We start from the raw sequence: 71,569 nt of genomic DNA, 5'->3' as shown, positions 1-71,569 counted from the left end.
AATTACAATTATTTAGTGAAATTTGATTACTTCTAGGGTCCTTTTGACATCTTTTCTGTTGGGGGAGATACATCTGATGCAAATGTTGTAAAGTTCAGTAATGATGGGAGGCTTATGCTTTTGACAACTATGGATGGACATATTCATGTGCTTGATTCATTCCGTGGCACACTTGTGAGTTATCTATCTCTTACACTTATATTTTCATGAACTTTTCTGTTAACTGAAAAAAGAAAAAGGTCATTACTCAGTGCTGGTCCCCCTTAGGTGATTCATGGCAAAACTTTACTGATGGAGATCTCAAATTGGTAGCATTTATAGAGATGATTTAATCCCTAAGATGTGCTTTTATGTTCTCTGTTAATTCAGTTATCCACATATAATGTCAAGCCTGTTTCAAGCAATTCCACATTAGAGGCATCATTCAGCCCCGAGGGAATGTTTGTTATATCAGGTACTGCTCGTATCCTGTCACTTTTCTCAGGATTAATAATTTGGATAAATTTATTCAGAATTTGTTCATTTTGGATGATTGTTACCTTTTTGTATGTTTACATTTTTAGTCTATGGAGTTTTTCAATTTTTTCGTTACCTAAAACTTTGATCTTAACCATTGGAAGGATGCTGCAAGATCTGATCTTGCTGGTGCTATAAATAGCTTGGCTTTAAATATAGAGCTTTTTGGTGGCTCTGTTTTCATGGACTAGTTTCATTGGAATAAAATTTATCTTCAATTATGTCTTGATTGTGGAGATTTATCGTTGTGGAAGTTTTGCCAGAATAATAAATTTAACACTCAAGATGAAAGTATCAAATACTTTGCAATAAATCTCACCACGCTCAAATAGAATATACAAAGGTGTTCTCAATAAAAGAGAAATCTTATTGATACTTGAAACATTACACACACCTTGCTACACACCACACGCCACTCTTGCTTTTCTATTTCCTTACACTTATTTGCTTTGTTGCTATCTTACACTTTGCTGGATACTGCACTTTTGGATGCCTTTATACATTCCTTAGAAAGCTTTATATAGAGAACGAATACTAAACTAAGGAGACAAAGGAGAGACAAGCCATTAACTCCTATCACCTAAAAATTGACAATGTTGCATGCATGGAAGTAGAAAAGTCAAGGAAAGAAGCTCTTTCCTTACTAGAACTCTAAGCTTCCCACATTGCTCATGTTTTACTTATTTTCTTCATACCTTACTTGTAATTAATCTCTTTTGCTGCCCCTTTTATGGTAATTATTGACTTTCTTCATTCTGATTTCTGGCAGGTTCAGGTGATGGAAGTGTTTATTCTTGGAGTGTACGAAGTGGGAAAGAAGTATGTTCCATGATTCTCAAGCAGCTCTGAAGTTGCTTTCATTCTTTCTTTATTTCGTACACTTTTTCTTACTGTTATTTATCTGATATATAGTAGGGTTCTGCATTCTCCATAGGTAGATGTAGGTAGCATTTCGTTTTTTTTTTTTTTTTTTTTTTTTTTTTTTTTTTTTTTTTTTTTGCTAAAAACTAAAAACAATAATAATAATAAAATTTTATTTTTCGGTTACTGTTTCATAAATGATATTTACTGTTCATTATTGCCTATTTGCACTGTTCATAGGAGCTGGTTNTGAACGGCATATGTATGTCTGTATGTGTACCTTGTTATGTTGCTGACTTGGTATTGCTTATTATTAAACTATCTAGGTTGCTAGTTGGATGAGTACTGAAACTGAGCCTCCTGTCATAAAATGGGCTCCTGGAAGTCTGATGTTCGTCACTGGCTCTTCTGAACTGTCATTCTGGATACCGGACTTGTCTAAGTTGGGATCTTATGCTGGAAGGAAGTAGAAATTTAGTCATCAACACACTTGCAATTTCACGTAGGAAGCAGTTGAAAGGTTTACCATTTTTGCCAATCTACTTATTGTTAAAGCTTGAAATCAAAGGCAAATTTATTGTTTCCTCTGTAGAGTTTGTTATGCAGTGACAATTAATTGAACAGAGGATAGGCAAATGTGTTCTGTACTGCAACTCACATTTAAAAAAAAAAAAAAAAAAAAAAATCTGAGCTCCTTTTCAGAGGGTCATAGACGCTCCCGTTGCTTACTTCCTGGATGTGTATTACGTGAATTTTTCTGAAGGAAATGGCCGTAGATCTGTAGTTTAGGTATCAGAAAGTCATTTATCAAAAACAAAAAAAAAAGTTTAGCTATCGGATAATCATTTTTGAAAGTCTTCGAACTATGATTGTACAGTTTACCTTGTTGTGAATCTAATTAGAGGAGCCATCAAGAGCACTCCAGTGTAGATTTTTAATTGATGTGTATACAAACACCACTCTTCTAATATGGTAAATTATATATCTTGTAACCACAAATGGGGAGGAATTTGATATTAAACAATGATTTTTAATTTTGTATAGCTTATTTAGAGAATATATTTCTCCAAGGAAGTGAATGGCTTCAAATGAGAAATGGAAGGTAGAATAGTAGTGTTTAAACATTGGGACATATATCTTTCTCAGTCTGTTGGACCAATGTTAAAAGGTGTTCATGCTACAAAAGGTGTCAAATGTGGGGTCTAAAGACCGTGAATAAATCAAGCTGTCTGCAATATATAACTTCCCAAAAAAGCTGTGCCCAGTTTCTATCTGTGATAGTCTTCTTTCTTAGGGCTAGTCTACCTCTTGGAATTCTTATGCATGTGCTAGTCAACAACAAAATATCTCTTTGTCCAGTTTGAAAGAAAGATCTGCTCAATTTTTCTACTCCATCGCCTACCTACTTGTAATGTAATGAGGATGACAAATTAGAATGGGATTCACACTCCCAAGTCCCACCACCAAAACAAAGATACAGCTCAAATGGTAGCCGCCCACCTTTTCGAGTTTTCTCCACCCAAGAGAGAAACCCAAAAATCAATGATTTGCATGAACAAGAGAAAAATGTTGAATATGCCTCCAGACAATTGTGTAACTACGTAGATGGCATGCACATGGAAACTTTTAAATGTAGTTTAGCAAGTTCTAATCAAAATGGAAAGAAAAAAAAGAAAAAGTAAAAATAAATATGGGACTTTACAACACCTTACATAAAAGGGGTTCAAAAAGCATGATGCATGCAATCCCTCATATTACTGGTAAAGGACATTGCGTACTTGAAGTCTCAAAAAGCTTCAAAGATCTTGTTGGATCCACAGCTAAATCTTCATAAAATATCCTTCAACCAGGAATAGAACTATAGAAGCATTGTCTATAGTGAAAAGTCCCCTCTATTTATCTACCCCTCTATAATAAAAGGCTAAATTTCCCAAACAGACATTAGGGCCATTTCCAGCCATAAAGTATGAAAAACTTGTCAAACGAATTAATGGAATGCATCCATTCAAATCTTGTTGATGGAGACCTTTTTCACTATCGAATCTGTTCATTGGGCGCTAACAGAGTACAGAGAACAAACAGAAAGTAAATTATTTTTGTTCCTTGAATGTCCGTGCGCATGTCATCACAACAGTTGGTTTGTAGTCTGTACCATCCAAATGCATTTATATCTTTAGTGTGAGCCCAAAAGTTCTTTGACACGAGGTTTTGCTTATAGATATGTATAAAAATAGTAAAACTTACCCACAGTTCTTTTAGGTGTTGTGGATTAAGTTTTTTAATTAAATTCAAATACACAATTGTTTTAACCAATAAGACACAGTAAATCTTAATGTATTGCATTTAAGGAATTATATCTAAATTTTATCCATAATTTATATATAAGAATACATTATGTTGGTTAGTGGCTGTATGAGGGTAAAGTGAGTCATTACCTCCCATCAAAAAAGAAAAAAGAAAAAAGAAAAAAGTGAGTCATTACCGAATGTAGTTGGTGTGGGTGGTTATTATTATTATTATGGACAAACAAAGTCTTATGAACCTTCATATAAAAAGATAACCAATGACTTCTTGATTTGTTGTTACATTCATTTGTGTAGTACCTGTGTTCATCCTTTAAACAAAGATTCGATCGAAGTAAGCCCTACAATTAATTAAGAGAGCTGTCTAGAATCTGTACTTTGTATATAGCTTATAGGCAGTAAGAACATGCTAGTTAGTGGTCAGATTAACATTCTAGTTGACAAAAAGGAAAAAAAATTGGTGAATAAATAGGATAGGAAATTTGGGACTCTCAAGCCCATTTGGTTCACGTGGAATGAATGCAAGATTGAAACTTGTTTGGTCATTCCACGTGAAATCCTTTTCCAAAAGTTGGCAGTTTTAGTTGACCTCAGTATGAGGGCCGAAAATATTGAAACAATACTCGAAAAGATAGTCAAATATAATTCTCATTTTTTCCCCTTAAGGAATATCATTCTCATCTTAGAAGATAGAGCGGGGTTCATTTTGTGATTCTATAGGTAGAAGTGAATAATTAGGATAGTTTTTAGAGGAGATTATACATGGTCAGTGGCAAGGTGTATTTCTAAGGTTCAATCCAAAGTCTTCACCTTAATAAAATATAAGGGTAAGTAAGGGTGTATTGAGTTATTGGCAACAAAATTATAAATGTCAAAATATTTAAATTAGAAAGTAGTCCGAGATACACTTAATCCTTGAAAACACATAAATTTAAATATCAAATTGTTTAAGTTTCTACCAACCATCTTGACTAGTATAAAATCATAAACTTATAATAATGAGTTTTGTATATTCTTAATATCATATATGCTAGTAACTTCAAAACGGTATATTGATAATAACCAATATTAAAATATTTTGTGCCAAATTAAACTAATGAGTATAATATTTATAAATTTGAGATGGTAGTGGTACTACCGTACTAGTGAGATAAATCAAGGGTTGTGCCAATGTGCAACTTATTGGCTTGGGCACCATAAAACCAAAGGAAAAAAATTGGAAAATTACACCAAGTTCCAAACAATCTCATTAGTTAGCAATGTTTCCAAACTATTTAGGAAACTAACATCTCAAGATTTTGCTCTCTGAACTCGAGGCTGACAAACACGATTTCTATTTGTGGAACTCAAGTATGAAACACTCAAGTTCCTACTCTACACATTTAAAGAAAAAAGAGATAGAGGAAAACCCCAAACACCTGAGGAAGAAGAAAAGCTCTGCAACAAATCCTTCGCTTGGAGCCCTTGCCACCACTACTTGGAGCTTTCGCTGCTTGAGTTCAGTCCGAGTCAGCCACCATCGCTTGGATTCAGTTCAAGCTGAAGTGTGGTTAGGGAGATCTGGGTTCGTTGGCAGAGCCGAGTGCATGGGTTCTTTGTTTTTTTATCTCTCTGGGTTTGTTGTTTTTGTTAGAGGTTTGGGTTTGTTGTTTTTTATTTGTCTTCTCTTCTTCTTTGTTGATCTGTATCTGCTTCTTCTTTGTTCATTTGCATTTGCTTCTTTTTTGTTCTTTGATCTCTATCTTCTTTGCTGTGTTGTTCTTTTTTGTCAATTTCATTATGGAACTTGAGTTTTAAAGACTCGATTTCCACGTGAAAAAAAAAACATAAAACTCGAGGCTTTGTGGCTCAAGTTGAAAGAGCAAAATCAAGCTTTTCAGACTCTAGTTGTTAATTTTCTAAATAGTTTGAAAACATTGCTAATTAATGCAATTGTTTGAAACTTGGTGTTAGTTTCTGATTTTTTCCTAAACATAAAACTCAAGGCTTTGTGGCTCAAGTTTAAAGAGCAAAATCAAGCTTTTCAGACTCTAATTGTTAATTTTCTAAATAGTTTGAAAACATTGCTAATTAATGCAATTGTTTGAAACTTGGTGTTAGTTTCCGATTTTTTCCTAAAACCCACAACCCATTTGATAGTTTTGAGAGGAAAACAAACGATATAGCATTGCGGTTTCTACGAAGTGGGTTCAAACTTCAAAATATATACCACTTTCCTACGCTTGTAGACGCATATGTGCTTTAACATTCTCTTACTTTCATTATACTTCCTCTAACAGTCCCTTCCCATTCTCATAATATAGTATTTCTTTATGCAATTGGATTGGATATCATTGGCAAATCTTTTCACTGTACACAGCACCATATGATACCCAGAAAACCTTTGCACTGTAGATTAGGAGCACCAGCACCAGCCCTACCTAAAATCTCTGTCGAGAATTCACTTTTCCCGCAAAGTGCATGCGCGTGAAAGCTACTGAAGCATTAATCAATTCAGTGAAGATGACAGAAAGCCATTTTTAAGTTTTAACCTCCACAAATCTTGCACTATCTGATAATGTGCAAGCTAAACTTAACAAAAGACGTGGTCTTCTAGGAGCTCACAATATGTATAAGGTAAAGAGTAGGTCTTAATAAATATACTAATCGTTACTATTTTTTATTTTTTATTTTTTATGAACAATCATTACTATGATTCTTTGTGTTCTTAATCCATCCATTTTAGCAAATTATCATGGAATATTCATTCAAAAGAGACAAAGGTAAAGCTAAATTATAATCACCCATTAATTTCTTTTGCATTTCACATGTCAACTTCACAACTAGTACTTTGAACTAATTATAAAAAGAGTGTCAAATTAGGCCCAGTTGGCAAACTACCCTTAATTAGCAATTTAGCATAGACATAGGCAAAGCCAAGTACGTACGTTGGCTAATTAAGAAAACAAACATTAATTTCTATGGTGGGTCTAATCTAATGGTAGGGTGAAGATCTGTGACAGTAGGAGTTGAGGCTAAGCTCGAGGGAAGTGCGAGAAGCATTGATTCCATCATCTACAGAGCGATAACAGCTGGTGTACATGTAGTGCCCATTGGTGGTGTAAGGGTTCGTGTTGCAGAAGCCATTGATGTCTTCAGCATGCATGGGGAACAGTGGGAGAGTTTCTTTCTCACCAGCTTCCACTTCTTCTTCTTCTTCTTCTTGTACTCCTAAGTTTTCTTCCATTAATCTTCTCTTATCAAAGAGAGTACTGTAGGATGAAGAATAGGAATCAACCCCTACACATCCAGAGTTGTGCCCAATAGATCCACCAACTCCACCATTGTTACCTCCATTTGATATTGAGCAGTCCTGTTTGAGACAAACAAGCATTAGAGAGAGAGTAAAGGCTAGCAAGAAAGATTATAAAAGGACTCAAATAAATAGAAAAATTACTAATTTTTGCATATTATATTTACCATTTTAACTAGTCTTAGTGCACTGCATGGTGTTTTCCTCTAATTAGTTTCGCCCAAAATGAAATGGGTTTCTCTATCTTCTTGAAAGCTTTAATATTTTACTGTTTAATAAGAAGAAAACCGAATGGATATATGTACTTCTTTTTATAGATATTTTAAGGGTCTGGAGAAGGATTGTCTAGCTTGTCACTCCCTTTATTGAAATCAGATACGAAAAGATGCGGTCTTTGTATAGTAATTGCAGTAGATCAAGCTTGCACTATATATGATCACGTACATGGTCTCAAGTTTTATGTCGGTTTCTTGCTATTTCTATATGTTGCAACTTGCAAAAGAGATGGTTTTTAACTACAAGAACTTATATAACTCTGAAAAAAAAAAACTTACAATAACTCAGTAAAACCAATTTCATCATAACTCTTTTAGAGCGCCTAAGTGCCAAACCTATAGATACTTACCCTAAAGCTTTTCTCCATAGTCACCGATCTATATCCATAATTCCCCATATGCCCAACAGATATCACCCCAGATGATGAAGATGAAGCAGAGACCCCTGCAAACCACAGACACCCACATCTCAAAAAATCAACCACAAATGACTAGTCAGAAAGTTACACCCACAAAAAAAAAGAGACCTTTCAAACTATAGAATGAAAAATAAAAATAAAAATATGGAGAATAATATATAAAGGAGTAGTTTGTTCACCAGAGGTTATGTTGGGCAAGGGGTACTTGGTGTGAATGGATTCTTCAGGTTTACTATTCCAATTAGTGTTACCAACCCCAACCCCTCTTTGCATGGGCACATCAGAACTTAACCTTTTCTTCTGCCTTTCACGAGCTTTGTGGTTCTGAAACCAATAAAAGACATTCTTGCCTTCAATCTTGCCGTACTTTCTGAGTCTAGCTGAGATCCTCTGAATCTGCTCAGCACTTGGGGACCTAACTCCATTGTTGTAGTAAAGGTCCTTTAGAATTCTTATCTGGTCAGTTGTGGGAGTCCAGCGTGTAATGCTTGGCCTGCATAGATATCCCCCTTTTCCACTGCCACCATCCTCGTTTAGTGCTTGTTGTTGTTGGTTTTGAGGTTCCATTAGATTTCAAACAAAGACAAAACAAGGAGAAGCAAACAAAAGAAAGAGTGTAGACTGTAGAGAGAGAGAGAGAGAAGGGTTGGTGAGAGTGAAAGTAAGTGTGCATGAAATGGTGAGATGGGGTGATGGGGGTTTTAATAGTGAAGAAAGCAAAGGTGGGCACATGGAGAGGAAATCAGACTATCAGAGTAATATCTGGGAGAGAAGGATTGAAGTTGACAGACATGGGTTCATAAAAAGGATAGGGACAAAAGAGAGCTTAGAAAGTGGATTACTTGGATGAAAAGGTATGTCAAGGTATGAAAATTAATTATATTATGCAGTTTGTTGCTGATGTGTGCGTGTGTATGAGATAGATGGATAGAAAGGAGTGAAATAGGATGAAATGATATATTGGATGGAAAGAAAGAAAGAGGATATAGATTTTTGAAAGAATGACATTGGTTATTAATCTATGTGATTTAGGAGTTATTTGATAGTGTATTTTAAATAAAAGTTTTTAATATTTAATTAATATTATATATATTTTTACATATTTTTTTATTTATATATACCTCTAAAAAATACAAATAATATTACTAAACGGAACTTTAAATTTATGAGGGGCTCTTCTTTTACCGGAGATACGCTTTTTTTTTACCAGACCCAAAAGCCAGATATTATTGTACTTAAATTTTTTATTTTTATTTTTTCTGAATTATTCTTGTACTTACCTATGAGTGATTTGGGCAGAACTGTAAGTGATTTTGATGATGAACACCCTTTACTTACATGGGTCCCAAACTATGCATGTGGCTTTTCCATTAGGATTTCTGTTTTTTTTTTTTTTTTTTTAACCAGACCCAAAAGCCAGATATTCTTGTACTTAAATTTTTATTTATTTTTTATTTTTTCTGAATTATTCTTGTACTTACCTATGAGTGATATGGGCAGAACTGTAAATGACTTTGATGATGAACTCCCTTTAGTTACATGGGTCCCAAACTATGCAAGAGGCTTTTCTATTAGGATTTCTGTTTTTTTGTTCAGTTACCCTATCTTAAGCTCGCATCCTCTCTAGGAATTTCGGGAATTTGAGCTTTTTCCTGGTTTTAGTATTGAGGCAATTGGAGGATTACTTAGCGGTAGGTGCAGTGGAAGGCTATCTGTATGGAAAGTACAGCCTTGAAATTAAATAATGGTATAGTGAGCTTCCCTTTGCAGAAAAATGAAGTAACTTTGACTAAACATATGGCCATTTATTCCTGAACAGGCAGTTCTGGAATACCATGCTCAATGTCTAGAAAAAATAACAGAATTCCATCAATTAACAAATCTAAAATTCTAAATTTGAAAGAAAACTCAAGATCAATTCCGTGAGGACCATGACATACATGTTATATCCACCTGGTCAAATTCAATATGTGTCCGCTGATTGTAGCTAAATTACAAGTCTTCAATGGAATTTAATTTATGACAATATGCTCTAAAGTAAGCAGAACTTCTATTGAGATTCAAGGTGCCACGGTAAGTGCACTCAAAAAACAAAAAACAAAAAAAGTTGCCACGGCAAGTGTGGAGTATGCCAGTTTGGGATATAGGTTATAACAAAGATTTTTTGGGAAATCGAAATTGCGATTTCAGTTGCTTTTTTGCATGTGTGTAAAGGTATGTGCATTAAAATGTGTGTAATAAACACGTTTCATACGTTATACTTTAGGTTCATTCTATGATGTTTGATTGTTTTCTTTTTTAAACAAAATCTTAAGCCAAAGTTATTATAGACAAGACTTCTTATTTAAGGATAAAATCCGTTACTAGTTAATTTAATTGAAATCCACTAACCATCTTCCACGGTATATAATTGTAAATTCCAAATTTATTGTAATGCAATGAAAGATTTTATTATCAAATTATTTGACATTCACACGTAATTACCAACTTTCACTAGTAATATATATATATATATATATATTTCCGTAGTAGCTTACACATGAACATCACATTATATTTTGAAATTTTGGATGTTCAAGCAAAGATACATACAAAATAGATAATTGTTGCAGTTGTTCTAAATTTCTAATTTTGACTTTAATAATTTTTGTTGGTGCAAAAAGATATGAATTTTCCTTGGTGTGGAAGAAATATTGTTTCTAGGTATGAAACAAAAGTTCCTTCTTGAAGAAGTAATTATGTGAATACGTGGGTTTGTGATGTTTGGTTGAGATTAATTGTAAGTCATATTATTAATAGTGAATTTTAATTTGCATTAACCATAAACATAGACTTAGAATTGCTGAACTACGAAAAATATTGATATCCTATGTAATTGTTTTTTAATTATTTAGCAAAATTAAGTATCACCAATACCAAATCAAAATCACATTTAACTAGTATAAGAATTCAAGATTGATCTTGGTAAGAAGCTGACGTTTGTTCCATTTATGCAATTGATTGGAGACCAAAATTAAGTTTGGTCATGAAACAACAATTGTCTTCCTCAAGGAAAGCTGTTTGTTTGGATTAGTTCTAACTTCTAATTTAGTAAAATGACAATCAAACTTGGATCATGATCTAACATTAATGCTAGGAACTCTACTTTGATTCTCATCTCAGATTCGATTCCTAATTATAAATTATCACCTTTAATCTCTCCTCCCGATTTCATAATTCATGATCTCATAAAACAGTTTTCATTCATTAATAATTAAGAATTTCCTCAAATTATAGGGAGTGAAACTGAGATCCACCAAAAATTGAGGGTAAAAGTGCAATAAGAAAAATCAGAGTCATTATTGTCTGGAGCTGTTGAGCACGCGTCCCAAAAATAAATGCGAAAGCCTTTAGTAGGGGTTGCCCCGGTTTGTGGAAGTTCCATCTGTGTTTGAGATCAATCATCAAAAGTTTCATCATTCTTTGCCCTTTTTACCACTGCCGCTTTGAATTGTACCCTTTCCAATTCCCAAACAAACACAGATTGCTCCAATGGCCCATGTCTTCCATAATTCTTTCTTTTTTAATTTTAACTTTTCCCCTCTATAATTCAGTGAGACAACAAATCAGCAGCTTTGAAAGCAAAGGCTATAAACCTGCCAGGGGTATTTTACGCGTGTGTGTGAGAAGGTTTCAAGCAAGATTGGACACCAATTTAATCAAATGAAAGATTTATAACAGTTAACCTATCCCTAGTTGCCAGTGCTATATACTACAAATAATAAGCCTAGGTGCTACAGATAAATTCTAAAGTTGTTGAGCAAAAAGCATATATATTTTAAAATAAAAGATAGAGTAATGGCAGAAATGTTTCCAATCAAAAATAAAATAAGTTGGTCAAGAGTTTTTGTTTAATTGGTATCATTCATGCATATACAATGTATTCAAGGGTTTATGAGAGAAAATGTTTGAGTTGTGGAATTAGCAACATAAAGCAACTATCTTTAAAAAAAAAAACAAAATGAAGTAAGTTGAACATTAATTTTATAAGTGTTTAGTCATCTTAATAGTTACTCCAACTATTCATGAAAAAAGTGTTTAGAGGTTTAGGTAGAAAATGGTTCAAGTTGTAAAGTTAGCAGCATATTGTAATTATCTCAAAAGATAAAAGGTCGACTTAGGGTATAAAAGAAAGATTCTATTTTAGACAGGCTCTTTCAAAAACATATCAAGATGACATTTTTAATTTAAAATTTTTGTGTTTCAAATTCATGATTAAAGATAAGAATAATTTAAATATCCTAATTCATTATGAAACCAGACTTCCTTTGTTAAAGTATAAGAGCATTCACATTGGAAATGCTAAAATAACTAAAATGTTGCTTTAGCACTTCAAACACCAAAATACATGGTCATTAGAGGTGCTAAAACTTTAAAAAAAAAAAAAAAAAAAAAAAAAAAAAAAAAAAAAAAAAAAACTAGCTACAATAATCTACTACTAGTGTCTAGTAGCAAGTTGCTAATATTTTATTATTTCTCTCTCTCTCTCTCTCTCTCTCTCTCTCCTCCTCACTGTCACAGGCAGCTAAGGCCATCATGTTCTACTCTAAATCGGGTTTCAAAAAAGCAAACTCATCTCTCCACTGTACTGGAATTTATCTTTGCCTCAGGCTTGATTCAATTTGCTTGGTGTTGGTTGTTGCAATTTTGGGGGAGGGTTTGCGGTGACAACTAGAGTGTTGGGTTTGTGGTGCTGTGACTTGTGGTTGTGGTTTTGGGTCGATCGGCAAGATTGTCGATGGTGGGTTAAGATCGTTTTTGGGTATGTGTTGGTTGTTATTGGGTTTTGGTGTGTGACAATTATGAAATTTTTGGGTGTATGTTCATATGGGTTTGTGTTTAATATGGTTGTGGGTTTGGGGTATGTGGTGGTGGTGGTGGTTTTGGGTCTAGGTTTTTGATCTGGTGGGTTGTGGCTTTGAGGACGATGACGATGGTGGTGGTTGATTTTGGGTGGTGGTGGTAGGTTTGGTGGTTGTTGGGGTAGCAGTTTTGGTGGTTGCTAGGTTTATTCATACGAAGAGAGAGAGAGAGAGAGAGAGAGAGAGAGAGAGAAGTGAATAGTGTTTGACTATGATGTGATAAATAAGAGATGAGATGAAAGGTGAGTCGTGAAATAATGAGTAAAAATAGATAAAGTAACTTTTTGGATACTAAATGCTAATTTTTTTAGCACCCAAATATGAATGCTCTTAGGTTAAGCTATTTATATTAAGTTTTCCATCTTAATTTCTATTGTTATCATAGCGAGCATTTGCCATTATAGATAATATATACATATAATTTTATCTAATTTTATGTGAGTTAGTACGTATTCTTGGACTTTAGTCTTAAATTGTGGCTATAGCTTCAAAAAGTGCCGGTATAGGCCAAAATGCCCTATCTCGACGCTTTTTTCCTTGGCGCTTTGTAGTGTTGCCCAACGAGTGTGACCATAGGTCCTGCGGACCTACACTGGCGGTTTTAAAACAGTCAATATGGGTCCACTAGTATAGGTCCCAGCGGTTTTGAAACCCTATCCTATGATTTTTAGAAATTGAAAACTGTCGTAGTAGATTGAACCTATACTAGCGGTTTTAAACTGCCACTATAGGCATTTTTATATTTTTCTCATATAACCTTTACTGGTGGTTTTTTAATCCCATACCAGCGTTTTTTTGAAACTTAAAATCGCTGTAGTAGGCTTAACCCATACCTACGGTTTAAAAACTACTGCTATATGAATTTTTATATTTTTCTCATATAGCCTATATAGTTTCAAAATTGCCGCTATAGGTCTTTTTTTTTTTTTCCCAAGCCCATAAGGTTCCCCTGCATTTTAATTTCACATCCTATTTATAGCTAATTAAACAAAATAACATTCTAAATACAAGAGAGGATCTAGTTTAAACTGCCAAATTTTTAAGTACATAATATTAATATACATTACCAAATTAAGGTTAGGATAATTACTCTCAAATTTTTTTTTGAAAGAATTATTCTCACAATTCTTAACTCGTGATGTTGAGATTTGAGACCATCAGATTTGAAACTCAAAAAGAGGGAAAAAAATGTTGCACCTAGCTACAAAATACCAATAATTGAGTTCATTAGAATTGATACTTGTACTTCCAAATTGTTTGGGTGCATCATGACAAAATTGATTTTTTTCCCAAGACATTAAGGAACGCTTATAACAAATTATTGTAGTCTCAAGACTCATGTCACCTATCAAATCATTGGATTCTTCCTTCCCACTAACTTTGATTTAAAGCCGTATTAAAAATGTAATCTTTATTATTCTTCTTCCTAATATAATTATGTATAATACAAATATGCATGTCACTCAACAAGTAGAGTTAAAAAAAAATTCACCAAAAAAAAAAAAAACATTCATAATAGTTGTTCTCAATTAATTGTAGGATGTGCGTAAGATAGAAAAAGGGAATAGAAAGATGCATACCTTCCTCCACTTTGTATTGCTTTAATCCCCCACAAGTTGATTTTAGTGAATTCTAAACCATTAAAAATAGGAAAGAAGAAGGAATGGTCATGAATTTGTTGTGGGGGTGAGTAAGTGGGGAAGAAGGGAGGAAGAGAGACTGAGCATTAAAGATGAACGTCCAATATATGTAGGAGAAAATTTTAATTTAAGGACTTTTGAATGATAAGTAAGCAAATTTTGAATATATTTTTAGTGAGAATATGTACGAGAAAATACGAAATTTAAAACTGGTTGCTATCAGGGGCGGAGCTATGTACAAGGGTGGAGGCCATGCCCCCCCCCCCCACCCCCCCCCCCCCAAATTTTGAAATTCTTTTTAATATATATATATATATATATTTATACAAGATAGAAATTTTACTCTAGCCTAATCTAAGTATATACGTGTGTAAAGTTTCCTCATAGAGACTTGAACCTTGGCCCTTGCTCCCCACACCCCACAAATATTTATACTTGTGAAGTAACCACTACAGTAAGGGTGTGCAGTGGTAGTCCTCTCAAATATTTGAATTAGTCCAATGATGCTTGTGGAGGGAAGAACCTCTCTCTTAAAAGGTATTGTCCGCTTTGGGTGAAAACCCTCACGAATTTGCTCAATCTCACATCGGGGAAAGACGCCTCCCACCCACAACATGTAAGCATGAGCTCACATGTGGGGTGTACCACTCATGTGATAATTGGTCCAGTAGTAATAGAGATATGATGTTATTTTTCACAATTCTATTTTTTTTTATTTTAAAATGTGCTCTTATATCTTGTTAAATATTTGATAAAGTTTGGCACTAAATATGTTTGAATCTATTTTTTCAACCCATTATGTAGCGATTAACAAGTTATTGACTCATTAGAAAAAATCTTGTCACTAAAACTACACATGAAATGTCTCTTTAGTTGCCACATAATGGGTTAAAGCAAGATAGCTTCAAATATGTTTGAAGCCTAACTTATTTCTCCAATTTTTAGATCATTCATGTTTTTGAAAATTTCATTAGTTCAATTGAAAGATTTGTTTACTTACTTTAGTATAAAATTTTATCATTTGTATTGAAAATAAAACTTTTTAAGAATTTCACTATGAAAATTGTAAAAATGAATTATATTTTATGAAAGATAGCTATCAAACATAATTTTGATTGAAAATACTAAGCTTTTTGTTGTTGTTAGGTGTGTGTATATATATAACTTATCAAATAAAAAAGTGTGTGTATATATATATGTGTGTGTATATAATAAAAAGGCATGTGTGTACATATATATGTGGGTGGAGGTTTGTCTCGATAAATATATTAATGTTGCCACTTGGCCCCCCAAAATAAAAACTCCTGGCTTCGCTCCTGGTTGCTAGCTAGTGAGAACATGCATGTTTACATTTGTGGAGTATAGAGTGAAATATGAAGAATGAGACAAAAGATTTGTACTCGAACCAACAAAAGATTCAAAATTCAGAAGTAGATTATGAAGTGCTGTTAATATAATAATGATTATAGTAAGTCTCAACTTTAACAACATGCAGAAAAATATAAATTGACACCGAGATAGAGGAGGGAAGCGGCTTGAAGTGGTTTAAGAAAGGAAAGTCGAGTGAGGGAAGCGGCTTGAAGTGTTTTAAGAAGGGAAAGTAAAGCGAGATTCATGGCTTGGTGACAGTTAAGTAGGAAAATCTCAGTTTGTCCCACGTTGCTGGAAAAAAAGAAGCCATACTCAGCTTTGTGTGTTGTGATTTTGTTTTGTTGTTCTTGTGAGAGTTTTTATTTTTAATTTTTTTGGAGAGGAAAAGATAGTAGACTTTATTAATTTAATAACACATTATACAATTGGAAAGAGAAAAAATGAGCATTCTCCTCATTCTCTTTTGCAACAACAGCAAAAACTAGAGCAACATGAATACATCGTAAAGAAATAATAACAAAGAATATACTAACAAAATATTCCTATATCAACTTAATATCCTCGTGAATCCAAGTCACTTCCAATGGCACAGATCCTATTTTGAGTTCAAAAGATCCACTAATTCAACAATAATCACATTCCACAAACTCCGTTATGTAAGTAGCAGCTCCATTATGTAAGTAGCAGCTTGTGATCATAAGTATCAGAACAATTCCATATCATCCTTTACACACTGCATAATATCTTCCTAGGAGTACAATTATTAAGGGGGTAGATCTATGACTTCCTTAAACCAAATATGTATTGGTTCAGTTTGAGAGAATGAAAGAAAGGGAAATATTGTCTTATCAGTAAAAAAATTAAACATGTCTCTCTTATCTGGGTTCTCCCATAATTTTGCTGTGCTTTACCAAGAAATGACTCTGCTGTCACATAATAAATAAATGCTTCAAAACAGCAAAACAAAAACTTGTGGCTAGGGTTTGCTCTATATTATGGTTTTTTATCTTAGACTTAGTAAGACAGCAAGCAAATGAAAATGAGACTATAGTAGCAGTCTAGAGAGAGAGAGAGAGAGAGAGATGATTAACCAAGAGAATAGGGGGTGTACCACTGCGGTTTTACACACTAGGGCAATCCCTTTTATGAGGTAAGTAGCTCAGGATTTTAGATAAGACGAGAGAGAGAGAGACAGAAATCAAAGTCCAAAAGTTGATCAAAGATAGAAAGAAGACCATGACTATTATGCCAAAGAAACAAACACCTTTACGCATCCCCTATGTCTATGAGAGAGAGAGAGAGAGAGAGAGAGAGAGCCAAACCCAATGCATATGCATGATAAGGAAAGGCATTTCTCATAATGATAGTTAGGGTTGTACACGGTGCGGTGTGACCGATTTTTGGAGGCTTTTTGCATTGCATCTATAGGGTGCAGTTTCCCTTCAACCCTGATTGCACCTCACTTGTGGAGGGGTGGAAATCGGTCTACACAAGGTGCGGTGCACCATTTTAGTTCGGTGCGGTTAGTTAGGTTAAAACCAATAACCAAAAATATTTATAAAAAAAAAAAAAAAAAGCTTCAATCCACATCAAACAATTATAAAACAATCCAAATATTCATTAAAAAACATATTCACAATATTTCTTAGATACACGCACAAAATATGTCAAATAAATTCACAATCTTTCTAAAAATCATAGTAAGGCAAAACATAGTTAGTATCCTAGGTATTGAGCATCAAATAAATTCACATACCAAGTAGCAATGAGAAGCATAGTAGCCCTAGGTATCGACCATCAAAACCTTCTCTTGAAACTTCCAAAGAATAGCTATGAGAAAAAAGTTAGAGGAGAGAAAGATGCTTGGAGAATGGAGGCATTGAAGTGGCAGATGATGGTGGCAGCCAGCAAGTGGCGAAGGCTAAGGAGAGGGAAAGAGAGAGAAAGCAGCTGTGAGGAAAGAGAGAATGAGAGGTTGTTTAATATAAATGGAAAATTAAGAAATTTAATCTAACATAAAACGACATTGTTCCATAGTTTAATTTTACTTTTTTAAGTCCAAAACGACGTCATTTTAGCATAAGAAATTTTAAAAATTAAAACCCAAAAATTACTTTGTTTTAGCAGTAGAAATTTTAAAAAATAAAACCAAAAAATGACTTTGATTTATAAACGTATAACCTAACTCAACCCTAACATCAATTTCTTTTTCTTCTTCTACCTTTAGATTCAGTCGCCTCTCTCTCTCTCTCCTCGAAGCTTTCTTTATCCCACTCAAACATTATATATATATATATATATACACACACATAGAGGTGGTGCAATTCGGTCTTTGTTGGTGGGCAAAACTCACCACTGCTCACCGCACCTAGTGGCGAAGTACTTGGAAAACGTTGCCAACCACCGCACCGAACACCTGGGGTGGAGCTCTAAGGGAGGTGGCTTGGTGCGGTGAGGGGCGGTTCCATTGGCAGCGGATGGTGGCTGAACAAGCCTAATTATAGTGTCAAAAATCAAACAAATTGCACAATCTGGAAAAGTTAAAATTGAGAGAGAGAGAGAGAGACACACACACACACACACAAAGTCTAAAAACGTTAGAAGTTATAAAAAAGGAATGAGACTCTTATGGGTTGAATTCAAGGAAATGTTGAGAGGCTATTAAGTGAAAAAAATATTATTTTTTGTTTTCTTTTTCAGTTTTTAGTGGGATCTATCACAAATTTGATTTAAGAATTCTTATCCAGTTTTCATTTTTAGTATTCTAAATATTGGATTTGAATAAAAAAATAAAAATAAATCATAAAAACCAATACAGTGGAAATTTCGTAAATATTGTGAAAACACAAAGGACCCCACCTGACTAATGCGAGTGTGTAAGTGAAAAAAAAAAAGGTAGAAAACAATACTAAATCTGTGTATGATGAATTTTATATCCAAATTATGTATTTAAAACAACTTACCAAACACTCTCAAATGTGAAAATGAGTTTTTTTATTTTTTTATTTTTTTATATTCAATGTTAGGATTTGACTAAACTGGTTTGGCTTTATTTGTACTAAGTTTTCAATTTCAGACTTCAGTATCCAAAAAAATGAGTTTGAATATAAAAAATAAATACACCTTTTTGCCCTTTTTATTTTCTTTGAAAATGAATATATTGGCATTTAAAAAAAAAAACTCAAAGTTTGTGTTGAATTTTTAATTAAAATGTGAAAACAAAAAAAATGTAGACAAGAAAATTTGTGCCAAACATAAAATGAGTTGGAAATAGAAAACAAGTATAAAATTTGAGAAAAAAAAATGAGTATAAAAAATTGAAAATGAATAAGAACCCAACTCGTACCAAACAACACCTCTTTCTAACAAACTCACAAGCAATACTGTTACTAGTAAGTTTCAAACTCATTCAAATGCAGCAACCTGTATCATTTCAATCTCATCTCAAATATTAATAACAAAGAAATTTTTTCCAAATTTTAATTGCTGAACTCGCCAGCACATGTACTCAATCTCAACCTGCCAGATTTAATAAGCTTGAATTCAATCAAGAAATAGACAATGAAGAATTCAATCAAAATCTCCAATTCCTAGTTTTATCAATAGAAAGTGCATTGAAAAGCCATTAAAGTGAATCTCACAGTTTACAGATGAAATACTCACACTAGATTTAACAAGAAGTTTGAATGCAAAAAGACAATGAAGAATTCAATCAAAATCTCCAATTCCTAGTTTTATCAATAGAAAGTGCATTGAAAAGCCATTAAAGTGAATCTCACAGTTTACAAATGAAATACTCACGCCAGAGATTTTACAAGAAGTTTGAACGCAAATAGACAATGAAGAATTCAATCAAAATCTCCAATTCCTAGTTTTATCAATAGAAAGTGCATTGAAAAGCCATTAAAGTGAATCTCACAGTTTACAAATGAAATACTCACGCCAGAGATTTAATAAGAAGTTTGAATGCAAATAGACAATGAAGAATTCAATCAAAATCTCCAAATCCTAGTTTTATTAATAGAAAGTGCATAGAAAAGCAATTAGAGTGAACCTCACAGTTTACAAATGAAATACTCACGCACATGCCGGGAAAAAATAATAAAGTTTGTGTTGAATTTTTAATTAAAAAGTGAAAACAAAAAAAATGTAGACAAGAAAATTTGTGCCAAATATAAAATGAGTTGGAAATAGAAAACAAGTATAAAATTTGAGAAAAAAAAATGAGTATAAAAAATTGAAAATGAATAAGAACCCAACTCGTACCAAACAACACCTCTTTCTAACAAACTCACAAGCAATACCGTTGCTAGTAAGTTTCAAACTCATTTCAAATGCAGCAACCTGTATCATTTCAATCTCATCTCAAATATTAATTACAAAGAAATTTTTTCCAAATTTTAATTGCTGAACTCGCCAGCACATGTACTCAATCTCAACCTGCCAGATTTAATAAGCTTGAATTCAATCAAGAAATAGACAATGAAGAATTCAATCAAAATCTCCAATTCCTAGTTTTATCAATAGAAAGTGCATTGAAAAGCCATTAAAGTGAATCTCACAGTTTACAAATGAAATACTCACGCCAGAGATTTTACAAGAAGTTTGAACGCAAATAGACAATGAAGAATTCAATCAAAATCTCCAATTCCTAGTTTTATCAATAGAAAGTGCATTGAAAAGCCATTAAAGTGAATCTCACAGTTTACAAATGAAATACTCACGCCAGAGATTTAATAAGAAGTTTGAATGCAAATAGACAATGAAGAATTCAATCAAAATCTCCAAATCCTAGTTTTATTAATAGAAAGTGCATAGAAAAGCAATTAGAGTGAACCTCACAGTTTACAAATGAAATACTCACGCACATGCCGGGAAAAAATAATGGAAAAAATACTTCATAATATCATATCAGTAAAATTATACAAACATTTAACCATTGCACCATGGGAATCTTTAAAAAAAAAAAAAACGATCTGTCACAAGCAAGCAGTTTCAATCCAGCCACGCTTCAAGCTAAAAATCCAATAACACTACCCTAGCTAGCTCACAATCGGTCATTCATCAGGATGACTGTGTAATCAATCCAGACTATCCAGAGATTCCGGCTGCATAACTTCTAACGGCATGTCCAATGCATTTCTGATTTTATTAATAAACCAACTTTATGACCTTCACAAACTTGTCCCTCACTTGAACTTCCAATTTCAGTCAAAAATATATCCACACAATTGCTTGTATAAGAATCATAATAAGACAGCCTTTGACACAACTAAAGAGCAGTCAAATCCTCTCCATAGCTCTTTCAAACACCAAACAGTGGAAATGGCAGGATTCAAACTCATCTGTAGAAAACCACTGCACACAATTGATGATCAGCTTTCCACAGCTGAAAATGACCAAAGAAAAATAACACAAAACCCACAGGGGGTTGGCTCTTTGTAATGCTGCACTCATCAACTGCTCAGATTCAACCCAACTCTCCGCCTATTTGCAGGCCCTCGTCGACTCCAAGTTGATTCACGAGGCTCTATATAGGTGTAACTTCTCTCAGCAGATCCCCTTGCTTCCATGTTAACTGCTCTCCTAACGGACTGTTTTTTCATATGGTACTCAGGTTTTGTAGCATTTAACTTCTGTGCTTTGTCCTCTTCATATGACAATGGTTGAATCCCCTGCAAATCAGGTTCTGGAACAAACCCAGTTGGTCGTTTGGATTCATCCATTCTTCTAAATGTGATTGATATCCTAAGAAAATTATAACAATAAAATGTAAGTGGATTGAAAAAAGCAATGCCATCTGTAGAAGAAGTTAAAGTAAACAAGAATGGTGATGTACAGTTCAAACCAATACCTCTTTGAAGGAACGGCAGGCACACAATGCTTAGCCACATCAGCCCCATTTCCATTCAAGACAAGAACAGATCTGGAGTAAAAAACCGACAAAATTATTCCAATACAAAAACAAAGGAACAATAAAACTTTGAAATAAGAAAATGTTATGACAAGTAACAAGCTGCAGAAAATAATAGTAGGAAGGACATAAAATGCAGGAAAAAAATTCAGATCATAATACTTACCCCAATGGCAGGGGGATGGAATAGGGACCCGCAAACTCACCAGCACCCACAATCTTCAAGTTTGATCCAAAAAGAATATTACACTCACTTAGAAATGACACAGTACAGAAAGGCCGCATAAAATCATGGTTGTCAATGTGTGGAGGTATACAATCCCCTTCTTCATAGATATTGACAATGCAACTATCAGGTACACAGGTTGGAGGAAGTACATGCCATTTGACCAGCCTCCTAATGATCACCTTGAAAAGATGAGGTATAGGATCTACAAGTTCATCCAGGAGGATGCCAGGTGGATTACCATTTTTATCCTGCCACAAGAAGAGTGGAAGTTTTAACATTCTATTATTTATTAGAATTCTTTCTGTGATTACTGATGCTGTCGGAGCATAATAATTACTGAGACCCATAATAAAACATGATTGATAGGGCAGGTAGTCAAAAGGACTTACTATTGCATAATTGTAACAGCACCCAAATTGGAGGGTTACACGCCCCTTACCCTTCATCCACTTACTGGGTGCTGAATATGTCCGGTCTGCAAAAAGTTTAGAAATACATAAATAATGTTTAAATATATATATATATATATATATATATATTTATATTTCCCAATTATTACACAACAACAAAACCTTAGTTCCAAAACATTGGGGTTGACCCTATTAAAAAAAAAGTTTTAAAGAAAGAATAAAAAGAAATTCCCACCCAAACCAATTCATGGATAAATCAAAATTTGATCATTGCTTATTTATAGCATCCAGGTCAACAATCAAAATGTATACCTTAACCATAGTATTAACCAAATAATTAACAAATGAAAGGAGAAGAACTAACAGAAGAACATAGGAAGTCAGGATATAAAACACTGGCACTACCAATCAAATGACTGTTTAGTTCATCCAAATAAGTACCATGTCAAACCAAGGTATAGACCATTATACACAGGTTACACCAATGCTTACATCTGCCAAAGAGTATGGCCTACAGGGTGAATCCCTATTGCTTTTACAATAACAAAACAAAGACAAACCAATTTAACATACTGCATAGGCAAACGGTATATGGTTTTTGAAAAGTTTTAGATCTTTTACCACTTGACCATTAATTGGGCACATGTGAACCTCAGGTCATATTATCAAATAATTACTAGGGAAAGGACATTAAACCAGAAATATATAGTATCTTATAATCTTGGACCTTGACCATATGTTTTGATCCAAAGCCCATTCAAGACTTCTTGGTCCAAGCCTCTTACCTACCCTATGATTCCAAACAAACAAAAACAAGAACATTCTCATCGATCACTAAACTGACAATCACATAGACTAAACAGTTGGATGACAATAATCAACCACAACCAGATCAACACCTATGTGGGGTAGAAAGTACTATGATAAAACCAAATCAAATAATGAATGAGCTATATAGCTCAGCAGGCATGGATGAGCGATTTGTAAATACGATAAGAACTTAATCATTAAGACAAAATATCTTTCCATGGCAAGAGTTTGGTCTGTAATTCAGCCGCAACCGGGTTTAACACGATGAGAGTAGCTGACTTCAATTTAAATTGGAGACAATTATTGAGACTGGACACCAGAGACATCTCTAAATTACATAAAACACCAGCATTGTCAAATACAGATCCATCTTAAATGTTCAACACAAATTGCCATGAGCCTTATAGCTTAGTGGCACCACCTAGTTCTTCCCATGGGCAGAACTTGGGTTTGAATTCCCGCTCCTCTCGCTTGTTGTAAGCAAAAGAATCAATGACTCTTATGCTTCTGACCTAATCTAATGCCTAATTCCTATAAACATTATTTGGTCATCTGCATAGCAGGCAGTGCAACAACAATTGACATACAACCTTCAATACCATCACAATTACTCAAAATAGCTAAAAACAAGCAGAGCCGTAAGGCCGAACTAACCTTTCAATTCTCCCTTTGCCCCCATCTCCTGAAGTTGATAAACATGGTCCACAATCCTCTTCTGCTCCACGGCGCTAAAAACACCAGTGTGAAGCTCCAGTCCATCGAGAATATTAACAATCTTTCCCTTAACTCTTTCCAAGCAAATAAAGTCTTTCTTTCGCTGCAAATTCATGAACCGAATGTACTCTCTCTGTTCCCTGGGCAGCTTCGGCTTCTCCACCACAACCTTAGATATCCTCAATTCTCCAGTGGCAGCATTCAAATCAACAACACGTTTGCTGGTATTAGAGTCCTCCTCCTCCTCCTCCTGCTCGAACTCGTCTTCCTCCTCCTCCATGTCGGCCCAGGACTTCTTTTGTTGGCTTGGGGGAGTTTCAAGCCGTGGCGAGCCACTCGTAGACGGCCCCACAACGGGTTCAGAGCCCCCGTTCCACCCATCTTTCCAACTACCAATCGAATTGGTGTCACAGTTATCATCATGATCGTCACTCATCCCGAGGCTATTTGAATTCTCAGCATTCGAATTCTCTTCTGTGCGTTCTTGCTCAGCATGGGAGTCAAGTTCTAAAACCCAATTATAAAAATTCAGAAACAAGTTCATATATAAACAATAAAGCTTAACAAAAACCCTAACCGAAATCCAACCAAACCCACAAAAACTACAAAGCAAAATCGATAATAAAGAAAAAGTAACCCCAAAAAAAAAAAAAAAAAAAAAAAACTTTGGAAAGCAAAAGTAGAGTTACCAAGGTCGAGGGAGCGAATACGATCGGAGAGAGTTTGAGTACAGTGTTGGCAGAGATCTTTGGAGAGGAAGGTGCCCACGTGGACAGAAACTCCGAGGCGATTCGGAGCTCCGACGGCTTGTAGTTGAGAAGAAACGGGTCTCTGGGTCGGGGCTCGGGTTGGTCGTCGCTCATGGCTACTACTACTACAGACACGGATCGATTGTTGTGAAGGAAGAGGAGGGGTTGTGACTATTGACTTTTATATATATCAATTTTGTTTGTGTTGTGATTGTGGCGGTCGCCGTCGGTGAAGTCCTTTTTTTCGATGCGGAATTAATTTTTGTGAGGTGAGGTCTTTTGTTAAATTCGGAATCGGATACGTGTGTCATTATTATTGTGTGATGGGTGGGTCTTTGTGGAAATTAACAGTTCCATCCTTTACAAGAAAAGATTCGAATCCTTTTTTATTTCTGTATTTTTTTTTTGAGAGCTTTTTTATTTCCGTATTATATATATATATATATATATATATATTTGTGGGCTACTTTTTTGTTGTCCAGGAATTACTCCTTCGACTCACGCTAATTGTCTTCAACGTGGAACTGTAAAAAGTTTCCCAGAGTACGTAAATAGTTTCTTTGAGACAATAAAAAAGTAGCTCACATATATATATATATATATATATATATTTTTTTTTTACTTTTTTGAGAATGCATTTTAATTGAATTAGAACTTTAAAATTGTCCCACTCCCAAAATTTTTTTTTTTTAAATTTTATATACACTAAATTATCTTAATAAATTAAAATAAATATTTAATCTTTTACACTATTAATAAGACGATTCTTTATTTGAGTTTCATCATTTTGTATAGAAAAATATCATCGTAAAAATTCTTAGAATCCAAAAAATAACTTTATATTTTAGTTAAATAATTTTAAATTTAAAAACACAAATAGTTAAAAGAATAGTTTACTATTTTTTAAAACTTCCTAAATTTTAGACTTTCAAGCTTTTATCAACTATCACATAATATATATATATATATATATCATAAAAATTAGGACACTACTTCTATCTCATTTTTAAACATTATTCCACATTACCTTATTTCTTTCTTAATATATATATATACACACACACACTAGCCTCTAAGCATGCACGTTGTGCTTGCTCAAAGGTTCTTCTATTTTTTTTTTTTAAAGTAAAGGTTAATAATTTGCATTTATTATAATTTAGAAATATATATTTTTATTTTTCAAACAAATGAAAAGAATAAACTTTAGAGATAAGCAGTTAATTGTAATTTTTTTTTTAAACATGAAAGAGAAAAAAATCCTATATTTTAGGAGTTTTCTTTTTGAATTCAAAATGAAATTTATTATTTGACATTTATGACCCTATTTCTAAATAAAGTTACTCTTCGTTAATGAGAGTATTTTTGACTTATATAAAAGTCTAATTCAAAGAGGAGAATATCTCTTTTCTTGTATATAGTATAGATATATAGTATAGATATATATACACATACAGTTATTTATATACCACTTTTAAACATTATAATGCTAAACCAAAAAAATAAATAAATAAAAAAGAGCATTGTTGTAATCTAAAAAGACGCATGTGATGAGTCTAGTATCTTAATAATAGGGTTTCATGTAATCTAAATTAAACAATTTTTATTTCTATAAAATGTCAAAAATACCCTTAATGTAATTAGACATTCCTTGTTCTTAAAAAAGAAATGTTAACGAATGTCTTGAACGCATTGGTTTTCCTATTTTTAAAAACTTTTTATGAGAAAAGAAAAAATAGTTGATTTTTTTTACAATTTTTTATATTCCTCATGAAAGTGGTATTAAATTTTTTCTAAAATGGTTTATTAACAAATATCTTAAGGCCTTTTGTTAGCTAAAACCTCCCTAAAAAATAAAAAATGAGGTTCAAACTGTAATTCAACAAATTTAAAAAACAAAAAACTACCTGAGAAATCTCCCTTTCCTTCCCACTAGAGTTCTAGACAGATATAAACTTCCCACCTATTTCTAAAAAAAAAAAAAAACTTCCCACCCCACCTACACAGACAAAACCACCCACCCATGCTTATATTTGCAATCTCGCTACAAAAAATCCTCGACAGTCAATCAGTCTTTCTCTTTAACTCGCCTCATCATACACGCTTTGCTTGTACAATGAGACTTTTTTCTTTGGTTTAGTCTCATAATTTTCTATTTATCCCAATTTAAAGTTTATGCATTTGTCCAATAATATTTTCATTTACAAACTACTGATACACGCTTTGCTTGTACAATGAGACTTTTTTCTTTGGTTTAGTCTCATAATTTTCTATTTATCCCAATTTAAAGTTTATGCATTTGTCCAATAATATTTTCATTTACAAACTACTGATACAACCAGAAGTATAATGAGGTTGGCTCCAAAAAAAAGAACACAATCACACATGGACATATGATTTCAAAACTATTTAGGTGTTCATTTTTTTGGTGCTAGCCTCATTACACTTTGACTATATCAGTAGTTTGCAAATGCAAAATATTATTTGACAAAAGTGTAAACATTAAATTGAAATGAATGAAAAAATTATGACACTAAATAATAATAAAAAGCCCAATTTTCATGCGTTGAGACTAATTATAATTAATAGCTTCTTTGCACTCTTTATGCATGTGCTCAGAGGTTTTTTTTTTTTTTGTATTTTTTTTAGTGTCAACACTTTCATTTACTACAAATCGAAGTTGATGTGTTTGTCCAATAGTATTTATGCATTTTGGAGTGTGATGAGACCTATTACCCAAAAATAAATAACTTCACCGAGTCCTATTAGAATTAGGACTCTTTTATAATGGTTCTTTTAAATGTTTTCTTTTCTCAATTTGGTTTGGTGATGTTCGCCTTGGCCGTTTAAATATTAGCACTCTATTTGTCAATTAAAATTTGTACATTAAATTGTCTTTCATTAAAATATACTCATTAATTCAGGAAAAAAAAAAAACATAAAAAATCTAAACAATTTAATTTATATGAAAACTAACAAAGACAAAACCTAATTTTGATTCTAAGCAAATTTTCTATTAGTTTTGGTTATATATATAGATTGATGTGGGAAGTTGTAACTATTCGGTAGCATATGATCTTTTTTTTTTTCATATTTATTTAAGAATTAGTTTCTCTTTCTCAAAAAAGAAAAGAAAAGAATAGTTAGTTTCTATTGCCCCAAAGAGGGCTTTGTGACATTGACAATGGCATGATCAGCATCCTTCAGAGTTAAGGTCTCAATCTCCCCCATTCCAAACGGTTATTTTACGCAGTTAATAACGAAAGCCCACCAAAAGCCCAACCTGCTTCCAACCCAAACTAAACCCAAACAACCCCCCCCCCCCCCCCCCCCCCCACAAAAAAAGAAAAAGAAAAAAAAAGAAAGTGATTTCCAAAAATCTGACCAAATTGCACCAAAAAGGATAAGACGGATAAGCAAATTCAACCACTAGCTTTTGCTGCTGCTGTTGTTGCTTCTTCTACAAAGCAATGGGCACTAATTTCCTCCAACCCTTCTCTTCAAAATCACCACCATCATCAACTACCCTCATCTTCACAAAAATAACACACAGGCAAAGCCAAATCTTCCTACCTTGCAGAAAACAACCGCTTAGAATAAGTCCCATCATCACCAATAGCACCAACACAAGTAGTAATACTAATAGCAACAATACCAGCGGAGACAGTGCACAGCCACCACCTGTTCCACCAAACCCCGTGGAAATAAAATTCAGACGAAGGTCGTCGAGAAGGCGGTCAAGGCAGCAGGCTGAGGATGGTGCTGCTGGCAGTGGTCAAGCCATGAAGGCGAAAGTTGAAGAACCTCCAAAGAAGTGGGAGGACATGAATATTCCTGAGAAAGCAATAGAGCTGTATGTGGGAGAGAAGGGCCTGCTTTTTTGGCTCAACAAGTTTGCTTATGCTTCTATCTTCATTGTTATTGGAGGTTGGATACTCTTCCGGTTTGTGGGTCCTTCTCTAAATCTTTACCAGTTGGACACTCCACCTTTGTCTCCATCTTCTGTATTCAAGGGTTAGATTGAAATTTGAAACCACAATTCAGGATAGGCAACCAAAATTTTATGTTCATCAAATTATACAGAGAAAATTTTGCAGCATTCAGATAATAATGTGGGAAGTTGCACTTTTTTTACTCATTTTACTTCATAATGATCTGGGAAGTTGTAACTTGGTAGCATACGATCTTTTTATTTCATATTTATTTTAGAATAATTAGCCTGTATTACACCAAAGATGCCTTTGTGACTTTGACAATGGCATGATGGCATCCTTCAGGCTCCAACTATTGCCACCCCATTCTCCCCTACTTTGCATTATATTTGAGCAAATACTATATTGAGTCAAATATCACTTGGCATTTAACAAATCAATACGGATTTTTTATTATTTAAAACGCTGCCAAATTGTCTCTCAAAATCAGTGTTCGTAACATTTTCTTCATGGTGACAAATTTTCTTGTTATTAAGGGAAATAAACGCATAATATCCACAAGATGGTGATTGCATTTTTTTTTTCCCTATATCAATTACAAACTCTTTAATGACATTTCCTTGTAAAGCCACAATCCTTTGCCCTTACTTTTTGGTACCGTGCACAACTTATTTTCTTGGAAGAAAACCATGTGACCTATGACTTTTGAGCAACTTCACAGCTCAAAGAGGGAAGTGGAGTCTCAATTAAATTAATGGTGATTCCATCAGCGGAATTGATTTGGATCCCCTCCCAAATAAACCCAAATGTAAGACACGACATTTTAAAAAATCTATGTAAACTACACAAAATCAAACAAATGTCACACGTCTCATATCTATATAAAATTTGGAGAAAAATGGAAGGGACCTTATTCCGTTCCATTCCATTCATGCATACTTTGGTGGCAAAAAAGAAAGTGTAGACTTAACCAATAAAGGAAACAATTTTGGGAACAAAACTTTAAAGGTAGCTTTGGCCATTATAAAACACCAACCCATGACTATAGTCACCAAAACATATCGTACAGTAATCATGCAACTTGTAACTTGCATGCCGCACCAACACTCTCACTAACAAATGAAAACAATCTAAGCTGTCAATTACACACTCAGGGATTGAAATACTAATGCTACATTTCTAGAATGACTATGACTATTGTCTATCGTATGGAAATAAAACAAGCCCGTAACAGATTCATGTTACACCAGCATATTACCTAACAAAAAGCCAAAACAAAACCTCAACAGGTACCCATTACAGATACAACACCCCAAAAGAGATCACATATTCGTGGCTACATGGCATTGACAGGCTGAGAGAGTGCATTTCTTTGAGTCTTGCACCTGTAGAAGACAAGGCCAACATTCAGTCCAACACTAAAATGAATAGAAACTCCCCCCCTCCCTCCTATTTTATTACCATCTTTTTTCTCTTCTATTTCCCTAACAAAAAGAAATCATGCGGACATAAAATTCCCAACAAATTTTAAACAGGCTGCATTTCTTTTGTCAATTAAAAAAAATGGTTTAACAACTGCCTTTCTTTTCTTTTCTTTTTTTTTTAAAAAATTGACAGCCTTTTTTTTGATAGTAATTATAATTATTATATACCAAATTGGAAATGAGGATATAAAAACAAAAACTTAGAAAAATTTTCTCTGATGATAAATGTTGAAATATGAGTTATCTGAATGTGAATGTCTCACAATTATCATATGTATAGACATATACACACACAGGGTGACATGTAAGACAGTAACTATTTCATGTAGAGCTTTTACAGAAAATGTCATGCATACAAAGATCAGGTGCAAATATTTCACTGGGAATCATACTACTGCAAATCAGTCAAAAGATATCCACAGCAGCCAAAATCCCTTTATAGCTTCACAAGTTGAGAGTTACTAACCTATTGCATTGTAACCGGGATGCATAATTATGATTGTTGCATGTTGTGCACATCCAATCTCCATCACGCCATTGTTTTGCTCTGCTTAGTGAAGAGAATAAAATCTTGAGCACAAGAGAATTTGTAGGCTTCAACACTAGGATAAAGTGCATGCATGTGCTAGAGACCTATAGTCTCACAAGAAAACAAGTACCCAAGTGGTCCTAGATACATGGAGTGTGCCTATGTAAAAGGAGAAATCCAGTAAAAAATTTACCCTTTTCCAAGCAGAGTCGGTGTAGTCGCTTGCTGTGGAAATGGCACGGGCAGCATAGGTGCTTGCAAATTTGTAGCAGTACTGGAGCTTACATTGGCGTAGGGAGCATAGAGTCTGTTATTTGGGTCAGTGCTGGTCCCAATTATTTGATCAAAAACTGGGTATGATTGCAGCTGCCCATTTGTCTGTCATTCAACATTAAGGAAAAACCAAATTGTCATGTCAAACCCAGATTAAAACAACAATGCATTGATCCAAATGCCATGCAACAAAAAGAATCCTTACCTGTCCTACATTCAATCTCTTGTTATCCCAATCATGCACAAACTCATCAGATGCTAATCGCTTTGTTCCAAGTGCTTTGGATCCAAAAAGAGGAAAACAACATACAATATCAGTTACAGATTAACTCATTCCATTTGCATTTGAAATGGAGTGGGTCCATTCTAAAGTTAGGAAATTTCACACATCTAAAGGTCTTTTTTTTTTTTTTTTTTTTTAATTTTTTTTATAATAAGTAATACATATAAAGGTGACTATAATGCCATGTCATTTAAAATCAATTATCATTCCTTATTTGCTGGAATAGGATTTTAAGTAACATGGCTCCATGTACACCTTTATATGTATGAAAAACCAAATCTTCACAATGAAATAGACTCTCTCCATTTTAAATAAAAGAGAGAGGATCCCAATAATTTTTTATAGGTAAATATATCACAACAAAGTGAACCCAAGACTTCACCCTCTACCCCTTGGTTTATAGGAGATGCAATTTGGTCCTAAGCCATTATCGTAGAGAATTCAAATCACACTCCCACCCCCCACACCCCCCCCCCCCCCCCCACAACCACCACCACCAAAAAAAAGAAAAAAAAGAAAACCAAGATGACCAACGAAGATAATCCCTACTTTTTGTTAACCAACTATTTGTAACACACAATCATCACATTATAGCTGTTTTTAAAAAAACAAAAATGATAAATACAGAAAATCTGTGGCCAAATGCGACTAATAAACAATACTCTTATAACTACGCTGACCAAAAGAGAGTGTACCTGGTGGAAAAGCATTGCATTTTTTGCACTGAAACAAAAATCAAAGCAGGATCAGATACATAATAGTAACAAATAGCACATATCTAAAATCTTATATGCAATCAATTTTAAGAATAAAGTTAAATTCCAGGATTGTTCTATGAGTGCAGTCATACCTGGGCACGTGAAGAGTAATTATGGAAGCCACAGGTGCAAATCCAGTCACCATTGCGCCATCCTTTTGGAACTGAAAGAAGCTGATTAGCAGGGTCTGGGTATGGAAGTAAAGAATTATGGTTACCACTTAAGGGCCATGCAGAAGCAGGCTGAACTCCATAATTATCAGATCCTCCTACAGACCAGTTGGAGCTCAAAGGAAGTGCCTGCTGTGGAGCTCCATTGCCAATTAATCCAATATTCATCTTTTGTTCTGGTCCTCCTTGGGCCCTGGCAAAATAATGTGAATAAGTCGGGAGAGAAGCTCCAGGCATTGCAATTGCTGGCATTGCTGCTACCTCCTTTGGTTGCCCGCACTTTTTGCACTTTTCTCTTGATGCATAATTGTTGTTAGTGCAACCTATTGATCCATTTCCATACACACCCAACCCACAATGCAGCAGGGGAGAAAGCAAGCCAAGAATACGCACACCACGCAGTCCATCCCATACCAAAATACACATACAAAAAACACAAACGCCTCAACCTAATTGATAGCAAGTTCTGATTTCAACTTGACAAAAAAATTACAAACCAAATAGGCAAATGGCAGAAATGGTCATGCTTTCACTTGATAAACAACTTCCCCATTTATTAGATATCCATCTAAAATGTTAATGGCATTGCTGGAAAATATATAAATCCTAGTCACTACAAGACCCATCATAAGAGACAACATTAGAAAACAATTTCATAGTCTCAAAAACTTGCCTTTAAATTCAGAACTATCTTGACTTCCAGACAATTATAGAACTCACCTAATTGCAATTATTTTCAGTAGATATGTTTATGTTCTCTAATAACATGTAGAACAGTAGGCTTACTGCACTATTAGCAAAAAGGCCACTTCATTTGTGATTGCAAACTACACCATAGAATTTTTTGACATTAAAGTACACAGTTCCATTTGGGAATAACTTATTTAGCTTTTTGCTGAAAGTGTGCTAAGGTATACTTGTACTCTGAAAAAGTGAAATTTTAAAAAACTGTACATAAAAGCAAAAAACTAGCTTATAAGCTAGTCCCAAACACACACAGATCTATGTCTTTGATAAAGTCCATATATAACTTCCTAAGCATACCAAACTAACTCACTAAAATTTTGAGTGGTTAAAATGTTTATAACTCCTCAGTTCCAATAATCTGTCAGTTCTAAGCCAGTAAATTGAGAAAAGTAGAAGGAGAATAATTTTAATGATATTTCCTGTGATGAAAACTTGCACATACTAAACAAATTTATAAATAGACCTTCCACAAGCTTTAACCATTAAACCATTTGAACAAAGTATATCGTATAGAGAAAAAAGGTTGAAGCAAGCAAGCCTCACTGACAGTGTTGGTAAAGCGTGCTTAAAGTGAAAAGTGCCAAGCCTTAAGTGCTTTGCGCCTAAGGCAAAGTGCCGTGCAGCACACTTCATTGAAAATTTTTAACATGTGCACTTTATTATTATTATTATTATTATTATTATTATTATTATTATTATTATTATTATGTTTTAAGAAAATAATTTAACTGTTTGATGTAAACGCTATTAGTATGGGCTCTTGATTTGACAATGACAAATTTTTTTTTCTTTTGGGGGATAATTAATATACAAAGAGTGTGAATATCTAAGGGACCACACAAACTAACCACACAGTCCTTGAGTGGGAGTACTAGAGCTACAGGAGTTGAAGAGGTTCAATATGAGATCAAGAGTGAGGCAAATAGTAGGGCAAAAATTTCATACACCGCTTTACCGACTCTGCCCCGTGAGAGTATTAGTCTTTTTAGGAATAGTTTATTTAGAATAACTTATATAATGGCTTTATATTAAGTTTTGAAGGTGTGATTGCCTTCTCCTTCCTAAGTGTTAAGTGGGATTGCTTAGGAAATGTAGGTGCGATTGTGTAGGGTTTATCTTTCTTTATTTCTCATTCTATTCATTGCGTTCCAAACAGCTATCAAACTCATTTAGGATCCAATATTTTTTAATAACACAATCTATCCAAACCTTTAAAATCAAACCCAATTCAAAAACTGTTCAATAGTTCATTACGAACCCGAATTTAGTGTTTAATTCCTGAAGATCCAACATCAAAAGTGGTATAAGAGCCCATTAAGTCTTCTATTCTACATTAGGGTCTTAGAGATAATAAAGAATGTAACTGTTTTTTTTTTTTAATAGGTTATAGGGAATGTAACTGTTAACCCCCTTTGAAGACTTACTAGAGGTGAGAGAAACTAGTTCTAGTCTAGTACCAGCATTATAGTGCTCAAACTTTAATTTAGTATGCTTTGGATGATAGAGAGCTCTTGTGGGACCTTGCTTAGTTAGTCTAAATTGAATTGAATTTTTATTGTTTATTTGCTACTGGATCAGTTTTAATGAAGTGTTCCTGAAATTAGGTCAATCTAGCAATTTCAAGATTATCTAAAATGGGCCGTCACTGGTTATACCAAAGTCCCACGAGTCTTATTCTATATTTTGAGTCCTTTTCCTATTTGGTTTAGAAGTTCTGAAGTACTTTTTACTTGTTATTAGTAGTCCTATTTCTAGCAAAGGATGTAGCAAAATTGTAGCAACTTAGTTTTAAGCTTTGAGGGTGCGATTGCCTTCTCCTAGCTAACTGTGATTGCTATGGAAAACCTAGTGGTGATTGCCTAGGGCTTATCTTGCTTTGTTTCTCATTCTATACATTACTTTAACACCAAATAGCCATCAAACTTATTTATGAACCAATCCTTTTTTATTGCCTAACCCTACCTAAACCCTTACATATTAAACCCTATTCAACAATCCATCAAGATCTCATCAAAAATCCTAATTTAGAAATGAATTCCTGAAGATTCCACATCCTTTTTAATTCAGTATTGGACTTCATTTTGATCATGGACGCATTTGAACTATATAAAAAAAGCTGTATTTGAACTTTATATCACCAGTTGATCACATGACAGTCATACTGTCCATTAATAATTTCTTACAAAATACCACATTATATTTTAGAAACATGCATATTACCCAGTTTCACATTCAATCAGCGGCGCGTGATTGAGCTTTACACCTAAACTAGCCCTTTCCCCTTAAGTGCGCCTCACGGAGGAGTGGCAGTTAAGCTACAAGGCTCTTGGCATAGAAGCTGCTTTAATTTAGGGCAATTACTACTTCAAATAAAATTCAACACAACATACTCATAAATCCTAATACCCGAACCAGCACAATCAATTCATACGAAACATCCCAACCTTTCAATCAATCATACAAGCTCCTTATCTCATTAAAAATTGGAGAATCAACAATTATAAAACCTAGGGAGCTATCAATTCTAATATGCAAAAATGCGAAAAATTAAGAAATAGAGCGAGAATAGAAAAAAAAAAAGAGATCGAAGAAAGATGAAGAAAACTAACCGGTGCAGATCCAATCGCCGATACGGGGGAGCCACTTGGAGTCAGCGGGGGTTTTGGTATCGACGAGAAGCCGCGGCTGCTTACATCTGTTGCAGAACGACCTGAACGCGTAGTTCCTGTTCTTGCATCCACTGCACTCCCAATCTCCTTCTCTTCCTTCTCCCATTCTCTCTCTCTTCCTCTCTATATATATCTTAATCTATATATATATTTCTCAAGTTTTTAAGTATGGTATCTCCAGAGAGATCGATTGATAGTTTTTTCCACGTTAATGTTTAGACCCTGATAAAGTTAATATATATAAACATGGTGCTGCTGCTGTTACCATCATATTTGTTTTGTTTTGTTTTTGCTTCTATTTGCTGCGGCTGAACATACCGGATGGTCATGACCATGTCATGAACTAGCCATCAGTTAAGCTCTCAGACGAGTACTGCCATATGAATATGGATCCCTCCCTCTCTCACGTGCCTAGCCCACTACACTTCCTATTGATGTTTGCCACTGTTTGGGCTGGGCTTTTCACATGTCACTTGAGTTGTTTACACAATTTGGGTTTGGCTAAAAAAAAATATTCTTTTTTTTTTAATAGATATATTCCTTTCTTTACTAAGTCAAGTTTGGATACAGTTAAAAATTTAAAAAATATTGTAATAAAATAATTTTTAAATGTATAAATAGTATCGTGAGACTAATTTTTAATAAAAAAAGTTGCTGAAAAATGAAATTTTTGAGTCCCATGATTAAAAAGTTGTTGAAAAAGGGTTGAAAAAATTACTGTGCGTGCACTGTATATATACTGTTCATGTCCCTAAAGTCAACAATCACGGAAAAAAAAAAAAAAAAAAAAAAAAATCCAGAAATGCAAAACATGCGTTATTTGCACTTCCCACACGCACACTTAATCTTCTAGATCCCAGTGCTCAATTGATAATTTTTTTTTTTTTTTTTTATCATCAAAAAAGAGATTTGAAGTAATAATTAATTGAACATGGAAACATACCGAGAAATACCTTCACCTTTGGAAGACTTTGATTAAAAGGTTAATATAACGTTGTTAATATAACACTGTACAACCTTTGGGTGGGTATGTTACATGTACACGAGTCCACTGCTTCATAAATACAGAGTTTTGCAATTACGTAAAAAGCTATCAACCCTTTTTTTATATGAACTATCAACCCAATTGAATGTAAGGTAAGATTATAATTCGTATGCACACAAACAACAAATTAAGTTCTAGCATTAATTTTCTTTCTCCAAAAGAAAAAAAAGTTCTAGCATTAATATCATACTGTACTTCTATTGCTGGTAGTAACTAATTGCCTTTTTCATCAACAAAATACCAAACAGAACCTATATGGAGAATGGGGTCATTTATTTTATAGCAAAATATGTCCACATGTGTTCAACGGATATAGTAATTTCATGCTCTTTCCTAGTGAATTATAGTATAAATACAGAGATCATTTTCTGGGTTTCATTGAACAAAAGTAAACAGAACCTAAAAGTGATGTGATGTGATCAATTTCTCACTTTTTATCAATATGAATGTTTTTATCTAGATTGGGTTCTGAAACAAATCACTAGCAGCATTATAAGTATTGCAATCAATCAACACCTTGCATACCATTTTATAACAGCAAACAATGTCTTGCAGAATATGTGGGTCATTAGTTTGAGGTGTTGCAGGTCCATTTGATTTCAAGACAGAATTAATCCCCCTTGAATTCTCAGTGTCCCTATGATATTTCTTGTTGGGACCTGAACACAAAAGCTATGCTGACTGGCGCTTTTTGTATCCGTGTAAAACGATGGTATTGACATTCTCCCTTGAGTGTGCAAGATAGTTTCTGCCAGACCCGTCTCCACCAATTACAACGGCTTGCTCTCCAGTGACCTTTGGCTTTATAAATATTGTGTATAGCTCTTCATAAGTAGGGCACCCCCATTTCCTGTATGGCTCAATCTCAGGATGCACCTGTGAGTTTCACAAGTTGAAATTTTGAAATGAAATTAAAATTAGATGTAAAGAGAGAGAGAGAGAGAGCTCTAGCTCTAAAGAGAAGAAAATATTTACCTGAACATTTTCCACACGAGGTTATCAACATCCACCATCTTCCAACAATAATTAATCCTACCGAAGCTGCCTTGGTTATACAGAAGTTTTACAATGTAACATCGTTTTATTAAAAAAAATAGGTGTTTTTTCAGTTCCATCTTATCTTAATTTAGACCTGTCAGCTGATTAAATCTTTTCACAGGTGGTCTGATACCTCCTCATTAAAGCCACTGACACACACATCTGGAAGGTAGTTCATTTCCTCAATCAACAATTCTACAAATATCTTCTCCAAACATCCTCTGATTGCTCTTGATTTGTCCGGTTATCAATCTAGAATATGAAGGATTTTGCCACGTTTATGTATAAAAAAAGACTAACTTTCTACTAAATTCCATCTTTGATATTCATAACCAGCACTGTAATTAAACTAACCAGCAAAAGGATGATATAAATACAATCCCTTAATTCTTGCATATGCACCTAAAATGCTTTGTGCTATCAACAATTTGTATTACATTATGAAGTAAAATTTGAATGCAGGATGTAATAGAGCATATTGACTCTCATAAACCAAAATCCATGCAAACATAATATGAAAACCCACTTAAATACTACCTTGAATCTTATCTAATTCAACATTGAAATATAGACAAATCTCAACACGACCTCTTTATATGATCAGCGGATTGTAGTAGCATTGTTCCTTTGTGATTATTAGAGCAAATGAAGAAGAATTACAAGACCAACATGAATAAGAAATACACGAGCATTCTTTACTTGAATATCATTGCAAAAGTTTTGCATTAAAACACAAGAAAAATCTTGGTACTTTAAATAGTCATTGGTACAATGACAGAGACACATTCTAATGGACTAGAAAGTGCAAGTACTTGCATATGCTTGAACCACGTTGATTGCTAAAATTGAACCCAGTCGACCCTCTTCTGACTCTGCGCATCAATTACACATCAGAACAAGACTAAGAGATAATAATCAAAGTTAAAGAACACATTGTTCCCCTGTAATACTTAAAATTAGCCCATTCAATTCACATTTATAAGGGGAACAAATCTGCCATAACAGTAGAGGAGGTAAAAAAGCAAGGTGTTTGGTATTCCAAGGGGGCAGTTTCTTTCATATCAAAACCGTGCCTTCCCACTGGATAACCTGAGAAGCATAAAGGCTCCCCCATCAATGCCATTTGATGCTGTTGGGCGCAACAGTATAAAGAAGAGAAACATAACAGTAGGCCATAGAGAAAATTGAGCTGCAACCAAGAGATACAAGGGGCTTTAGTTTAATTTAGTCCTATTTATTTGATTTTGGTGCAATTTGATTTGTTAAGTACGAATTTTTATGTGTTTTAAATGTCAATTTCGTACTATGAAATAATAATTATTAAGTCTACTGTTCAACTAATGAACCAGTGGACTAGTTTTGTTGACTGTGAAAAGTACTCCTAAAATACTATATAATCAATAAAAGTATTGGCATCACATTAATTTGACTATTGTTTTGGACCACTTGAACAAAGATCTCAGTAGGTCACACCCATGACAACTGCTGACTCTCCCAGTTGTGTCCATATACCCCAAGCTTCCCCACACCTATTACTCTTCTTCAAAATTGATCTCCTCTCCGGCCTCTTCAAAGTACCACAACCATTTTACTCAATAATGCTTAATTGAAGAACACACTTAGTAGCTTGTTCACCCTTTAAATCCAATCATTCCAAGCTATATTCAAAATACAGACCTTATATACCTAAATCTGCAAGTATTATTAAACATCAAGCACACTACATGCACATGTATACCGGTTGTTTCTAATTTGTTCTACACCAATGATCACTTGTATCAAAGAGAGAAATAACTTAAGCGATGGAGGTATTCTAAGAACCTAAGTTGACGGCCTCTCTAAAAAGTTTCACAAATCAACCAAGATAAAAGTAAAAAATGAGAAGCAGTAAGAGCAAAAGTGACTTACCAAGTAAAACTGACGAACTTTTGAAAGATGACGGTCTTGGCTAAAACAAGACGGCTTGAGTAAAGTTTTTAAAGTGATGGGTTTGCTCTGACAATCAACAACAGTAAAATAGAAGAAAATGAGGGGGGAGGCGAGGTATATATAAGGGAGGATATGCACAGAAGACAAAGTGACGCTATTGTCTAGAAGCACAGCCAATTGAGTGGTGCCATGTGTCCAAGCATTAAATAAAGGTTGCTCGAGGCAATTGCCCATAAATGATTTTCTCTCTCTCTTGAGCAAAAGAAAATTAACAATAAAATTCAATTCCATAACCCGTCAGCTTAAAATGATGAAGCTATGGAGTAGGGGGCAGTTGATAAGGATAAAATTGTAAATATGAACGCTCACTGATGGAAAGGCATAGAGCGACATTCCAAACAAACCTGTCGGTCTTACTTGTGTCCATTGACAAGTGATAATAATAGGGAGTCTACAGCTCTAAGCTGACGAGGTCAACTTGGGGAAGATGGAAAGCTGACGACACTAAGCTGATGGGGATGCACAAGACTGACAGTTCTGACATGACCTTAACTTGGCCTCCACACATGTGTGTTTAAGGAAATATCTTGTACTTCACGCTTAGTGTTAGTCGAAAAGACTCCTAAAAGGAAAGGATTCCGCAAAATAGGCTCATGAGGACTCTTATAAGAAAAAGACTTCTAAATCAAGGAATATATGTCAATTCTCTACTACTATAAAAGCCCCAAAACCTTCACTAGTTAAGGTACGCATAATTTCCCCCAGCTCTGACACTCTAGAGTTGTGATGCTCTTTGTTAGGTCTTCTCTTTTTGTGTTGTGCATTTATTGTTTTGAGTACTTGAGGACCGTGTGATTTACTGTTGATTTTTTGGCATCATCAATTATGTGTGTCATTTGAATTTCAGTTCAATATGTGTTTAAACGTAAGTATGGATTATATTGTTAAACTCTCTTCTTCTTCTTCTTCTTCTTCTTCTCTCTCTCTCTCTCTCTCTCTCTCTTTTTAGTGGAAAAGATTTCAACAATTCTATTGAAATAGGGAAAACAATTACAATTGGTCTAGATTCATAATTTCTTGAGGTAAGCTACCAAACTAGATAAAATGATCATTAGCCTCCTTGGGTTTTCTTGCTAGAGCATGAGTAGTAGTATTCCGCTCTTGACGCACAAGTGAGAAACACTTCATTGGAATGATTTAGTTAATACTTTTGTATCCTGTGTAAGATTGCCAAATAGAGCTAGAATCACCTTGTCCTGTTGAATAGCTTCGATGATTATGGCCGAGGCTCCTTCAAGTAGTACCTGCAATAAACTTTGAGTCATTGCGTAATGATCTGCATATCTAGCTGCAAGAGGTTTAATTTCCACCATAGTTTGTGGTAATAGAAGCCTCTGGGCCATGCCTGTTAATATTCTACTGGCACCGTTTCTCACAACCACTCCCACATCATTGAATTATGGCCTGGAAACCTTGCACCATAAAAAAATTAACCTTGGGGTAGTCATGGCCAAGACACGTTGTTGAACTCGTACTGGTCTTGGGACATAGGCTTATTCATCTTCCTATGGTTGGCAGACGATCTAAGGCAAATACATTGAGGGAGATCCAAGAGGGGATACTGCTAAACAGGTGATGGGATGGAAAGAAAAATTCACATCGAAGGTAGGGCGTGAACTCATAAAGACAGTGGCTTAAGCCCTCTCAACCTACTCCATGAGTCTAAGCTCAAATATGGTAATGTTTCACTCTCCTTCCTTCAGATCCAGCGAAGTTTCGTTCTCCTCTACTCATATTCGGCCAAGATTTGTTTTCCTTTGCCCACCGCCGCCCTTCGTCGGTTTCAACCGAACCGACCCGTGGTTTTCTAGAATTCGATTCTACTAGACTCACCATGATTGGCAATCAGTAGCAGGTCTAATCTTCTTCTACCCGATCTGAGCGAGTTGAGTCCAAATTTGACTCAGACCGACCTGTGGATAGTCCTACTCGAGGAACAATACTCCTTCCTCTTGCTCTTAATGAAACACTTTTTATTTATTTATAAATAATGACTTACTGATATATATATATATATATATACACACACATAAAGGGTATACAAGAGTGTACAAATCAAATACATAAATCTAGTAAATCAAAAATTGAAGATAAGGATTGGTTTCTCCACATTGCCAACAAGCCTAATAAGGTTCTAAAAAAACAATAACTTGAGATCAGGTAAATAATTTTCATTATCTTCGAAGCACCTGCTATTTCATTCCTTCAAAATACACCACAAAACAATGGAGAACAACAATCCATGTATGTCCATTACAATGGTGACCCAACCGCCCTTGCCAACAAGCAAGAAGTTCAACAATAGACTATGGCATAACCCAATGTGCTTTGAAAAGCCCAAAATCATAGCCCACAAATTCGTAGCAATTGCATAATGAAGGAAGAGATGGTCAATAGATTCACTATTACACTTGCACATGTAACACCAATCCATATTATTACAGGCCTTTTTTCCCCCCTCAAATTGTCAATTGTCAGACTTTTCCCTAAGGTAGTAGTTCAAACAAAGAAAGCCACTCTAGAAGGAACCTTCTGTTTCCATATGCTCTTCCAAGAGAAAAATTGATCACTAAGGCGAACTAAAAGACAGTAAAAAATACTAAGCATAAACCCCTTACATCTTATCCTTTATCACTTGCTGCCAAAGAGCATCCCTTTCAAGCCCAAATCTCCACAAGCATTTCCTTAATAAAGCTTCATTAAAAAGTCTCAAATTCCTAATCCCCAAACCACCTGAAGAAAGTTGAGCACAAACAATAGCCCATTTAACCAGATGAAACACGTATTAACATTGATGAATGAAGTGTCAAATAAAACAAATTCAAAATTTTATTTAGGGAAATTTTTTATGTAGATTTCAATAAGACATTACTGGATATGTACTCGTTCGAATAATTCAGCATACAAATTCTAATGAATCACAGTTACAATGTACAATACATAGAAGCAGCACCTTGGCAGTCTAGCAGTGTTACCATCAATTAAGAACTACGTAATTACTAATTAGTACAGCAAAAAAACAATTGAGATGTCCCATTTTTCTGATAAATAGTAGCAACAATTGGCTTTTCTGTGCAAGTTTAGGTCTTCCAATGGCAGCTGAGAATTGTCCTGCAGTCATTCACATATATGAGGACCATAAAGATACAGTTATCTACAGCTCTATCCAAAGAGATAATTCAGCATACAAATTCTAATGAATCACAGTTACAATGTACAATACATAGAAGCAGCACCTTGGCAGTCTAGCAGTGTTACCATCAATTAAGAACTACGTAATTACTAATTAGTACAGCAAAAAAACAATTGAGATGTCCCATTTTTCTGATAAATAGTAGCAACAATTGGCTTTTCTGTGCAAGTTTAGGTCTTCCAATGGCAGCTGAGAATTGTCCTGCAGTCATTCACATATATGAGGACCATAAAGATACAGTTATCTACAGCTCTATCCAAAGAGGAAAGACATTCTTAAAAAGGATGATGAATAGTCTAGACTAACATGAACATAAAAGTTAAAACTGTAGTCATCTAATTGAACTTCGTGCTTGAGAATGAATTCCTCCCTGCATTCATAGGATATTTGGAACCTTGTTCCCTTGTTCCTCCCTGTATTCCTTTTTATATGTATTTTTTTTTTTTTTTTGGTTATTGTAATTCTTTTTATGCTTCTTTGTGGTTGTCATGAAATAGTATTTTTTCAATAAAAATTATTCTTACCTATCATAAAAAGAATGTGTCCCAAGCTGAGCAGTTCTTCAGTAATTTTGCCTTCACAGTTGGCTGGTAATTGATATCACCAACAAAATCCTGTCACCTAGGAACCACACTTCAGTTGTTGCATCTTACACTACCGAATGATTATAATATCAAATCATCGACAATTTCTAGAGGAACTAAGGTTTTGGGGGAACTAACTAATCACCTCAAAATTTCATTCTCAAAGTTAGTTGGTGGGAATGCTGGGACAAGGCACACTAGAGTAGATTTCATTCATTTATTTAGTTTTGATCAATGTGAGCACAAAAGACAGAAGAAGCTGCTTTCCAAGGTTGCCTTCATTTTCTTATTTATATATTTATTACCAAAGGGATACCCTTAGTTGCAAATAAATAATCATCCAGAAGAAAACCAAGTCTAGAAAATGTTTAGCGTATTTGACTAATTAGTAAGAATAGATTTTGTTTGCTTTAACATCTGGAGGAAAAACGAAATCAATGAAGCAAGGTTCTGTTAACACACCCAATCTTGATTTAGTTCAGTTTGTTGCTAGACAGAGAGAATGCAAGAAGGAAGAGAGAAAAATAAGGTGGGCATGGGGGGCGTTATGGATGCAGGGTGGAACTAAGATTTTTTTCCCTCTCTCTCTCCCAATTTACTATATCGCGTTATCATGATTACAATGTGAATATCAGTTTCACTATCTATGAAATGAGTAATGAAAAATGATATTTATGTGGAAGTGCAGAGTACCCAAAAAGGGGTAAAACATATGATGAAGGGGTGAAAAAGTGGTATATTACCCAATGTAAGATAAATATTCTATACATAAACCATAACTGTCATACCCAATGTAAGATAAATATTCTATACATAAACCATAACTGTCAAACAAAAGTAACTATTTGAGTTAATTAATATGAAAAGGTGTTCTATGAACAAACCAAAATCTGGCTGGGCTCCAAGTATAAGCTACAGAATTTTGTCACAAGTGACTATAGCATTCCTAGAAAAGGTTACAAAGAGTGCATTCGGATGTGCTTTGTTGATTGCTTATTTACTAAAAATCCTAATGGAAACAGAGGGGAGAAAGTCTTTTTTGGTGTGTCGCCTGCCAAAATATGCTCAAAAAGCCCAAAATTGCCAAATGCTTACTAAAATCTTTAGCAATAAGCAGTGTTTCTATAACCCAATCCTTGTGTATGTAGTTGGTAATTCTAAAATTATTAAATAGTGCAAAGAGTTGTGAATCATTTTGAACATTCAATAGTATAATCAACTTTCCTTTTTTTTTTTTTTTGGCCAATTTAATTTACCTTTCTTTCTGCCCCAAAATCTATTATGTTCCAGTCTCTCAGTGCAGAGTCAAATTCATTCACAATATTTTAGATTCCCAGATTTTTCCTAAGCCTCATTGTTGCCACCAGAATCCACAACTTCCCACGGTACTGATAATATTTTTTGGATTTTCCATATCATTCCTAGATCTAACAACTTCAGAATTATTAAATTAAGAACCATGTTGGGTGAGGGTCAACACATAAGACAAAAAGTCAATAAACGTAAGTTAATGGCAAAAAGGAAGCCCTAGAGAAAGAAAAAAAACTCTGAAGGCAGAAATTAATAATAGCAACTGCAAAGAATAAGTTTTGAAACCAAAATAAACACATTATGAGAACGTTTTACAAAAGGGAAGCAGGATTGGCATATACAAGGATACAATGATAAAGAATGAAAGAATAGGCAAGATATACATACCACATAAGTCAGAAGTCCAGTAATATGGTGGCTATGCCTTCCAACATCCCTTTGACATGAAAGCTTTTCTTTGAATCAGATTTATTGACGAACAACCAGAAGAATATAAAAACCAAGTTACCAATTTTTTCCACCTAAGTTTTTGCACTATCCTGTTTCCTGCTGACATCAGTTGTGGTACTAGCTGACACCCTTTGAAGTGAGGGATTTCTATTTTTAGCTTGACGGGTGACTTTAGACTCAGCACTTGCTGGTAAAGACCCAAAAGCTCCCAAAGCCTCCAAGAAAAACCTCTTATTAGGGACAATGCCATCCCTGTCCATATTCTTCAGCAATTTCTGTAAAAGCTCCTTCGTGTTGGCTTTAGTGTAAGCCTTATAAAGAAGTTTATATGTTGATGAATTTGGAATTACACCTATACCTTTTGCATTCTCAAAAAGCATATTGGCTTCCATGGGCAAACCATTCATACAGTAAACATCAAGCATGACATTAAGGGTTGAAACTTTCATTCCCTTCCCAGATTGAACCATTCCATCAAATATTTCCCTAGCCCTAGAAACACAGTCACAAAATCCATACATCAGTATAAGACTCTCACAGGTGATGAAGCTTGGGGTATATCCCATATCCCTCATCTTTTGGAAGACATATTCTGCTTTCTCCCTAAGTCGTGCCTTCCCATAATTAATTATCATTGAATTAAATGTCGGCAGTGTTGGTCTTTCCCTGGAGCGCAATAAACTCTTGAACACTTGTTCCATCTTATTAAATTCTTGCTTTTTTCCATATGAATCAATGAGCAAATTAAAAGTGATAATATCGGGCTTACATTGATTACTTTTCATGCGAGAAAGCACAGATTCCATTTCTCTGATCATCCCATTTTTCCCATATGCATCCATCACACCATTATAAGTATAGATATCAGGGGAAATTATGCTCTCATCAAGATCTTTAAACAAAGCATTAACTCGTTCTACATTTCGAGCTTGAGCAAAAGCTCTCAAAAGAATGTTGTATGTCACAACGCTGGGTTTACACCACTCAATTCCCTTCATCTTTTCAAAGTACCCAATAGCTTTGTCCAAAGCCTTTGCTTTATCTCGTGAGTGAAGATGGGCTGTGATGAGTGCATTATATACAGAAGTGTCAGCCCGGCAGCCGCTATTACGCATCTCAGAGAAGAGCCACATTGCCATTCGGGTTTGGCCCTTCTTTCCCATAACCGATATTAATTTTGAATAAACACCATTATCAGCGACATACCATCGTTGTTTCTGCATCCATCTGAACACCTGAATGTGGTATTTGAAAGTGAAGCAACAACTCAACAAATGTGTCCACAAACATTAAGGCCAACATTGTAACCAATGTATCTTAGTTCCAGTTTGTTTTACATGAAGTCCACTTATTTCTAGCTAACCTATCATTGAAAATAAAAAAGAAAAAAAGTTACCTAGCTATAATGAAAGTATTTAGAGTATCACTCAACTCGCTGCATCATATAGCATTGGTCTAATCAAAGAGATTAAAACAGTGACCCTATGGTTTTGAACTAGGAATATTTAATATAGTATGACAACCAAATACACAACTCACACAGTTCAAATAAGTTCCTGCATAGAATGGCTCTACTAAATTCATAAACTTAAACTAAGAAAGAACACTTAAACTTGAGAAATTTTGCTATTGAACCAAAAAGAAAGAAAACCACAAAGAGTATAAACTTGTTTGAATAATGGTTAAATGATTAAATTCACAATTTCCTAATGGCTTAAGCTTCTGATACAACTGGTAATTTATCATTGCATCAAAGTCCTATATTCAAACTCCGTCTCCACTCTACCTTAACCCTTTTTTTAAAGGTTTTGGGGGCAATTGGCACTATACAGATAAGCTCAATCCTAAACCATGTTACAATACAAGCCTAAATTTGAAAGACCCAGAAGCTAAAATAGTTGAAAAATCACATAAGAGAGCATTATAGAAGCAAACCTCAAGGCATTGAAGCCACTTGTCACTCTTGCCAAGCTGTTCAAAAAGAAGAAAACAGTGCTCAGTTCTCACAACTTTGACATACTTGTTCAGTGTCTTCAACAGTGGCTCTCTCTCATTCATATTCCTCATCATCACTCGGACCAGCTCTTCAGCCTCGGACTTGTCGGGCATTGGACCCGGGTTTCTCTTGGGTCGGGTCGAAGCGCAGGAAATTCGGGTCATGGGTCTGTACCGAAGAGAACGATTGGGTAGTGAAAGACATGGTTGTGTGAAGGTGAGGGTGTGGGTGTAATATCGTGAGGAATGAAGGGTGAATGAGGAGGAGGAGGGTTGGAGAGAGTGAGAGGACAGATTTTGGAACATTGGGTTTGGTGGTTTTGCTGTGAGACTGAGAAGTGAGAACTGAGCTTAGAAACATTTGGGGTTTGGTAATTTTGGGGGGATTTGGGACTTGGATGGTAAATATGGAGAATAGATAGGGAGTTAAAGGTAAATACAAATAGTTTTAGAGATAAAAGTTAAAAGGATATGGGACTTGGATGGTAAACATGGAGAGTTTTGTTTTGTTTTGTTTCAAAAAATTAAAAATAAATAAAATAAAAATTGAATAGTTTGAAAAATAAAAAACTGAACCTGACGTGAATCGAACACGCAACCTTCTGATCTGGAGTCAGACGCGCTACCATTGCGCCACAGATCCACTTGACAACAATAGTTATATATATATATATATATATCAATGCAAGTAACCGGCAACGCTATTGATCATATTCTACCAGTTGGACTCAAATGATAGAGCTAGTCTGTTCCTAACTGGGCTTTGTTTCAACTTTCAAGAATGACATGAGAATGAAATGGGATGATAGTGATACTTTTAGAGCATGTTTGGATGCTTTTTTTGTCATCACTCAATTTCCGTCCTTCAATTTTCATCACTCGTCACTTATATCACTCATTACTTGTCACTCAAAAATATCACACCCGTTTGGCACCATCACTCCCTTACCATCACTCAATATTTTTTACACTATTTATGGGCCCCATACTTGTCACTTGTTCAGAACAAAGCAGTTTTGTTACCCGCGGAAGGATTTCATCCCCATCAGCCTTCTCTTTCTCATTTCCCCTTCCCCTTTAGCCCTGCCACTCTCCCAAAGCACAAACCCGAACCCATAAAAATTTATCAAGCTCCCTCGCCTTATCAGGACCATCACCAGTGAACAACACCCATCTCTCCAACGTGTATGGCAACTCGATCTCCTTTGTTGTGACCCAGCTCGATCTCCTCCAACGTGAGCGTTTGGATTGCGTTTATCTACCCCACGTTTGCGTCTGCGTTTACACCACGGCTACAGTGCACGCTTTTGATACCAGTTTTAGCTATGTTTGGCTATTTTTTGGGTCCCACGACATTGTTCGTGGGACCACTGATGTGCATGAAATATATACAATAAAATACTCACATATCTACATATTTAGCTTTACTTTTATATTATTTTGTGACTGATTATGTAATATCTTTGTGTTACAGGTAACAAGGGCTTTACATGCAAAGTGGGGCTAGACCAATTGAATCAAGCCAACTTACATCCAGCCAGGCATGAATATTAAATTTAAGTTCAACTAGAGTAAGGAATCAAAAGAAATTTGCACCAAATCTAAGTCCAATTCGGATTAGGATTCCAGCCTGCACATTAGTTAGTATTTTTGACATAACTTTCGGCTCAGATGTCCAATTGAGATGATTCAAGTTGGGCTGGAAAGTTAACTTAAAGGTCTACAACTTTGTGGTTTACCAGGAGCCCGAATTCTGAAGTTAAATGGGCCAAAATAGTTGGTTAATTGAAGCCTAAAAATCTGGGATTTTCTCCAAACGAGAATTCAACTTGTAACAAGATTCCTTGACCTATTTTAAGGCTTTTTAGGGCAAAATTTAGGGAGGCCAGTGCTAGGGCTGAGATGCAAAATAGAAAATTGGAGCAAGAGGCAGTGCCGCATGTGGCTTCTCTGTAGCTTTTCTCCATGATAGTATTGTGACTATTTCTTTCTCTATTTTATTTGTCTAATTTAATGTTTAGTATTTTATTTTTGTGTTTTCTTTCAATTACTATGAGTAGCTAAATTTATAATTAGGGTTGAGGATGAAACCTTGTTAAGGATTATCAGTAATATTTATATGATTTGATTTTTCCCACAATAGTTGTTCTTTAATGATTTAAATTGTTCTTGCTTCATATCAATTGACTAAGATGAGATTTTAGATATGAGTTCAATCATGTTTTTCTCATGATTTAGGATTTGTCTTAATTAATTGAATGCTTGGTTTATTAATTCTTGATTATAAAACTGGATATCGTTTGTGATTTGTCTGTCAATGGTTACAAGTTATGATTTGATTTTTAGAATTGGATGTATCTTGTGATTTGTTTGGCTACGGATACAATTGATGATTTGGTTTTATATTTAAGAAGCGAAGAAGAACATGCTTTAAAAATAAGGATTTTAATGAGGATATTTTTCATGATAGCAAGATTGATTTCTAGATTATCATGTAGTGAGTTGGGAAAAATTAATGATCATAAATATATGATGGTATGACTTACAAGGCGGATTCCAAAACCTTAATTCCTTTCCCTTGATTGTTTACATCTTTTCATTGCTTTATATCTTTTGCTTAGTTTAACTATTTGCTTAATTTTATTATTTGCTTAGTTTATTTAATTTCAAAACAACCAATTTTTATTAAACTAGATTAGGATTAATTTGGTTAAGATTTAATTAATTTTCTTACGTTCATTCAAGTCCCTGTGGGTTCGACCTCGTTCTTGTCAAACTATACTTCGGTACGGTTTGTACACTTGCGAGTATTTTAAAATTTCACAACAACTTTTTGGTGCCGTTGCCGGGGACTTGGTTAGGAAAATAAATTAGGTCTTAATTGAATTTTTATTTCTACTAGTTGTAGTTAATTTTTTTTAAATTAAAAAAAAACAAAAAAAAACAAAAAAAAAATCATTTCTTTGTGCTTGGTGTATGAGAACTTGGATATGTGATAAAGAAAATCGTCTTGTGATTTTTGATTATCCATCCACAATGGGAGAAATAGGAGATGATTCAATAGCTCTTAGGGAGTTGTTCTCACCCATAACCACCAACCCTCCATCTTGCATAGTATTGCCTGCAATCACTACTGCACATTTTGAGTTGAAACCACAGATAATCCATCTTCTTCCTACTTTTCATGGATTGGATAGAGAAGACCCTTATATGCATGTAAAGGATTTTCTTGAGATTTGTGCTACTTGTAAGTTCCAGAATTTCTTTGATGACTCTGTTCACTTGCGTTTATTCCCTTTTTCCTTGAAGGATAAGGCAAAAGCATGGCTTAATTCTTTGTCACCTAGATCTATCACTTCATGGGAACTATTGGTCACAAAATTCCTCTCTAAATTTTTCCCAATGGATAAGACCAATGCTTTGAGGAGAGAAATTGCAGATTTTTATCAAGATGAACAAGAGAAATTTTATGAGAGTTGGGAGAGATTTAAGGATTTGATCTTAAAGTGTCCTTATCATGGTTTTGAAACATGGAGACTAATACAATATTTTTATAATAGTTTGACTCAGACAAATCGTAACATGATTGAGTCCATGAATGGTGGTGGATTTTTGAGTCTTATGGATGATGAGGCATACAAATTTCTTGAGAATTTATCAAAAAGCTCACAATAATGGGATTTTTCCAATCGTAGAGAGAGATTTGCCCCTGCAATTAAGAAAGGAGGATTGTATGAAGTCAGTGAAGATTTAGACATAAAAGCTAGGTTGGACAATCTCACTCGTAAGGTTGAAGCTTTAGCTTTACGTAGAGGGATGAATTCTGTCAATCAAGTTCAAAATGAAACATGCTCTACTTGTGCAAGTCCTATGCATACAACACAAATGTGTCCTTCCACAGTTGGTTACCCTGAATACTATACTGAGCAAGCAAATGCACTGAATAATTATGGAAGGCCACTTGTAAGTCCATTTTCAGAGACATACAATCCAAATTGGCAAAATCATCTTGATTTCTCTTGGAGGCAAAACCATTCCCCCACAAATATAGGTGGACAACAAGTGCATCAACAAAGTCAATTTCGTCCACCTACTCAAGCATTTCCTCCAATTCCTCAATCAACTCCTCAATTTATGGCACCACTAAGACAACAATCATCTTTGGAGGAGTCTCTTAAAACTTTCATGCAATCAACTAGTCAAGCCATTCAAGAGATAAAAGTTCCACCCATTTGAATACTCAAGCTATTTCAAAGTTGGAAAATCAAGTTGGCCAGTTAGCAACCCAAGTTGGAGAGAGGGAAAAAGGAAAGTTTCCTAGTCAACCTATACCTAACCCAAAAGGGCAGTATGCAATTAATGGTTCTTCTAGTTCTACTCATGCACATGAATCTGTTTGGTCTATTACTACCCTTAGGTCTGGTAGACAAGTTGATAATCAAGTGAAAATGCCAGAAGTGGAGGATAATGAAAATACTGTGTTAGAAGAAAAAGGAGTTCACAGTTCACAGGATGATCATAAAGAAAAGAAGGGCAACTCAACCTCAATTCCAATTTAGGATCTTAGTTCTCCCCTTGATAGGAGGTTTGTTCCTAAAGCTCCATTCCCTCAAAGTTTAATCAGTCCTTAGAAAGGTGCACAATTTGGAGACATTTTAGAGGTTTTTAAGCAAGTGCAAATAAACATTCAATTTCTTGATGCAATTCAGCAAGTTCCTGCTTATGCCAAGTTTCTAAAAGATTTTGTGACAATGAAGAGAAAGACAAATGTCCCTAAAAAGGCATTTTTGACAGAGCAAGTTAGTTCAATCATTTAGAATAAATATCCAGTGAAATGTAAGGACCTTGGATCTCTTACAATTTCATGCAAGATTGGGGATCATCTCATTGAGCGAGCTTTGCTAGATTTGGGGGCAAGTGTGAACCTAATGCCATATTCAGTTTATTTATAGCTAGGTTTGGGGGAGTTGAAACCCACAACCATGACACTTCAATTAGCTGATAGGTCTATGAAAATCCCTAGAGGTATTGTTGAGGATGTGCTGATTAAGGTGGATGCATTCTACTTTCTTGTTGATTTTGTTGTGTTAGACACTGAGCCTGCTCTGAATGCTAGTACACAAATCCATGTCATTTTGGGTCGCCCTTTCTTAGCCACATCCAATGCTTTAATCAATTGTCAGAGTGGTGTGATGAAGATTTCTTTTGGAAATATGACTGTTGAGCTTAATATCTTTGACATAAGTAAGCAAGACCTAGACAATGAGGATATATGTGAGGTTAACATGATTGGGAGCCTAGTCCATGATACTTTCCTACAATCAAGTTGTGAGGATCCCCTAAAGGCTTGCTTAACCCGTATTGATTGCAATTTGGATACTGAAAAATCAATTGAGAATGTCAATGCATTGTTGGATTCTGTTCCTCTATTAAGTATTGATAGTTGGTAACCAAAAGTTGTCCCTTTTCCACTTTCTTCATCCCCATTCCTATCTATTGTAGAACCACCACAGTTGGATGACTTTTGGGAACACCAATTGATAAGTATACTTCAAGAGCATAAGGAAGCTATAGGTTGGAAAATTGCTGATATTAAGGGTATTAGTGCTTCTGTGGTTATGCAAAGAATTCACTTGAAAGACACTGCAAAAGCTTCTCAACTTGTTTTTGACCCAGAAAAGTTACAATATCATTGGACTAGTCCATTCATAATATGCATTATTTATCTCCATGGTGTTGTTGGGGTTTGGATGGTCCTGTTTATCAGGATTGATTTCCAGTTGTGTTAGATCTTTTTGAAAAAAAAAAAAAATCTTTTTCTTGTTTATTTTCTACTTTTAGATTAATATTTGTGTTTATTTTCTTGTTTAGTTTTATTTTCTTTTGTTCTAGCTGATATTTGACAGAAATTGAAATTTATAACAATCAGCTTGATTAAGGTACGTCTCCTCCTTCTCCTTACCTTACTTGTTTCTACTTGATTCTCATGTTGCATATTAATATTTTGATCTCTCTTCATTCAAGACATATATTTGAGAGTATCGTTTTTAACATTGAGGACAATGTTTGGTTTAGGTTTGGGGGGAATGTATATAGATTTCTATCTTTTTGTTTTGTTTTGTTTAGTTGTTTCTATCTTTTTGTTTAGTTTAGTTTAGTTGTGTTTAAAAAAAAAAAAAAAAAAAAAATTCTTTTGCCTAGCTTGAGGTTTATGTTTTGAGTTCGTTATACTACTTTTGCTTAAAGAATTTCATTGCTTTTATGCTCAATTCATTGCACATGCATATAGCCACTCAGACACAACTTGTTGAAGGATAAAAATGATTAGAAAATCTTGATGATAACAATGTGGAGATTGTAACACCTGTGAGTTTTGAGCCAATTATTATTTTTGGAGGGTTATTTATTGTTTCTAATCTTAAAGTTCATTTGGAAGTGCGTAAAATATTTCCCTTGTTTTAGTCTCATTGTTCTTTCTTTTGGCCAAGAAAAAAATAATATGATTTTATGCCACACTTGAATCTTTTGAAGTCATTGATGTTGAATGAACTATACTAGTCTTTGAGAGATGAGATTAGACCATTTTTGTCTACTTTGAGCCATATATGTGTTTTTTTTTTTTGATACATTCGCTAGTCACCCCATTGAGCATTTTAATTAGCCTTTTTTTCTTAAAACCCTTATCCATAGTGTCTCAAGATGGAATTTGATCAGTTTGTTTCAATGTGGTGGTTTGTGTGAGAATTCAAAGAAGAAAGAAAAAAAGAATTGAAAAAAAAAAAGAGAAAAAAAAAAGTGTCAAAAAGAAGAATATATAAAGGGTTCTCATCAAATTTTGAGAAGTGAAATGGAAGGAAGGATACTGCTTTGAAGAAGAAGAGTTGAAAAAAAAAATGTTGAATGGAAATTCCAAAAAGAGTTGACATTCCAATTAATCTTGAAAACACTTCTTATTATTTACCTTCACCCATTTTTATTTCAATCCCTTTGCTTTTACCCTACATTACGTCCTAATAAAGTCCTTATTTGATCTTGAAGATTGTGTAGTTCAGAAATTGATATAACTGAATAAAAAATGTGGTATAAATTCTTTTTGGCATCCTTTCATGAGACTACTTGTTCTTTCTTGATTGAGCGTTTTTCATGTGATTTATATGTGAGATGTTTGATTTTGCTTACATTATTCCGCTCACATATATTGTTGAGAGTGTTATACCCCATTTCAGAGTGATTTAACTTGTTGAGTGATAACACTAGAAATATTTGAGTTGAAGCATACTTTCAAATAGAGATTCGAGTCAAGTTTATTCTAAAACTAAGAGTATGTTTGGGTTGGCTACCACTTTTCACTCACATTGAGTTTTGATGGCATGAGAAATTTCTTTAGCATTTGTAGTGTTTTTGAACTTGAACTAATCCTCTTTGCAAGGCAATTGAAAAAAAAAAAAAAGTTTGTTTGATTCTCTTTGTTTTGTTTTTTTTACTTTTTTTAGTATTCTTTTTCAGAATTTTGTGGGTATATTCCCTGCAAACCCTCACGAGACTACAACTCGTCCACTAGTGTAAGCTAGGGGTTTAAAGGCTTGTTGCATATGCTAAATGCAATCGAAAATTCCAGCGAAAGTGGATTAGTTAGGATTTCCTTTTTCTTTGTTTTGTTTTACTCTTTATCTGTTTTGCTCGAGGACTAGCAAAATGTAGGTTTGGGGGTATTTGATGTGCATGAAATATATACAATAAAATACTCACATATCTACATATTTAGCTTTACTTTTATGTTATTTTGTGACTGATTATGTAATATCTTTGTGTTGCAGGTAACAAGGGCTTTACATGCAAAGTGGGGCTAGGCCAATTGAATTAAGCCAACTTACATCCAGTCAAGAATGAATATTAAATTTAAGTCTAATTGGAGTAAGGAATCAAAGGAAATTTGCACTAAATCCAAGTCCAATTTGGATTAGGATTTCAGCCTGCACATCAGTTAGTATTTTTAGCATAACTTTTAGCTCAGATGTCCAATCAAGATAATTCAAGTTGGGCTGGAAAGTTAGCTTAAAGAGCTACAACTTTGTAGTTTACTAGGAGCCCGAATTCTGAAGTTAAATGGGCAAAAATAGTCGGTTAAGTGAAACCTAAAAATCTGGGATTTTCTCCAAACGGGAATTTAATTTGTAATAGGATTCCTTGACCTATTTAAAGGCTTTTTAGGGCAAAATTCAGGGAGGCCAGTGCTAGGGCTGAGATGCAAAACAGAAAATTGGAGCAAGAGGCAGTGCCGCATGTGGCTTCTCTGTAGCTTTTCTCCATAATAACATTGTGACTATTTCTTTCTCTATTTTATTTGTCTAATTTAATGTTTAGTATTTTATTTTTGTGTTTTCTTTCAATTACTATGAGTAGCTAAATTTATAATTAGGGTTGAGGATGAAACCTTGTTAAGGATTATCAGTAATATTTATGTGATTTGATTTTTCCCACAATAGTTGTTCTTTAATGATTTAAATTGTTCTTACTTCATATCAATTGACTAAGATGAGATTTTAGATATGAGTTCAATCATGTTTTTCTCATGATTTAGGATTTGTCTTAATTAACTGAATGCTTGGTTTATTAATTCTTGATTATAAAATTGGATATCATTTGTGATTTGTCTGTCAATGGATACAAGTTATGATTTGATTTTTAGAATTAGATATATCTTGTGATTTGTTTGGCTACGGATACAATTGATGATTTGGTTTTATACTTAAGAAGCGAAGAAGAACATGCTTTTAAAATAAGGATTTTAATGAAGATATTTTTCATGATAGCAATATTGATTTCTAGATTATCATGTAGTGAGTTGGGAAAAATTAATAATCATAAATATATGATGGTATGACTTACAAGGCGGATTCCAAAACCTTAATTCATTTCCCTTGATTGTTTACATCTTTTCATTGCTTTATATCTTTTACTTAGTATAACTATTTGCTTAATTTTATTATTTTCTTAGTTTATTTAATTTCAAAACAACCAATTTTTATTAAACTAGATTAGGATTAATTTGGTAAAGATTTAATTAATTTTCTTACGTTTATTCAAATCCCTGTGGGTTTGACCTCGTTCTTGTCAAACTATATTTCGGTACGGTTCGTACACTTGTGAGTATTTTAAAATTTTACAACAACCACCATACTCAGTAAAATGCACATATCCATGCATTTTTGGGTCTTATGGCATTATTTATATCTTTAAAAATTATTTTGCTACAGTGTTTTCAGTTTTCAATTTTCAGTAATAAGCAGTATTCAAACAAACCTACGTCTATTTGGCTAGCTTATATTTTGCCAACTTATTTTACTATTTAATTTATTTTTGCTACTATTCATTGGTCTCACTACACTTTTTGGTACTATTCATGAGTCCCGCAGTACTATTTCAACTAATATTTACTTTTATCTACAGTATTTTCAGTACAAAGTTTTCAGTTTCAGTAAAATAAGCAGATCTCAACTAGACCTCTATTTATATATTTATTTATTTTGTTTTGGTTTATACCATTCTTTATTCTAGGGGAAAAAGAACACTAAAACCTAGCCAAATATTTTTTTTTAACAAAAAAACTTTCATAATATGGCTCATTGGATAGTATCAAAACTCAAAAGGTTTGTTTCCTTACAGTAGGATTTCTTATCCAACTCAATAACTTTATAAAGTTATTCTAGCATCTATCTTCTCCTTTCTGATTATTTAGTCTTCTCTTTTCCCCCTCTTGCCCTCCATCTAAAGAGACACAAACAATATATATATATATATATAAACTTCCACTTATATATCTTCTTTCTCAATATTAATCTCATTTTGGCTATGTGGATTTGTTTTTTTTGGAAAGAGTATGGAAAGTAGTGATCAATCAAAAGTATTACAAAGGAAAATTATTAGCAAAAACTTTTTTTTTTTTATAAATTTAATTTAATTCATTGATGTCGTTGCTTTTATAATTTTGATGGAATGACACTATTATCTTTATTATTATTATTATTATTATTATTATTATTATCACATCAATATCATCATTATTTGTTTTTGATCTTGTTTTCTAAGCGTAGATTAGGGGTGTCCAGGACTCGCTCGACCCGCCGGAACCGCTCGACCCGCCACCACCCGAATCAAAATCCGATCGACTTGAGCACCACCACGGTCGATGACGGTTTTGTCCAACGAAACCCGACCATTGTCGGTTCGAGTTTCGCTTTCACTTCTCTCAACCCGCCGGAATCGACCCAATCGAAGAATTGGTTGATTTGTTTGATTTTCCTCCTTTTCTCTCTTAGATCAGCCCAGTTTTAGTGGATATCTCCCTTTCTATGCCCAGATCCGGTGGAGATCTTGAGTTCTTCACCTAGATCTGGTGGAGATCTCAAGATCTCCATCTAGATCGAGTGGAGATCTTGAGTTCTCCACCCAGATCCGGTGTAGATCTCGTGATTTCCGCCCAGATCTGTGGAGATCTTGAGTTCTCCGTTCAGATCCGATGGTGATCTCGTGAACTCGGTGATTTTCGGTGCAAATGAAGTGAGTTTTTGCAAATTTTGGCGATGTTTGCAAATTCCGGCGACTTGACTGAACTGACCCGAAAATCACCAGAACCCGAACCGACTAGATCGATTGATGTCGGCAGTCGGTTTCGAGTCCCTCTGCCTTCCACCTAATGTCGGCGGGTCGGGTTCGGGTTGGGTCCAAAACCGACCCGGCCCAACTCGTGGACAGCCCTAGCGTAGATGGAGATGTGTCACGGTTCTTGACTTTTCCTTTGCTATGTTTTTTTTTTTTTTTTTTGACATTTTCAACTACTTTTTTTTTTTTTTTTTTTTTTAAATTTTTATGAGCGATTTTAGGATGTTTTCTCCTAGTGTTCCCACATGTTTTCTCCTTAGTAGTTCTATATATAGCAAAGTGTGTATAATGTTATATTATTAATAATTTTTTTTTTAATTGATAACTATGTTATGATTCTACTTGAATACGATGAGATTTATTATAAAATATGTGATATTTTCATCCTGAGTGTTAAATTTACTGACAAAACTTATCAATTTCCATAGTTTTCAGAACCGGACCAGACTGGGAGGTCAGACCGTGAAAACCGAGAACCGGGATGAAAACCAGTTTTTTAAGCCTAAAGAACCATATTTTTAGTTAATTCCGTGAACCCTTAAAACCGGTTGGACGCAAACCGGTGGCAAGAACCGTGTGGTCCAACCCTTAGCAAATTTTTTATTTATTTTTTATTTATAAAAACAACTTAACACAATTTTATTCCACTTAATTAAATCATCCATCTCTTACAAGGAATTTAAAAAAAATTATAATTAAAATCTTTCAAAGATATTCAACTTTACTTCAAAAATTAATCATAAATTTTAATGTTTCATAGTTATTATTTTATTTTATTAACTTTATTATTTAATTATTAAATATATGCTTGAAAATAATTAAATTTCCCTCACATATATAGATATATTAGTCAATTTTGCTAGTTTTATAAATTTAATATCTATATTTAGGCTTTAATTAATTATTAAATTAATTATTATGTCATCACGGTTTGACCCCGGTTCGACCTCAAAAACCTTGAACCTCTCCCTTTAACAGTTCAATGAACGGTCCGGGTCTGAAAACCTTGTCAATTTCTTCTCATTTTGAACGGTTTAAATTACAAAAGAAGACAATGAATATAAGGTCTTCATACCCATCTCCAGCTATGTTTTTAGACCATTTGGGTGGGATGAAATGGCAGAAAGCAATTGAGAAGGCATGGTGGATCATTTGAATGTGTTTGGGAGTGAATGAAACAATTTATTTCTTACTTCTTATTTTCTATCTCATCCAAGCTATATATTTATATATATAGCTTGGTGTTATTTCCTATTCTTATTTATGAAGAGAATCAATGATTGAATTCCCCTTTGATGAAGCGTAAGTTCGTCAGTCAAGGTGGTCAGATGGAAGCAATCTCCAGCCTATATGAACGTACTCTCAAAGGTGGTCACCGGTGTGGTGCCTGCCACAACGCTTCCGATGCTAAAGTCAGTATAAGAAATTCTTTGGACAAAATGCAATATAACAGAACAAAAGAAATCTCTGTGTGTCTATGTATCTATGTACCTTGTATTTGGCGATGTGTAAGCTTTATATATGCTTTCATAGCTTCTAGCCGTTGGGGTAGTTATGGAGGTCTTAATGCTCCTCTTGGTAACGTTTGGTGCTGTGTAATGTGGCCTTAATGTGCTCCAACGGTTCATACAGTTGGCCTTGTGACCGTTCTGGGTGTAATTGTATTGCATTGAATGGCCTTCCAGCCCTCGTCAATGACGTGGGTATTAATTTGCTCGTCCAGGGATATCTTCATTTGTATCATGGATGTCATCTTCAGAAGATGAATTCGTCAGTTCCGTCAGTTGTCCCTCGATTCTGTGGTCGTCTAGGCATGATGACCATAGAATATGAAAGGTTTTTAGATGGTAAGTGACTCTTGGGGTTTCGTTCCGCATTAAATGGGCAGTGGCTGTGTTCTCCAGGTTGTAGCCTACGTGGCACATTCTGACTGGTAGAGTTAATGCTCCAATTGTTGGGACTATTGGGCTTCCCGCTGGTTTTTCAATTTCCAAAGCCTTAGTTTTAAACTTCCTCCCTTCTCATTTTTCCTTTTCACTTTTCTCAAAAACTTTCAATCATTGTTTTGGGCGTCTTCTTCGCCAACCTTTCTCTGCAACCCTCCTCCTAACTGGTGCGCCGTGCGGTGGTTCTCTTCTTTGAGGTATTTTTTTTTTCACTTCTTTTTTCATTTTGGTCTATACATATTGTGGTAGATTTCTGATTTCCCCTCCCCCTTTTTTTTTTTTTTTTTTTTTTTTTTTCTCTCTCTCTCTCTCTCTCTCTCTCTCTCTCTCTCTCTCTCTCTCTCTCTCTCTCTCTCTCTCTCCACCATAGTGATCTCTCCACCCACTGCCTTGCCTTTGCCGCTCATCAGCAGCTCACCTCCTCTACTAGCCAAGCAGCTCGCCTCTGCCGATGCCGCTCACTAAGCAGCTTGCTTCGTCTCCACTGATGCCGCCTCAAGCAACCTGCCTCCGTTGAAATTTGCCCGATCTCACTAAGATCCGATTCCCCTTATTTGTTTTGCTGTCCACCAACATAGCCACACGAACCTAACCCACCACATCCGCAGCAACCCATGCGCTGGTGGGTTTTGCTTTTGGGTTTGTTTGATTTTTAATGTGGGTTTATGTCGGTGGATGTGGGTTTGTTTGATTTGGTTGTGTTTTTTGCCATGTCGATCTCTCTAGTTGAGTTTGATGTGGGTTTTATTTTTGGGTTTGTTTGATTTGTCGTGCAGTTCTCTTTAATTCTTTTTTTTTTTTGTTGTTTTAATTTTTTATTTATTTAAGGTGACGTTGGTGGATGTGGGTTTATGTCGGTGGTGGCTGATCGGTGTTGTTGCTGTAGTGGTTGTTAGTGGCTGTTGTTGCGGTAATGGTGGATGTGCCATTGTTGTTGTTGTTGTTGTGATGAAAGGAAGGAGATAATATATTATTTTAATGTGTTGTTGATATTATTTTAATATATAGAATTGAATGATAAACATCTTATAAATGAGATATTGTAAAATGATATGGTAAAATAATAAAGTAAATTTTTAATGTATCAAAATGATATTTTTTATGAAATAGTTGATGGTGATGCTCTTATTGGTGTGCATTGATTTCTTATAATTTAATAATGGCTAAAAGCATCAAATAAAGTACTAAAGTAATTAGCTAACCCCACGTAATTATTCCGGATCAAGAAGCTAAGAAAGAAAGGAAGAAACAGAGGGCCCACTCTGAAGAATATGGTTCTCTGGATCAAAAAGTAATGTTGAGACCACTAAATTGGGCACAATTTTGTGCTGGCAAGCCGTGATTTGTAAAAGTGTGTTTTCACATGACCCATTAATATATTTTTGTAAATTATAACTCGTCGGCGAGTTGTAGTACAAAATTGTGCCTAATTAGATTGTCCTAGCATAACTCTCAGATCAAAATAATTCAAATATTCTCAGTATTTATGTTATCTTTATTCTACCAGAAAAATAAATAAACAAATAAATATAGCATACAATGCACAGAAAGTTTTCCACCTCATTATTCATTTTTTTTCTTCTAAAGTTTAAACTTTTAAAAAATAGTAAATTTAATCTAACAAAATTATTGTTATTGTAATTAGAGGAGACTTTTGTAGGTTCAAAGTGGATGGGTCGGTGTAGGAACTAGCTTGATTTGGTATGCGACCGAAGTGTTCAGGCCATTTCGTGACACCCTTCTATACATAAGGCTCTAGTGTTGCCAAACAAGGCACTGTATGACCAAACACCGAATGTAACAAGCCAACCTACCTAAGGTCAATTTTGATAAGAACTCAAAACTCGATGATCGATCACCTTAACCTAAATAGTACTGGTTAGAGAAAGTAACCTCGCCTATCACACATTTATTTTCTCCCATCAACAATCATCTTTATACTAAATATAACAAGATAAGAGCCACTACATATTTTGGTATCTAGGTAGTTGCACCCTTAGATCACATCACCTCAACCAATTTGAGAGAGAGTAGGAGGTGTCAACTAGTTGAATTTAAAAACTCTTAGCGATATTTAACTTAGCAAATTGTAAAACAATTAAAACTTCTGACCATTGTGAATTTGAGCCTTGGTTAGACCTAGACACTATTACATGCGATAACCCAACCCCTGAATGCATTTATAGAGTTGAAACTTGAAACATTTAGCTGGTATTAATGGAAACATGGGAAGGAATGGAATGTCAATCCAACAAATTAGTTAAACATTAACTCATTATTGAGAACCTTTACAAACATCTCTCGGTGAATTGTTCGAATCTAAAGACATGCAAATAATCATTGTTGGATCTAAAAAAAAGAAAAAAAAGATCCAAGTAAAATCCGAAGGTTTATGGTAGTTATAAATTATAATGTCACATCCTACTATATGAAAAAGAGAATTTTGTACAATCTCAACCGAAGATTTAACTTAAGCGGTGGAGCCTAGCTTAATAGTGACTATTTATTAGTGAGCATTTTTGGCAACTAAAAGTATTGCTCCATGTGAATGATGAGTGTGGTGTCGTTGTTATCCACACCACACCAATAACAGTACAGCTAATATTCTTCTTTCGGGGGGTTGGAAGAGACTTAGAGGCTTCTCATTTGTCTGTCTAAACGTGGGTTGGAACTTGGAAGATAATGGAGGCTTGTTTGTTATGGGCTTTTCAATGAGATACGACCATAGAATGTGGTTATGGGACCCAGGTGTAAGCGTGGAAATGACGTACACATCTCCAAACTTAAAAGGTATGCCCCCATGGGAAAATCTTAGATACAGGGACAACAAGGCAAGAAAGTTTACTTGAAGTGAAGGGCATTTGATAGTTGACATTTGGTAATAGCACAATAGCACCACCAGCTTTCGGATTTAGATGGGCTATAGGCTATGAATGATGGGCTAGGTTTTAACCCCCCTTGTTCTTGTTTTTTTTTTTTTTTGGGTATATGTTTATTTATTTTTTATATAAAAAAGTCTCGTTTTGGAGTTCTAATCTTTCATCAGATTATTCGACTCCTTATCCATAATATACTTCGAAAATTCCATAGATCAATAATATAGTGGATGGAATTTCGGAACTTTAGATTTATGATTTGTATTTCAAGCCTATTAAATCTATCACCCAAGTATCACCATTCAACCAATTGTTATGAAACTTTTTGAACAAATCCATACAAACATGCCAATATCATTACGGTTAGTGATATTGTTGGATTCTCTTATAAAGTATATTGTATATCAGAAAAAAGAAAAATGAAAAAAAGAATATGTGCATTCTAAGGCCTTTTTTTGGGGGGGGAGAAAATTTAAGATCACAACTAATTCCACACACATTTTTATAACTATACAATGTGGCTAATTGTAAGTGGTAGAAGAAAAGTAGTGAGTCCATATGAAAGTGACAGACAGTGAGTCATAGTCTACCATATAAGATAGTTGTGAAAATAAGTGTAAAATTAGTAATGGTCCTAGAACTACTCTATTAACTCTTATTTTGGTGACCAGCTGAAGACAAAGGGATTGATTCCTTAATTATAATCACCGCACAAGATGAGAGAAGTGCCCGTAGACCTAAAAGCCGTTGGGTTTTCATCTCGCTATCCTCGTGAGGAGATTAAATGAAGCTATATTTATAAGAAATTGCTCCATGATAGTTTTGAAGTAGTCCAATTCCCTTTATAATAAACTCATTTTCCACCGGTTTACAAGCCATCCTAAACACTGCAAATTGTAGTTAGAACTTAGAAGTAATAATGGACTCAAGAATTTTCTTTTTCCCTTAAAGGGGTGAAAATTATGAATGACTCTTGAAATTTTCAAAATATTTATAACCATTGAAAAAAAAGCATGTTAAGTCAATAATTATATTTTCGAGGAGGTGAAAAAAAAAACCCTTAAAATTTTCAAAATGTAAAAGTCCTTTTCACCCTGAAAATTTTCAAAGAATATTAGGCCATATATATAAAAATATTTATACAAGAGGTTTGCTTGACAATGTTGATGGATCATATTTATAATGCGTTTGGTAAAAAGCATTTTTTACTGAAGTGTTTGAGTTATGTTGCTCAGTTTAGAGTGTTTAAACTTTGCATTTAGAAAACTTCTCTTAACGGTTTTCAATTTTTAAACAACGTTGCTCAATGACACTTTTGTAAATATGTTGAAAACCATATGACCCACTTGATTAGACAACACATAAACCGACTTCTCTCTCCTCAAATAAAAAAAAATTAAATTGTATTGTACTTGTCAGCTTAAAACACACACACACACGTACCAAACACACAATTATGTTCTTCACATGTTGAAACATGTTATTTGAAACATGGTAACTGTAGACAGGGAAAATTCCCGACCTATCACAAGCTGACACGTCACACTACCAAGTCCACAAAATACAGCCAATTACAAAGCACCACATATTGCTGCTAGGTTTTGGTATCATTACTCAGAAACCAACAGAAATTTGCCAAGTGTCATGCAAAAACCAATCACACATCATCGTACGTGTAAGCGATGACATAATCAGCTTCGCACGTGTAAGCGATGACACAATCAGCCTCGCATGTGTAAGCGATGACATAAGCGGACCAATCAAACTCTGCCACGTGTCACCAATCAAACTCTGCCACGTGTCACCAATCAGACTCCGCCACGTGTCGCTTACCTACCCCTAAACTCCTATAAATAGAAACCTTCCTAAGGCATTTGGGGGGGATCTGAGNAGATTTGTACTCGTTGGGTGCTTTGGAGGTGGAGGCAAAAGCTTTTGAAGTTGGCCATCAATTGGCAAAGTATGTTGGTATTCGCAACCTTAGCTTGGAGGCTGACTCACTCACTGTTTATCGTGCTCTTACCCTCCCCTACTTTAGTGGCTTCTATTATCTTCGGTATGGGGGTGGCTTCTCATGATTTTTGTTCTGTTATGTTTTCTCAGGTGCGTAAGCAAGGTAATAGAGCAGAGCAGCACATCTTTTAGCTAAACATACTCTTCGCATTGTTGATTTTTTAGTTTAGATTGAAGGAAATTCTTGTTTCTAAGAACAAGCTCTTTACTATGATGTAATGTTTTTGTTTTTTTAATGAAGTTTTCAGTCTTATCATTAAAAAATTAAAAATTAAAAAAAAATTTGAGTAAAAAACTTGGACTCGGATTTAGTACCCAATTTTGGATCCTTTCGTAGATTTTATGTTAACAATAATGCTAGTACCACGTACAAATTATAAACACACTGCCTTAATGTTTTTTTTTAGGTGAAAATAAGTGAGAGGTAGAAAAAAAAAAAAAAAGAAAGGTTGGGTCATGTGATCGGTGATAGACATATAATCAATCACAATTTGCCACATAAGACACTTGCCGCAAAGTATATGTGTTATGTGTGGTATTATTGAGGTCCAAAGTTTTTCCCCAAACTATCATCTTTATCAAATATTGTTTTGAAGTAAATAATTTTAAACTTTTATATGATTGGAAATTCTAATTATTAGTCCACATTTATTGTTACATTTCCTCTAACATTTCTTCTCCTTCTTTGCCTCTTTATCTCCCCACTACTCTTTAGTCTCTACTTTACTATTACAATTTCTTGCTCTCTTTCTCTTTTTTATACTTTGACTTTTCTTTTTTCTATTTTATTTTGTATAAATTAGATACCAATTCTCACATTCAACCTATGTTTTTCCTACAAAAAAATTGTCTCTCTCTCTCTCTCTCTCTCTCTCTCACTTTCTTTTGGTAGATTTTTGTTATTTCTTATGATTGTGATTAAGGTTGATGAATTTTTTTTTTAATACAAAATAATGTGCTTTGGTATTGTGTGTGTGTGTGTTTTTTTTTTTTTTTTTAATGTCTCATCACAAAGTCTTCCCTCTCCCTTTTATAACTTTGGTTGGACTTTGATTTGGATTGATATTTAGTTTTTTGGGAAATAGGAATTTTAGTTTATATTAAAATACAATCTACAAGGCTATGAATTTGAATATACCTACCAATTGTTTGAGTAATAAATTATTATAAATTCTAATTTTTTTCCTTTGGTTTCATTTTAATTTTGGTTAAGATGACATTGTAATTTTCTAATAAGTTTTTGTTATTATGATAATCTCTTTATTTCTTAGGAGACGATAAATTTGAAACTTATAAATTTTAGTTGTATATTAGGCAAATATAACACACCACAATAGAAGTTAGAAGAATATAGTTTACCTAAAAAATATATTAATCATACAAAAAATAAACAATATATTTGTAGAGATAAAAAGATTAAAAATAGTTGTAGAAATATTTTTTTAAATAGATAATACTTGAAGTAATTATTACTTTTTATATATATTACACCTTATTATATAATATTTATATATTCTCACGCATTGTGTGAGTTTGTGACAAGTGATATGTAGTAGTCATGTAACTCTCAACCAACTAAATACCGCTCCTTTATTTTGAAAGAATTATAAGTTTTCTACTTTTATTTGTCCACTGAGAATTAGCACAACTTCACTACAAAAAACGGGGGCTATATATTTCTAAAACGGGCTATAGGCCTATTTGGTCTATAGCTGCGTTTCCTATAGCCGTGCTTACACACGTGGCCTATACTCTGCGACAATAGCTTCTGCGGGTTTATAGTTGCATTCTTTTAACCATGGCTATAGGTTGAGACCTATAGTTGTGTTTTTGAAAACGCAACTATAGACCATGTTTGCGCTGCATTTTAAAAAGCGCGATTGTAGGTACATTTTTGGCTGCGTTTTAGAACGCAGCTAAATCCTCCTATAAAGTTTTTGTCTATAGCCGTGTTTATAAAATGCAGCTATAGGTTTTTCTTTTTTTTTTTCCTTTTTTCTCCTTGCAAAATCACAAATTCTTGCCCAAATTCGGAACCATACTACAAGCATTCAAAACCAAATAGAAGTGCCATACATAATGCAGAAAATATTCTATTCTTAGGTGGATATGAAGGTTTCAAATACAACGTGAAAATCTATAAGACACAACAATGATACATGTGGGTAACGATAAGAGCTACATGTCAAAATGCATATCTGAAAAAGAATTAGTGATGACATTTTCTCTCCTTTTACATTCTTCTCATACAACACTTCTTCACTGCACTTGTAAAGAATCATAACTTTCACTGCCTTTTAGGTTTGAGATCTCTCACGCATTTTAGCCCTATCGAAGAATACTCCAGCCAAAAGACCTACAGAGTGCAAAAATGTGTTGGTAATGCTAAAACTACAAATTCAAAGTTTTTCATGTTGTTTGTGGAAGAAGTGAATGATATGGCACTCACCACATATCTTGTAATTAGGATGAAACTCAAGAATGAGCACCCAAGTATAAAATTAAGAGGACTCCACTGTAATTAAAGAAACAAAGAGAATAAATGAATTGTTCAAATGAGAATAGATTCTATCATATTTCTTTCACTCTTTGTGCTTTGTGAATATATGCTTTTCAAAAACCTCAACAAAAAATAAAGGAAAAGATATAGAAAGAACATACATGATGATGAATTGATCTCCAAACTGCTTCCACAACAGATATTATATCAGTCTTGTTTGTGAAGTGACTAATCCCAAGAAGCCCGTTCAGTTGTTGAAGACCAATTACTATGGCTGCTCCAGCCACAAACCCCACAATAGCCGCATGGGATAGGAAATCTACAAGAAATCCTAGCATGTATATTTGAAAGAAAATAAGAAAAGTACTAGTTGGTCATGTAATTTCTAAATCATTCATGGCAAAAGCAATGAAACAACAGCAATAGGTCCAATTTCTCTCTCTCTTGAAGTCCCCATCACAGCATAGATAAGAGGTGGTACCACGCTTGTATCCATGAGTGGGTCACAATCAAATCATATAAGCTTCACAATGGTTAATGAACATATATGATTGACATTCAATAATCATATTTAAGTCACTTACAGAGGCCATATTGAGGATCAAGTTTTGCTAAAGTTGCATATCCAATACTCTGCATTGAAACTCACATTAAGACAATATGAAAAAAAAAAAAAAAAAAAAAAAAAAACTCAAGTCTTATTGTATTAATTATAGTCATCTCCATGTTAATCTTTTTGTATACTGGGGAATGCATAGGCTAGCAATAGTTAGACCAATTGGTTATAGTGTAACTTTGACACTAAACAAGGATAGGAAATACACCTTATATATACACACAACAAAAGGCAAAATGCAATGGTGGGCCTTTCTTTAAAAAAATAAAAATAAAAATCTATTACAGGCCTAAATATGCAAATTAATTTATTAGTTAGGTATAAAGTGCACCCCAGTTGTAAATTAATGTAAACTTATTTCATGTAACATATCAGATCCATTTGAGGTGCTAACTGCTAAGGAGGTAAATCTTAATTTATACATAAGCGTGATTGATCACTAATATGGTCTTATCTAAGATAAGCATGATGGTTTAAGCAAAGTAAAACGATGATTAATTTTGGGAAAAAAAAGAAAAAACAAATTTGGTAAAATTTTCAGTCAAACTTCATTTGACTTGATACAAATGGCTCCTAATGGCATAAGACCAGCCCAACTGAATCAGCCCCATCCAACACTGAACTTTCAAACCCATATCAACCCAATAATGTAAGCATTTATCATATGCCAATGGTTTGTAATTGGGTGGCCAGTTTGCACAAAGCTTCAGCTCTTATCAAACATGAGCTCTATTTTATTTGAACCTTGTTCACTAAGGAGAAATTATAAATAAATAGAAACGATAATAATAAAGTTATAACCTGATACTAAGTTCATTCTCAAAGTTGGGGTCATCTGAGTCTCAATTAGAAAAGCAAAAAAAAAAAAAAAAAAAAAAGAAGAAAGATCCTTCCCCAAAAGTAACATATTAGGTTCTTCTTTTTGGATGTAAGTATTCTCATCTCACCTGTATGTTGTGGCCCCAGTTTGATGAAGAAACCACAGAGAAGTGATGTTGGATTATTTTAAAGGAGAAAGAAAGGGTGACATAATGGCACACAACAATTAAAAAGAAAAAGAAATATAAAAAACCTATCAACTTGTTTCTATATTATATGAGTAAACATTTAATCTTGCATCCAGATTTCCTCATTTTTATAATGGGTGAGATTAGATGACACTAAAACTAATTGAAACTCAGTGCTACTACAAAGAAAACGTAGGATCTTATTGTGTGCAATAATGCTCCTTTCCACAATGAACGCAACAATGTAAAAGCTATTTCAACTACATGCCAAAAATGGGTTCGCCACAAATGTGGGTGCACAGATATATGTATGTGTAACTCAATTTTTTATTCAACCATCAATGCAGCACAAATAATGAAAAGAAACAACGAAAATTGGTCCACCACCACAAATTAGTTCAAAGAGTGCTCCCACTTACTGCATTTATTTTTTCATAGGAAATCGAGTTATTGGATAAACTTCTGCAAGAATGCATACCTGAATAGCTTTCCATATATATATATATACTAATCGCTAACCCGTATGATGGACGGGAAAACTATTTTATATAAAGATCAAACATTAAATTACTTAATAAAATATCAAAATCAAACTTAAGTTTAAAATAAAATGAAGAATTAAATCTTAAATATCCTTAACTATCCATAAAATGTATGAAACATAAAATCTTAAGGCAGTTATTCATTGCCTTACCATATATTGTCGTGTATGTACTGCAATGACCAACCACCACTTACCAAGAGATGCAAATAAAACATTTGCTTTGACTTCATCACCGAATTGCAGAAAAAGAGCGGCACAGTACGAACTACGAACTACAGAATCTAAATAATGCCCAGCCAAGCAATAAACCGTAAGAGACAAAAAGGCTTAATATCATATAATATATTATAAGCCAACTATAATATTTCAAAACCAAACAATACAGCGCAGGCACAAACGCACAGACCAGCCAATATATAGACCAATGCTCAGTCAAACAAAGATTCAAGAAGACAAATATCTTAATATAATATAATATAATTAATCCCACCACTACTGTCAAGCATCAAAACAATTTAAACAATGGTTGGAAAATATCTCAGACACAGAGCAAACACAACAAATATGACAAAGGCAAAACACTTTATCGGTAATTGGTTTACTCTGCGCAAAATTTTCTCAAACACATGATTGTGAAGAAAAGAATTACCAATAGCAGTAGCGTCAAGGGTGCTCTGTTTTTTGTCCACAACTTTCACTGGGTTTGTTCTCATAGAGGGGAAAAAAAAAACAAAAAATGAAAAAAGGGAAAGAAGAAAACAAAAAGATACAATAAGTAGTTACCCACTGAAACTAAATAAGCAAATCACTGAAAAGATATAATTGTTTAGTGTTTTAAAGTGAACATGTCAGCAATTTATGTAGCCATGTGGCGAAATGAGAAGTGGTCAACAAAAAGTCAAACGTTTCAGCTATTAGTTATTATATAGATATATATATATATATATATATATGTATATTTCAGAAAACAGACAATATACCAGCAGATTCTACGGCCTCAGATCGGCCAAACCTGAAAAATTTCAGCCCAAAGACGGGCCACGCGCCGCCAAAAAAATCCGGCGACACAGCGTCAGGTGCACGCGCTTCCACACGCCTCCTCACTGTTCACGCGTCTCACGCGAGCTGGCAGTTCCCACACGCGCCTCTATGACGTCAAGGATGACGTCATCATCCAGAACCCAGTCTGACCCGAACCGACCCGGAAGTCTGACCTGGTCCGAACCAACTGAAAAAAAAAAAAAAAAAGTAAAATAAAATAAAAATGCTTCGACCAAGTGGACCTTTGACTTTGACCAAAAAGTCAAAATTTTCAAGACGGACCTGTCCCACTCAGTTTTTCGAGTACATTCCGATTTTGGGATGCGTTTCTTCATTCGAAATTCGGAAATTGTGCAAACGTCCAATTTCTAAAAAAGTTGACTTTTGCATAAATATTGACCAAAAGTCAAAATTTTTAAGATGGACCTATCTTGCTCAATTTTTCGCGTACATTCCAATTCTAGAGTCCGTTCCATCATTTGAGACTTGGAAAATTGTACAAATAATTCAATTCCAAGCTAGATTGATTTTCGTGTTGAATTCGACCCAAAGTCAAGATTTTCAAGCCAAAACTTGTTTGCTCAGTTTTCGCAACTTGAAGTCGCCAATCTGACCCACATCTCCGAAGTACTGACAATGTCCAAAACTAAAGCTCTCAATATCAAAATTTGGATCATCCATTTAGTTTGGATCCCCTTAGGGTTATTCTCCAGTCTTCATCAGGCTTCCCTTTAAAGTACAGATGAACTCTCACAAGTGTGTCTTGAATTTGAAATTACATCAGGTCACCCGTCCAACCTACCATTCCTGTTCGGTGCCTACCAGTCTTCCGCCTACCATTCTCCTTTCGATGCCAAACATTCTCACCTACCATTCGGCACCTACCAGTCGGAATCTACCATTCTCACCAAAATTTCCATCCGCCATTCTCAACTACTCCATCTACCATTCTTCATCTCTCTGCTATAAATAGAAAGGCCGGATTCATCAAGAACTCATCAAGAAAAACACACTGAGTTATGAAATGAAGATTTGCTTCTTTCAAATTTTCAAGTCCTCTTTCTTAGCCATTTCTCACTATAGCTTCATCATCCTCAATACCTAGCAACCAATATTGCTTCGTAATCATCTTGAACTCAACCTTCTCATGGTTCAGTAAAAAAACCGCCTCACAACATCATTGTAGTTTTGAATCCAGACAAACTTTGTTTCTCCACTTAACGACTACATTTGTCCATAAAATCCCATAACATAGCCCATATCATTGTTCCTTGTAGTCTCAGATCTACCCAATCAAGAGATCTAAGGCCAACTGAATCTCCCGTACCCTAGCTCAAGGAGCTTCCTAACTGCTTTGAGAACTCCATAGTCCTTCTCAAGTTGTTTAGTCTTACAACAAGGTAGAGGTTCGGAACAAACATCTTTCACTTTGTTGTGCTTTCCCAACAAGTGTCAATAGGTAAAGATGGTAAAAAAGTGTTGGGGCCTACAAATTGTCTTTCATCCAACACTT

General features: G+C 34.4%; 6 protein-coding genes and 2 non-coding genes across 13 annotated transcripts in view; 2 read left to right on the top strand and 6 right to left on the bottom strand.

Annotated features, from left to right (window-relative positions):
- Positions 1 to 2,315, top strand: part of LOC112017711 (protein ANTHESIS POMOTING FACTOR 1) — a 5,082-nt gene extending 2,767 nt beyond the window's left edge. Inside the window, exons 8-11 of the mRNA XM_024050164.2 lie at positions 37 to 174; positions 370 to 454; positions 1,286 to 1,335; positions 1,704 to 2,315. Coding sequence (XP_023905932.1) covers positions 37 to 174; positions 370 to 454; positions 1,286 to 1,335; positions 1,704 to 1,847 — 417 coding nt within the window. The 3' untranslated portion in view covers positions 1,848 to 2,315. The remainder of the gene's footprint in view (positions 1 to 36; positions 175 to 369; positions 455 to 1,285; positions 1,336 to 1,703) is intronic.
- Positions 2,316 to 6,654: 4,339 nt separating this feature from the next.
- On the bottom strand, positions 6,655 to 8,410 carry LOC112017700 (protein WUSCHEL). The gene is made up of 3 exons (XM_024050150.2): positions 7,846 to 8,410; positions 7,598 to 7,692; positions 6,655 to 7,032 (listed from the first exon to the last, which is right to left on the bottom strand). The coding sequence occupies exons 1-3, from the start codon at positions 8,231 to 8,233 to the stop codon at positions 6,655 to 6,657; spliced, it is 861 nt and encodes a 286-aa protein (XP_023905918.2). The 5' UTR covers positions 8,234 to 8,410.
- An 11,938-nt stretch (positions 8,411 to 20,348) lies between these two features.
- Positions 20,349 to 24,723, bottom strand: LOC112017703 (RNA demethylase ALKBH9B). Its single transcript, XM_065760279.1, is given in 7 exon segments — positions 20,349 to 21,326; positions 21,433 to 21,504; positions 21,659 to 21,969; positions 22,111 to 22,196; positions 23,596 to 24,138; positions 24,321 to 24,413; positions 24,416 to 24,723. Coding segments are annotated over 7 exon segments (1,500 nt in total). The 5' UTR covers positions 24,519 to 24,723; the 3' UTR covers positions 20,349 to 21,034.
- A 3,039-nt stretch (positions 24,724 to 27,762) lies between these two features.
- LOC112017714 (uncharacterized) lies at positions 27,763 to 28,748 on the top strand. The gene has a single exon (XM_024050166.2). The coding sequence runs from the start codon at positions 27,872 to 27,874 to the stop codon at positions 28,418 to 28,420; it is 549 nt and encodes a 182-aa protein (XP_023905934.1). The 5' UTR covers positions 27,763 to 27,871; the 3' UTR covers positions 28,421 to 28,748.
- Positions 28,749 to 29,319: 571 nt separating this feature from the next.
- Positions 29,320 to 35,613, bottom strand: LOC112017715 (uncharacterized). Its single transcript, XM_024050167.2, has 7 exons — positions 35,187 to 35,613; positions 31,753 to 32,153; positions 31,598 to 31,625; positions 30,825 to 30,898; positions 30,540 to 30,724; positions 30,284 to 30,364; positions 29,320 to 29,718 (listed from the first exon to the last, which is right to left on the bottom strand). Exons 1-7 carry the CDS (start codon positions 35,350 to 35,352, stop codon positions 29,670 to 29,672), a joined length of 984 nt encoding a protein of 327 aa, XP_023905935.1. The 5' UTR covers positions 35,353 to 35,613; the 3' UTR covers positions 29,320 to 29,669.
- A 5,855-nt stretch (positions 35,614 to 41,468) lies between these two features.
- On the bottom strand, positions 41,469 to 47,233 carry LOC112017702 (pentatricopeptide repeat-containing protein At4g39620, chloroplastic). Of its 6 annotated transcripts, XM_065760286.1 has the most exons (5): positions 46,792 to 47,233; positions 44,867 to 46,091; positions 44,794 to 44,834; positions 43,036 to 43,125; positions 42,510 to 42,712 (listed from the first exon to the last, which is right to left on the bottom strand). In XM_065760286.1, exons 1-2 carry the CDS (start codon positions 47,155 to 47,157, stop codon positions 44,928 to 44,930), a joined length of 1,530 nt encoding a protein of 509 aa, XP_065616358.1. In that variant the 5' UTR covers positions 47,158 to 47,233; the 3' UTR covers positions 42,510 to 42,712; positions 43,036 to 43,125; positions 44,794 to 44,834; positions 44,867 to 44,927. The 6 variants fall into 6 exon arrangements, with proteins under 6 accessions (XP_023905922.2, XP_065616358.1, XP_065616356.1 ...); XM_065760284.1 differs by having other exon boundaries at positions 43,036 to 43,132; positions 44,794 to 46,091; XM_065760283.1 differs by having other exon boundaries at positions 44,794 to 46,091.
- A 189-nt stretch (positions 47,234 to 47,422) lies between these two features.
- TRNAW-CCA (transfer RNA tryptophan (anticodon CCA)) lies at positions 47,423 to 47,494 on the bottom strand. The gene has a single exon. It is a non-coding gene; the product is annotated as a tRNA-Trp (tRNA).
- A 2,772-nt stretch (positions 47,495 to 50,266) lies between these two features.
- LOC112017719 (small nucleolar RNA R71) lies at positions 50,267 to 50,375 on the bottom strand. Its single transcript, XR_002883499.1, has one exon. It is a non-coding gene; the product is annotated as a small nucleolar RNA R71 (small nucleolar RNA).
- Between the last annotated feature and the right edge of the window lie 21,194 nt (positions 50,376 to 71,569).

The sequence above is a fragment of the Quercus suber genome, unplaced genomic scaffold, assembly GCF_002906115.3.
Source record: "Quercus suber isolate HL8 unplaced genomic scaffold, Cork oak 2.0 scaffold_361, whole genome shotgun sequence".
Classification (NCBI taxonomy): Eukaryota; Viridiplantae; Streptophyta; class Magnoliopsida; order Fagales; family Fagaceae; genus Quercus; species Quercus suber.
Note: the sequence above shows the minus strand (reverse complement) of the source record. Positions and strands in the feature narration are given on the sequence as shown.

Bases quoted from the DNA above. Each gene is read 5' to 3' on its own strand.
- LOC112017715 (XM_024050167.2), bottom strand. From the start codon at position 35,352: ATGGGAGAAGGAAGAGAAGGAGATTGGGAGTGCAGTGGATGCAAGAAC. The intron at 30,899-31,597 runs GTACACTCTCTT...TTGGATCCAAAG, and splicing joins ATGCAATGCTTTTCCACCAG to CACTTGGAACAAAGCGATTA. The intron at 29,719-30,283 runs GTTAGTAACTCT...TGTCTTCTACAG, and splicing joins TCCCGGTTACAATGCAATAG to GTGCAAGACTCAAAGAAATG.
- LOC112017702 (XM_024050154.2), bottom strand. From the start codon at position 47,157: ATGTTCCAAAATCTGTCCTCTCACTCTCTCCAACCCTCCTCCTCCTCA. The intron at 46,092-46,791 runs GTTTGCTTCTAT...TACCACATTCAG, and splicing joins AGTGGCTTCAATGCCTTGAG to GTGTTCAGATGGATGCAGAA.
- LOC112017700 (XM_024050150.2), bottom strand. From the start codon at position 8,233: ATGGAACCTCAAAACCAACAACAACAAGCACTAAACGAGGATGGTGGC. The intron at 7,693-7,845 runs GTGAACAAACTA...TGTGGTTTGCAG, and splicing joins CTTGCCCAACATAACCTCTG to GGGTCTCTGCTTCATCTTCA. The intron at 7,033-7,597 runs GTAAGTATCTAT...TGTCTCAAACAG, and splicing joins CTATGGAGAAAAGCTTTAGG to GACTGCTCAATATCAAATGG.
- LOC112017714 (XM_024050166.2), top strand. From the start codon at position 27,872: ATGGGCACTAATTTCCTCCAACCCTTCTCTTCAAAATCACCACCATCA.